At 45.5% G+C, this 72,089-nt stretch overlaps 1 protein-coding gene across 3 annotated transcripts; it reads left to right on the forward strand.

Moving 5' to 3' along the window:
• Positions 1 to 7,511: 7,511 nt before the first annotated feature.
• LOC147446538 (glutamate receptor 3.3-like) lies at positions 7,512 to 49,125 on the forward strand. 3 transcript variants are annotated; one of them, XM_086525756.1, is made up of 5 exons: positions 7,512 to 7,714; positions 7,848 to 8,246; positions 47,210 to 47,241; positions 47,507 to 47,928; positions 48,400 to 48,535. In XM_086525756.1, exons 1-5 carry the CDS (start codon positions 7,620 to 7,622, stop codon positions 48,424 to 48,426), a joined length of 975 nt encoding a protein of 324 aa, XP_086381882.1. In that variant the 5' UTR covers positions 7,512 to 7,619; the 3' UTR covers positions 48,427 to 48,535. The 3 variants fall into 3 exon arrangements, with proteins under 3 accessions (XP_086381882.1, XP_086381880.1, XP_086381881.1); XM_086525754.1 differs by having other exon boundaries at positions 7,517 to 7,714; positions 48,454 to 49,125; XM_086525755.1 differs by having other exon boundaries at positions 7,709 to 7,847; positions 7,937 to 8,246; positions 48,454 to 49,125.
• Positions 49,126 to 72,089: the final 22,964 nt, after the last annotated feature.

Below are 72,089 nucleotides of genomic sequence, written 5' to 3' on the forward strand. Positions count from 1 at the left end.
CAGACTCGTGTCCATCTAAGTCAAGTGATTGCACATGATTTTCCTCATCAATCATAATCGAGTCAGGCCTATTTGGTTGCGCAAACTGCGGTAATCCCGTTCGTAGCTCTCCGTTAAGGAATGCTCGAAGTGCAAGGAATAACTCAGGATCTCCATACAGCTTTGCTATGATCGTGGTTCGAACCTCAGAAGACATGAAGTCCACTAGTTTGGCAACATTCATTGGCGTTTTGCAGGGTGTAGGTCCTTGACTAGGAACTGGTGAGGATGGAATCTCATATTCCTCAATGGGATCAGGTATTCCTTCGTTAAACATCCTTTCCAACAAGAAAGGTGTATGCTCACTTTCTGATGTCCCGTCCTCACTCCCTTCTTGGATGATACTAGATATGGCTAACGGTCTATGGTTCATGTGGGGTGGATGAATTTGCGTGGGAAACAGTGTGTCATGAATTTTGACCTGCATGGGTTCTGGTTCTAGTTTCCTTTGAGTCTCCTCCACTAAACCTCTTAGATGTTTCACCTGCTCAATCTCGTCTACTGGGTTTGGGTACGTCCCAATCTTCTTTTTACGATTCTTCCCTTTTTGCCCCTGCGGTTTATCTTGGGGGTCTTGGATTGGATTTGGAAACACTTGTGGTGTTTTCAGAGGCTCTTTATGATTCTCTCTTATTCGGTTTTCATTTGGTTCCATGTTACGGTTTTCTTTGTCGGTCTTTCCCTTTGTGGTATTGGTTCTAGTCTCCATTGTCTCGATTGAATCTGAATCATCCTCGAGGTCATTCATATACACGGGGTCATCTCCTGTTCCTATGTTTGTTTTGGAACTTGGCTTTGAATTTTCCGTATTCTACGACTTCTTCCTTCGTGTCTTCTTTTTCTTTGCTTGGATAACTGACGCGGTATCTCTCTCTTCGAGGATATGGCATGGCCCTTGAAGCATGGACCGTGTAATCGCATAAGCGGGTGCGACGGGTGGTATTGGCGATGTCACACTAGCAATTTCGACCAAATTCAGGGGTGTGATTTTAGGCGCATTTGGGTTATAGGGGCATTGGGCAATCAAGTGATCTATGCCACAACGATTACATGTGAGTATTGGCATTGCAGACGTGCTCCCTTGATTCATTTGCATCTGTGCAACATTCTTTTGCAGCCTAATAGGGCACTCCGCTGCTCGATGTGGTCCACCACACTCGTAGCATTGAAGAGGTGGCCTCCTAGCCTGGGTGTTGATATTTTGACCTCTGGATGCGAGAGCAGCAGCTTGATAAACCGGCTTGACTTGTCCCCAACAATCTTCCATGTAGTATATAGGACATTCTTCCAATGTATCAAGTCCGTAGGCAATACTAGTGTCTATTTCCTCCTCACAGCCATCTGGATAAGCATTTGATGGCTCGCAACCCACTTGGTTCATAGGGGCGACTCTTGGATGCGGGGGCTGCGGTCCTAGCACAGGAGGTGGTAGCGGTGTAGCTTGTACAACATTTTGAGATCTAGGGACCATGTGTTGCGGTAGTTGCTCAACAGGTGGAGTAGGCATCAATACAAGAGCTCGAGGCGCATCCGTCCAGGCTACAGGTGGTCTATTTGCCATCATACGTTTGATCATTAAACAATCCTTAGCTTGGTGACCATACCTACCACATGCGTTGCAAGTTCCATTAAATTTTACTCTAAACGTAGGGCACTCACTAGTGCTATGTGGACCTAAGCAAATGGAACACCATTGTTGCTCCCTTCTTGGATACATGTGACTATTTTGAGGGGGTCGATTATCCTTAAGAGACTCTTGGATTGCCTTGGTGAGGTCTGTCAAGAATGTCTCAATTACCTTTGGCTCATTGGCAATGGGCTTTGCAGTCATGGGTTCATACTCAATGGCTTGTGAGCTAGTGGATCTCGTGTCAGTAGACACCCTCATGCCTGCTATCATCAAGTTGTCCTCTAATTGGATTGCATTGGCAGTGACATCTTCCCAGGTTGTGATACCTCTAATCACTAGTCCATTATAGATTCCTTCATTCCTCAACCCTCGAATGAATCGATCAAGCAGTTGGTTATTGTTGAAGCGCTCATTTACAGGGCAGCGAGAGTTTAAGTGCTTTAGACGACTAATGAAGTCCCTTACTGACTCTCCTTCCTTACGTTCGGCCTTCTGTAGCTGAGATGCTACACCCCAAAGCACACCTTCTCGTATGTACTCCTTTAGAAACAACCTTCGAAGGGTAGGGTAGATTGTTTTCTCGTCCACCCTTAGGGTCCTATACCAATCTCCAGCCTTCCCACTTAATGTCAAGCTTAAGGCATTGCACTTATGTAGTTCGTTGCGTTCCCCTAAGGAATCACATACTTGTTCAAACACTTCAATGTGTTTCCTAGCATCTTCGTCCCCATTGAATTTTTGCGTGAGTTTGGCAATTTGTACTGCCTTACTTCTAGGCTCTCTATCAGATGCATGACGCATATTTTCCGCGCTAGATCGACCTATGGTTTGAGCAAACGCTGCCAAGTCACCTATGTGAGGAGGCAGGGCCGGTGGAGGTACTCTTGGAATCATATGTGGGAGAGGGGCGGGTACCGGTCTTGGCATATGTGTGGATGATGCAGGATATGGAACATAACCGGGCATAGGTCCACTCGGATAAGGGCTAGGGAGCGGCACTCGAGGAGCATAAGCAAGTGGTACAATTGGAGGTGTGGGGGCCATGTGTGCATAAGGGGCTAGAGGCACATACGGTCGAGGCCCCATATTAGGTACTACGACACTAGGTAGTGGCACTGCGCTAACCGTAGATGTCATCGGTACATTCTCTGTCAGGCTTATCCCTGGAGTGAGCACTGTGTTTTCCTTGATAGAGGGTTGAGCCAAGTTAGGGAAGCTAAAGTTTTCGCTCGGAGGCTCAGATTGCATAGAGACCCCAGGTGAAATGACGTAAGATGGGTCCATGGGGCTCATTAGAGGAGTCTCCATTTGTGATAGAGTAGGCTGTTGAGCCTTGCTCGTATCCAGAAATCTCATGGGGCCAGTTGAGAGTATATTTACCCCTCGGTTTTGCCTTTCAGATTGAATAATGCCATGGATAACATTACAGATCATTTTCTGTTGATCTTCAATGCTCGTGGCACTAGAGGTGGATTGTACAATCTCTATCCATCCTACATGGTAGGCGTGGCTAGAGTGTAGATCCGTCAACACCTCAGTGTGGAGGTCGTATGTCCAATGATCATTAATGAACAATCCTTCTAGAGTCGACGTGTTAATGGTTTCTTGTGAGGTAGAAGCAATGTTGCTCCCCGTGGTTTTACTTGTCGCCAACGGTACTCTAGAGGGAACTTCTGAAGGAGGCAACTCAACAGGGCCTTCTTGGTAAGAAGTTGGTAGGATATCCACATGGACACTCTTTGGGGGTGTGGGGTCCACGTGCGATGTGAAAGGAGATTTCGCTTCCCCACCCGCTTCGTGTGCTTCATTTGCATCAGATTCCGAGCGAGTAGCTCTACCTAATGTTTCCATGAAACGGCTAAACATACTAGTACTAGGCTGTGGAGCTTCGGGAGGTGCATGGCCTACTCTCTCAGTGTTTTGGGTAGGGTATGCTTCCATGATTTCTGAATCGGAGGAGGAATCACTAGCGGCTATTTTAGGGTCTTGGGTGGTGCTACCTTGTGTCCCCGCTGAGGGTCTAGAGCTTATCGTGGATGGGTAATGGGTGTCCGTATGAATAGAGGCACCCTCAATATGCTCGTGTTTTAGCACCCGCCCAGAGCGTAAGTGCATGTGCTTTTGATACCCTAAGGTGTCAAAAAGCTGCTCTAGGAGGCCTTGTGACTAGTTTTTAGCGTGTTTTTTGTTTGTGTTTTTTGCTAGATTTTTTAGAGCGTGTCGTGGAATGGGCTGTGTGATAGCTCGAAACGAGCGTATCGGTCAGAGGGTCGTGCCGTGCTTTACAGCCCTCTGTTTGGTCACTCTATGCCCTCGGAATCCCTAAAACTGTCAATTTCCAGTAGAGAACTAGGCCCAAACTAGAAAGTCTAAGGGTGCAAGTGGGAAGAGAAAGGAGGAGAGTGGAGGACTTGTCCCACATGCTCTCATTCTCTCTTGAGGGAGTAGGGTATATATATAAGAGTGAGTCTAGAATATATCATAAGACTGAGGAGTGAGGCCTACGCTTGGGCTTGGGCTTGGGCAAATGAGCCTGATCCCAATCTATCTTTTATACAAACCAACCCGTCCGTTTTAAGAGTCACGTTTTTTATTTTCGAAAAATTTAACCGCCCGCTCACTCGCGTTTTTTATTTTCCTTTTTTTTTTTCCAGATTTATTTTTTTTTTCAGAATTTTTTTCTTTTTTCAGAATTTTTTTTTTCAGAAATTGAAAACGCAGAAATTGAAAATGCAGAAATGCAGAAATGCAGAAATTGCAGAAATTGAAAAAACGCAAGAATTGCAGAAAATTGAAAAAGCACAGAAAAACGCAAGAATTGCTGAAATTGAAAAAACGCAAGAAATTGCAAAAAATTAGAACTTGACAGAAAATTAAACGCAGAAACTGTAGAAATTGAAACTTGACAGAACCAGAAAATGCAGAAAATGCAAAAACGCAAGAAACGCTAACTGTGCAGTGCAAACCAGAAAACGTAGAAAACGCAAAAAACAGAAATCTCCACACAACTACACACACTCATTCCCTGCCTTTCCTATGATAGAGATTACACCACAAGAAAACGTAAAGTGCTAACCGAGCTTAGTGTAGGGCATATCCCCGGCAGCGGCGCCAAAAATGTGCGCTCCTTGCCGCACTGTCGAAGCAAGGGACTTGCCAATACACCGTGTGCGAGCCACAAACGGCTCCAAGCACACAACAAGCCTAAACTAGCAAGCTCAAGAGAACAAAGGGTGTGTCACTCACCGCTCTACGCTCGCCTTTGTGGTGGATTCCTCGCCGCGATGAAGAAGAAGCTGCAGTCGTGCCGTGCTCAACCGCCTCGCCGCCGTCGTGCCTTCGTAATGCTCGATCGCACACACACTCTCCCTCTCTCTCTCTCTCTCACACACACACACACACAAGGAGGTGAAGAAGAAGAAGATGGAGATGGAGCAAGAGCACTCTTCTATTGCACAAATGAGAGAATGAGTAAAAATTAGGTTTAGTTGGCTTTTATAGGAGCTCACCCCATTCACACTTGGGCGCCCATGCTTAGCCAACTAACCCTAGCATGTTCGTGTTAGAGTGCGCCTCTCATCGGCGATCACTCTTACCCTTTTCCTATTGGTCCGACAAGCCCGGTACCTGACTCTACCAAATACATAATACACGTCTGTTGTAGGTGATAGGGTGTCCGTGTGCCGTGAGGGTTAACAGTGTGTGTGTGTGTACTAATAAAAAGAGGAAAATAGTATAAACTTTATATGACCCAAGTTGGTAGATTGGTTATGCAATTTCCCTCTTGAATAACAGATCTTGAGTTCAACTCTCCTCGTCGGATAGATCTTTAAGGTCTCTTGGGGGATAGTTTCCTACGGTGTTGAAATTCTCTTTTGTGTGTGTGTGTGTGTGTGTGTGTGTGTGTGCACGGGCGCACGTGCTAATAAAAAGAGGAAAATGGTATAACCTTTCTATCACCCCGAGTGTGGTAGATTGGTTATGCCATTTCCCTCTTGAATAACAGGTCTTGAGTTCAACTCTCCTCGTTGGCCTCGTCGGGTAGATCTTTAAGATCTCTTGGGATAGTTTCTTATGACGTTAAAATTCTCTTCTTCCTCTCTCTCTCTCTCTCTCTCTCTCTCTCTCTCTCTCTCTCTCTTGGCTATTTACAAAGAATCCTAAGTGACTTTACTTCCAAGACCATTCGCATCATGTCCTTGTCTACTTTTCAACTAAAATAAAACATTCAATATTAAACATCTTGGGTAACTTACATTTAGACCAAGGATTATTTAGCATCATGGATGCACTACACACTAAAAGTACAAAACAAAGAGCAGTCCCTTGCAAAAAGTATTGTATGTCTAGAAGAACAAGTACCAAATTTGAATGTTCCATTACATAAAAAATAATTACATATGGAATAAACAATACATCATTGGTGAGGTGGCCAAAAGAAGGATGGTGGAGGGCCATATGCTCATGGGGGAACAAATTTTCAATCAAAATACATTTTATTTGGAAATACACGTACAATACGGGTATACAACGCATACTACCAAATTAAAGGTACAATTTTTGTTATACGGACGTGTAAATGCAGCTTAGCTCTTGAGGCCGTCCACCCTCACATGGCCTTGCTTTAGCTATGCTTGGAGCCATGCTTGAACTAATTGCAACACTCCTGGGTCCACCTTGCATGCCTTGCGGAACCTACAAAACAATGGTTATTAACCATGATTGCCTCCTTGCTCTTGTGGCATCCGGATCCTTGTCCAAAAAGCCACTTCTCTCTAAAACTTCAAGGGTTTTGTCGAATTTGCTTTTGAATTCCATTATGGCTTCAATACATAGTTGAAAACCGCCTCAATGCACTGCATAGTCGTATCCTTAAGAAATTTCTTCACCAAATTGGGTAGGGAGTCGTGCTCAGGGTGCGCATGCAACCTACTATCAATTTCTGGGCCTTAGTAAATGAGCCATCCGCTTTTAATTCAATTTGGCCACCTCTATGTGAACACAAAGCTCTAAACAAAGAGCTACGGTGTTGCTGCAGACAACACAGAGCACGAAGGAGAGAGGGTGAGCGCTAGGTAGCTCATTCGAGCATGCAACAATAACGAAATCTGCTCCTCAAGGCCTCACACACACAACAAGGGTACAAGCGCACCACTTTGTAGAGATTGACCTTCAACCCCTTCCTCCCGCAAGCGGCCTTTTCCACGGCTCTTCACAGCTGATGTCTCACAGCTTGCAATCGAGGGTGCTATCACACCGCCATATGAGAGAGAGAGAGAGAGAGAGAGAGAGAGAGAGATCTTCTTGGGTTGCAAGGAGCTTGCATGCCTCATGCAAAGCTCATGCAAGGCTTTCCCCCTCCTCCATAGCTTCTCCCCGCCCTGAGCTATGATACGAATGTAAGACAACAGGGACTCAATCATGCAACTCTCCACCCAACCTCACCATATATAGGCTCCTAACCCGTTAAATATGACACCCCTTCACCGCATGTGAGTCTTGGCTCTTGGCTTGCCCGGTCTTACCTTAGGTCTGACAAGCTCCTCTCTCTCTCTCTCTCTCTCTCTCTCTCATGTGTGTGTGTAGCAAATTGAGAAGGTAATACTCTTAAGTCGAAACAACCAAGATATTAAGTAATCTTTGACAATTTAAGTACATGGGATTTTGTTCTTTAAAAAACAAGAATTTATATGCCAAAATAAGAACATACATTATGGTTGAAATTACCTTTGTATTTCATGAAGTCTTCTTGAAGCAAGATTATTTAGACAAAATTTTAGAAAGAAAGAGGTCCATAAGCTTCACCCATAAAGAGATACTTGGAGCTTTCGCGCAAAGGTGAAATTAATAGCAGCCACCATTGCAAGCCTACAAAATTGATCACCCGCGGGTTGAAAAGAAGGCAAAACAATGTCTGGGCCCTTTCGTGCCATCCTTGCAAAGATTGACTATGCAAAACTGTTGCACACTCTTGCATGAAGGAATAGAAGGAGCGCAGAAGCTAGGTGGAAGGAAAATTATAGGATTTACAAAATTGCAAGATAGGTATTGCATATGAAGCTTTCACAAAACGTGATGGGCTTATTTTATTGTCACAAAGTTGTGGCGTCTTTCTAAATGCATCAGTGGGCACATAATGCAAGACGACCAGACCATAAACAGGCATTTTGGGTTGCAGGTACGGGAGTGCAGGGACTTTGTGGGATTTTTGGGAGCCATTTTCAACGCCATTATGGATTGCGTTACTTGGTTGTTTTGCGGTCACAGGAGCTGCACTTTATTTGCTAGAAGGTCAAAATCCAGATTTTGCAAGAACATCAAAGAGCAGGGAGGGAGGTAGTAGTCATGGCGGCTCTTCTTCTACACAGGGTCAGGCAACTCTTCGAGCAAATGTGGCAGCCACCAATGCTCCCCCTTCACCCTCTCCTTCTCGCTTGTCACCCAGTCTGCCTACCAACCCCCCACTTGTCGAGGAGGCCCCTACCCCTCCATCACACCATCACAACCCCCCTCCTGCTGTTGATACCCCCATTCAAGATCAAGTTTCTCACAAACGTCGCATTATGAATGCCTATTGGTATGCCTCTAAATTTGTATTCTCTGTTTGCACGAGTGCTTCACCATATTTTTATGAACATGACATTTTGCCCCACTTCAATTAGCATTTACTTCTCTGACAAGAAACTTACTTTCAACAATTTGATTTCAAATTGTGCTATACTTTTGTATGTTAAGATGCAAAAACACATATAACTCTAGAAAATGCGAGTTAAATTTCACATGAAAAAGTAGGAGAACAAGAAAGAAAGACTTCAACAAAATATAGTGGGATTTATATGTTTTAAGGGGAAATAAACCTATACCCCTAAAGGTCTTAGGGTTTTATTTCTAAACCTATATATGTCTGTCAAAGGTGCAACGGAAAAAGGTGAATCAGGTGATGATCTCGTCTACAACAGCGAACAAACCTTCTCTCGGGACCGGGTAGCCAATGGACCTATGATCTATTACGACAAATCTCCTTGGAAGCATCCTCCTATCCCATACCGTCGAATGAACGGGCATGGGTAGTCAATTTGTAAGTCAACCTATAGTAGAGGCTGGGATAGCAAAAGAGAGCGCAAGTACTAGAGAGAATGTGATTGCAAGGCAAAAACATTGTAGAGAGAGAAAACATTGGTGTATAGAAAAATACTAAAGAGACAAAAAACGGTAAAGAGAGAGTGCACTGGACCCAAATGTTGGCTAACCAAAAGTACAAGGGGGGGTTGCACATATAGAGAAAACCTCATTTTTAACTACCTCTAAGGGAACCCCACGACTTGGATAAACTGACCTAAAACTGCTAATAGGATGTGATAAGTCACTAAAGTGACATAGTGTCCACATTTTATGAGCAAAACTGCAAAACACTACACACACTGATTTCGGGAAACCCTAGGAACAATAGTCCCGCCTCATGCTAGCCCATTGGGTGGGCAACACTGTGGAATGCACCACCGAGAAAGTATGTCTAGTTCAGAGACGACAGTGCACAACCACAAACCAATACTCACTCTCTTATCTGCTCTTTCGAGATGCTTGAGTCACCATTGGAATTTAAAACTGTAATATTCCCTCTCAACTCTTGAATGGGACCAATCCAAGGGAGTTGGCACGAGAGGATAATGTCGCCTATGGTAGAGATTTGGTGAAGATATCAACAGGTTTGTTGAACGTTGGAAAATACTCTAGTTGAATAGAGCCATCTTTGGTCTTTTCACAAACATGATGATATTGTATCTTTATATGCTTGGTCGGGGTATGAAAAACCGGGTTCCTGGCAATGGTTGTCCAACTTTGGTTATCTGAGTAAATCGTGGTTGTCTGCTGTGGTAAGCCAATCTTTGATAGTAGCCTGTGTAGTTACACAGACTCACATGTAGCATTGCAAACAACCCTATACTCTGCCTTTGTGGATGATAGGCAAGTGTAGGATTTTTCCATGGAATTGTTCGTGAGCCAAAAGAAAAGGTGTAACCTACAGTGGATTGCCGTCCATCTAAATCTCTCAGAGTTGCCCGGAACGCGGAACGCGAACGGCGACGGGCCTCCCTGCGGAACGGGGGAACGGGAACGGGCTCGGAACGGGAACGGCGCGGAACGGGAGGCTAAAAAAACACCCAAATATTGTTTTTTTTTAGCGTTATGTGTTTGAATACAAGTAGTACTAGAGTTCTTTGACTCTAATACCCACAAAAAACACGATTCAAAGACCATTCAACCTTATTATGACTTGATTGGGATGTGCGGCGCCCAGAGTACATAACACATATACAACATTGAGCAAACACAATGCCCATACACAATGCTCTCAAATAATTGCAAGAGTAGTAGTCAGAGATAACACTTTGGAATTAATTATGGCTAACAAGCCTCAAGGGCCGCCAAGGTGCTACAAAAAAAACAAAGGGGGGCAAACCAGTGACCAGTGACCACAATACCAAAAGACTGAAGGTGACAAATACCATAAAGATGCTAGTAGCTACAAATGGCAAAGAGGGCAAGGCTCAAGCAGCCATACAAAAAGGTAAGGATAAATGGCAAAGACTCAAGACTCAAGAGCCACTAACCTGAGAGGCCTCCCAATCCGTAGTAGCCGGCTGTAAATCATGCACATCCTCCCATTCCTCATCATCGAGCTCTAGGTCCGGCTCAATCTCAGCCACGGATGAAGTACCTGGTGTTGGTGGATGTGCATCTCCACCTACCTGAGGAACCTCTTGCTCCATCTCCCACTGTGTAAAAGGATCTGTCTGTTTGTCTGTACTCTTGCAAAGCATTTTCAAATTTACGCTGACGAAGACAAGATCATTAGCCTTCTCCACTCCAAGCCGATTCCTCTTCTTGGAAGCAATGTGGCTAAAGGTACTCCACAATTGCTCCAAGCATGAGGTACTAACTGACTGGCTGAGAATACGGATTGCCAATTTCTGAAGCTCAGGGCCATCATAGCCATAGTCCTCCCACCATAGCACTGAACCTATCTTCCTACGATCAATCTGAGCATCTGGACTGCCAAATGACCCCCGCATCTCTCTGTACTGTCTCAACTGATCTCTGACAATGCGTCGACCATCTCTGTCTAGAACCATCTTGTTTAAGATCTCTGTAAATTGGTTCATGACTTCCCTATCTGTCTCTTGCCCTGCACCTTGGAACTCTAGATCCACCATGTACGCTGCCCCGTGTAAAGGAGAGGCATATGAATTCCACCTTAAGCTGCAAAGCGCATGGATCTCCTCATACCGCTCTGCGTTCGGCTCAAGCTATGCAAGCTGCTCAATCATGCGGTCCATTGCCTCATAAATCTTGCCAATGCAAGGATCCATGCCATCCAGAACTCGAAGCAAATGAACCACCGGTTTTACTTGTGCGTCTAGACTCTTGAGCTCCTTCCAGAACTCAAGATCCTCTGCCTTATCCTTGCACAAAATTCCTGCAACTGTCTTTGCATAGGGGGAGGTGGTGAACTCATCACTGATGAAGACTTGTCGGATCGCATTTTGACATTCAGATAGCCAGCGCACAAGAAGAAAGTTGAATGCGAAGCGGGTGTCTGAATACTTTAGAAGCACTTTCCCGCCCGACCTCTTGAGGTACTCACTCCGAACCAAGTTGTGATTGTTGATGAAAGTAACAATCTTCACTGCATCAGCAATGACTGGAGTGATCCAGTCTAGTTTGCTGATGTCTTTTAGAAGGTTGTTCAAGCAGTGTGCCATGCAAAAGCACACTGTCACATGCGGATAGTGGCCCTCTGTAATAGCTGCTGCTGCCCTATTTGATGCCTCCCCATCCGTGACAAAGGCCACCACGTGTTGCTCACCGATGGTTTCTATGGCCGCTGTCCACTCTGCAGAGAGGACATCAGCGGACTTGCAACTCTCGGTGGCATCATGAGAGTGCACAAAGTACATCTCTCCACTCGAGTATGCGACGAGACCATGGATAGATCTCTTCCTTGTATCGCTCCACCCGTCGGCAATGAGGGAAACGCTATGTTTTGCCGAAAGACGCTGAATATTGAGGGTTGCTTGCTCCACGATAGCCTTCTCTCGATCGAGCAAAGTGGTCCGGAGAGCCTCTGAAGATGGCGGCACATAGCCGGTGCCATACTCTCCTATCCGTTGCACCATGACTTTCCAATACTCTGACCTATTTCGATCAAACATAGAAGAGGTTAGTATCAAAAAGGTGGAACCGACGATAACGGAAGAAATGAGAGAGAAGATTGATAAATCATAAAACAATGAACATACCTCGCCGCGACAAATGGGATATGGTCGTGATAGAAGAATCGAGCCACGGCCGCATCCACCTCTTCCTTCTTCTTTGCGTCCCAAGAGGTGGCAAGGGTCCTTTGGCGACGTTTTGGACCTTGTGAAGATGCACCAACACCTACACCGGGTAGAGAGGAAGAAGGGAAAATGAGGGTCTTTGGATCAATACCTTTGCGTGCGGGCTTGGCTTTGTGGTTGAATTGCCGATCCTTTTCCTCGAGGTCCTTCCTCTTCTCGATGGTTACGTTGGAGCAAAATCTCACCTCATGTCCCGGCACTCGAAGAAAGTGTGCCCTCACTTTGTCATGCCCCCCTTTCCGCATGTAGGAGCATAGCTTGCATGCCCATGCACGAGAACCTCCCGCCGCCGACAAGGTGCCCTCCGAGGTCACTTCATCCCACCACGACCATTCCTTCGCCTTTTGAGTGTTGCCCGCATGAACGGAGGGGGTTGTACGAGAAGAAGAGGCCATGGAATCTAGATGATGGAAATTGGAAGGAGACTCGAGAGAGCTTGAGGCTTAAAGCCTTGAGACTCGAGAGCAAGAGAGCTTGAAAGTTGAGAGCCTTGAACTTTGAAAGCTTGATGCTTGAGAGCTTGAGAGCTTGGTAGGTTGAGAGCTTGAGAGCTTGGAAGTTGGTAGCTTGAGAGCTTGAGAGATTGAAGCTTGAGCAATGAGCCTTGAGAGCTTGAGACTCGAGAGCAATAGAGCTTGAGAGGCTAGAGCAAGAGAGCTTGAGAGCTTGTGAAGGAAAAGGGTGTGAGGGCTTGGCAATATATAGCTTTTGAGGGCTTACTGCCCGTTTTCTCAACGTTTGAAAATTTCAAAATTCTGCCCGTTTTTGAACTTTGGAGATCTGCCGTTCCGGCTGTTCCGCCCGTTCCGCCGTTCCGGCCCTGTTCTGAACGCGTTCCGGTCGACCGTTCCGGTATGAGTCCGACTGTCGGAACGGATTGCCGTTCTGGGGCGTTCCAATCACCGCCGACCGGCCGGAACGCCGTTCCGGCGTTCCAAGCATGGAAATACCCGTTCCCTGGTAACTCTGAAATCTTTGTCCCAATCTGAATCACTCCATCCTCGAAGAGTAATCTTGGAGTCTGTACTTGCAGAAACATAGAGAATGCCTAACGATGTTGACTGCTTTAAATACCGCGGAGTCCGAAGAGCATACTCCATATGTGACTTGGTGGGTCTTTGCATGAATAAGCTAAGAAGTCCCACTGGGAAATTGGCATCAAGCTGGGTGTTGAGCACCCGAAATAAGAGAACCAACCTTTAGATAACTCTAGCGTCTGCTTCATTTGAGGAGTCTTACTGAGGAAACTTTTGGTTGCGATCCATAGGAGATGAAATAGGTTTACACTCAGTTATACCAACAACTCTTGGACATAGCGTTGTTGAGAGAGAAAGATGCCTCACTCTGTCTGCCATATCTCCAATCCAAGAAAATAGTGAAGTAACCTGAGGTCTGCCTGCCATTTCAAACTCCTTAGCCAAGGTCTCCATAATACTGCAGAAGTGTTGAACATGGCTACCTGTAATCACAAGATCGTCCACAGAGGATGATAAGAGTCACTAATCCTCCCTCACTGTGAATATAATCTGGGTCTGCAAAAGGAGTGTCGTAAGAAAAACGAGTCTATCTTGTGGTATCATGCTCGAGAGGCTTGTTTCAAGCATAGTCACAAGGGACGCGTCAGGGGACGGGGCTCAAATGGATATTTAGTGTAAACAAGAGAGCGGGACGGCAAGTGGGGACGGGAAGCCAAAAAATGGGCGTTCTTTGTGACTATGGTTTTAAGCCATAGAGAGCGTTCCACAACTTGCAAACCATGTCATTGAATGTGGATCCAAGAACGTGGAGGTTGCTCCACATGCACCTTCTCCTCTTAGTTGCCGTTGAGAAAAGCCTAGACGACATCCATCTGATAAACAGGCCACCCGTAAAAAGGCCGCAAGGGCAAAAATTATCCAAATGGTCACCATCCTTGCAAGTAATGCAAAGGTCTCGTTGTAGTCCACACCATGTCTCTAAGAGAAGTCCTTGGCAATAAGAAAGAGAAAGGTAAAGTGAAGGGTGGTTCTTAGATAAGAACCATCCGGCATTGAATGCGAAATGGATGGAGGAGAAGGACCCAACAGATACTCCCCAGATTTGGAACTTTACCTTCACGCTTTTGGTCTAGCTTTGGCTATTCCAAGAGTTCCCGGAGATCAGCGGGTTGAATCTGTAGTGGGTTGAATCAGGTGCAGGTGGGACCGCACAAGAGGGGAGTTACTCCGCTCCTTTGTCACAGATTGCCTGGATGGAATAAAGTCACTGATTTCCCTTTGGACTTCAAGGATACTGATGCGTTGACAGTATTTTGTTGGATGACTTTATGAAAGAAGTACTTTGAAATGGGATTCTTGGAAATGATTACTCGCACACGACAGTGCTTGAGTGGAATGATTGACGAAATGATTGCAGCATTTCGGTCTTGAAAATCTCTAAAGACATGATCGCATGTCACGTGACACATCTAACCCTATGTGTATGTGGACAAGCTACTTCATGACATGGGTTCACTTTCGTTAGATTAGGAAGTGATCTGGCACTTTTGTGAGTTTGTTCGCAGACCGTGCAAGTCCAAACAATTAGAGTAGATGCATATCCTCTGGTTGCACACAGCATGATCATCAGATAACAGTCAAAACCCATCAGGAGCATTTTTACAGTGCATAGATCTATTTTCCCTATTTTTGATATTTTTCACTTATTATTTTTTAATGACTTTTGTTGGGAACTAGGTAGAGCAAATTTGATAAGCTTGTATATAAAGAAACCTAGAGCTAACACTCTCTGGCAGAAGAGGCAGCAGGAACTTCGTGTTCAACAGGCACCTTCTCAACAAGAACTCCCGGCCAGCAGTTCACCTAGTGTTTTCTGCATCAAGACCCGAGATCCAGCCTATCGTTTTTGCATGCAATTCAGCCCCTGGTGTTTTGGCATTGCAGATTAGCAGATCCACAGCAAGGCACAACAAGACACTGCAGACTCCCTAGAGCTAGCAAATTTCCAGAATAGAGTCCAGTTCAGCCCTAGCGTTTTTGCATTAGCCTGAGACCTTAGCGTTTTTGCAGATCTTTGCGATAGAATCAGCCCATAGACCAGTGTTTTCAGTTTCAGCAGTTAGAACCCGCAGAAGAAGTCCCAAACCTCGCAGATCTCACCTTTCCGCAACAGATCCTCGCCGCACGGTCAGATCCATCGAAGTTTGCAGATTCAGCGCGGAAAACGCAGATTTCAGCATCTGCATTTTCAGCGCGTCGTTGTCGCATCGTCTCCGACATAGAGTCAAAAATCAACGGATAAAGATTTGTAGATTTCAGCCATTAGCGTTTTCAGATTTCAGCCCGTGCGTCCTCATCGTCGTCGTCATCTTCGGCAAGTCCAAAGCATTGTAGAGATTTGTGCAATCAATAGTAGACCACTCTCGCCATAGAGAGTAGGGCCTTCGGAGGAGGGTTTTGACAACATTTTGGTGTCGTATTCTTCTCTCTCTATCTCTCAGTCTCAGCACCTTCATTCACAGTGTTCACCACTTTGTTTGTGTCCATTGCACTCTCTCACTAAAGGAACGGAAGGCTCTTCCTTCCGTAAGTAAAAGGAACCCTTGAGCACAGTTTGGAGCACTCATCTTTAGCAAAGTTCAACATTCACTTCCGCTGCACCTTACATTGGTATTAGAGCTTTGGCAGTGTTTTGTATCACTCAAGAAAAGAACCACATAATTTTTTTTTGCTTGGTGAGGTCGCACGTAACCCAAGTCCTCTTGGGCGTGTCGATTCTATCACGTGACACATCCAACCCCATGTGTCCATGGACAAACTACTTCATGACAAGGGTTCCGTCAGTCCAGTCAGTCTAGATTAGCAAGTGTTCTGGCACTTTTGTGAGTCTGTTCGCAGACCATGCATGCCCAGGCACTTAGAGTAGATGCATATCCTTTGGTTGCACACATCATGATCATTAGCATTACCATCAGAATCCAACACAATCCATCAGGAGCATTTTCCAGTGCATTAAACCTATTTTTCCTATTTTTGACATTTTTCACTTATTATTTTAAGTGACTTTGTTGGGCAATTTGGGTAAGATAATATATAAGCAAACCTAGGCTACCACTATTTGGCAGATGAAACCAAGAGAGCACAAGGCAACCTTGTAGCAGGCCCTCAAGGTGGATCCTCACAAGAACCCCTAGCGTTTTTCTTCAACCCAAAAACGCCAACACCCATCAGTGTTTTCAGCTTTGCCTAGCGTTTTCAATCATCGTTTTCAGCCAAGGACTGCAGCGACAGATTTCAGCAGATAGCGCTTCTCTTTTCCCGTACTGCCTAGCGTTTTGGAGGAGCCTAAAACCAGCGCTTTTGGACAACAAATTTCAGTCTTAGAGCGCTTTTGGATAGCAGCAGCAGATCAGATTTTTAGCAGCTATAAGGGAGTATGTCACGTGACACATCCCAACCCTATGTGGCTGTGGACAAGCTACACCACAGCAGGGTTCAGTCAGTCAAGTCAAGTCTAGATTAGCAGTGATCTGGCACTTTTGTGAGTCTATTCGTAGACAGTGCATGACAAGTCACTTAGCATAGATGCATATCCTCCGGTTGCACACAACATGATCATCGGAATTCCCATAAGAATCTAGTAGCATCAGTTAGGGGAATTTTCCAGTGCATTTAGCCTATTTTCCTATTTATTGGTATTTTCACTTATTATTTTTAAGTGACTTTCCAACAAAAGTAGGTAGGGCAATTTTGCTAAGTTAATATATAAGCAAACCCAAGTTAGCACTTTCTGGCAGAAGAGGCAGCAGGAGCTTCCCGCTCAACAGGCAACTTCTCAGTAGTACCCCCCAGCACCCCCAACGTTTTTGGATCCCCATCCTCGCCGGGCAAGTTCCCATCCTCAGCGTTTTCCCAACATCAACCATCGCCATCAAGCCCCCCCTTTCTAGCGTTTGTTCCCCCTTCAGGCAGCCCCCAAAGCCATCGTTTTTGGGATTGCAAAGCATCAACAGAATCAGCGTTTCGACATTAGCAATTTCAGCCAAGCTAGCGTTTTTGCCTTGCTGCAGCGTTTTGACTTGCCGCAGATACACAGCATTTTCAGCCTTTAGCAAGGTAGCAGATACATCCCAGGTTGGTTGCAGAAGTTCCCCCCATCTTTAGTCCAAGAAAACGCAGCCAAAACAGTCATTTTCAGCCACCGAAACAGTCCCGAATTCAGCGATTAGAAGATCACAGATTTCAGTCATCAAGTCGTCATCGTCATCACCGTCTTCGTCATCGGCATAGTCCCATTGCATCAGTCCATTGCATTCGCATTGTACACCTTTGTGCAATCCAAGTAGACCACTCTCGCCGATGAGAGTGGGGCCTTCGGAGGAGGGTTTTACAACTCTCGGTGTCGTATCTCTTCTCTCTCCTTCTCTCAGTCTCATTCACTTGCACGCACAATATCCACTCACTTTGTTCGTCACCACAGCACTCTACAAGACGGAAAGCTCTCTCTTTCGCTAAAGAACTAAAAGGAACCTTGAGCAATAAAGATCACTAATCTTGAGAAAATACAACATTCATTCCGCTGCACCTTACATTGGTATCAGAGCTTTGGAAGTGTTCTGCATTACTCAAGGGAAGAACCACAAGAACCACAAGAATTTTTTTGCTTGCTGCGATCGCACGAACCCAAGTTTACGTGGGCGTGGTGATTCCTAATCGTGTTTTGTTGAAGAGTGAGAGGAATCCCAAGAAAGAAGGGCTTGTCCAGCCTTCCCTTGTCTCTTTTCACTCATTGAGAGCGGACCGTGTACTTAGCGGCCGGCCAATCGACGTGAGGTGGGAAAAAGCAACCTTGGTGTGAGCGCAAGGCCGCCAAGGGGTGCGCCCGCAGAAACGGGTAGAACTCAGGCGAAGAGAAGATCCTTCTCCAACGCGATTTGCAAGCGAAAGAAAACCTCAAGACCCTCAAGAACTCAAGAACCTCAAGAACCTCAAGAACCCAAGACCCTCAAGACTCTCAAGAACCCAAGTTCCTTGTGAACTTAAGAACCCAAGTTCCTCGTGAACTTAAGAACCCACAAGAACCACGACTTCAGAATAATCATCACTCGAAGCGGAATGGATACTTCGCTTGGAGGTGATGAGCATGAGAGAGGCGAAGAAGAATTTTCCCCACCAAGAGGTTTTTCTCACCCTTCCCCATCTACGACAAGGATTGCACTAACTCCTATGGAGGCTTTTGACAAGAGTATGATGGACAGGAAGTTAGATAGTGAAGAAAGAATCGCAGCCATCGAGCGTAAGTACCAAGAAAGAATGGCAGCCATAGCGCGTGAGAACGAGCAAGCACGCTTTGAAGCCAAAGCAAGAGAAGCAGAATTTGATCGAGCGAACAAAGCAAGAGAAACAGAATTTTATCGCGAGAACAAAGCACGAATGCAAGAGATGTTGCGACTCTTTTCTCAAGTGTCGACACCGATACAAGAGATTCGGGAAAAGAAGACTCTCTCAGTCTCTTCTTCTCCAAAGCATGAAACACAGGATTTGCATGATTGTGTGAAGCATGATGATGGTTTGATTGATAATGATTTGCATGATGATTAGGATAACAATGACAAGCATGATGATTTGCATGATCAAGATGTGATTTCTCACAAGCATGATGAGTTGCATGAAGAAGATGTGATTGTTCACAAGGATGATGTGTTAGTTGATGCTTTTTCTAGCGAAGCTAACCTCGTTGCAGATTCGATCAATCACCAAGAATGGATCTTGGCTTTCGAGTCGAGGTCCACAGATCCCCCACAAGAAGATTTGCTAGATCCCGAAGAACCGATCTTGGCTCTCGAGCCTTGGTCCAAGGAACCATCACAGGAAGTATTGTGTGTTCTCATGATTGATACGCACGCATTGTTCGAGTGTTTCATTCGTGAAGGTTTCCTATATGTGATCCCTTTTCCTAGACATGACATATTGTATGTTGAGCACGTTTCTCTCATGGATGAGCACGAATGTATGCGGATTGTTCATGAACAGTTGAAAAGTTTGTATGTAAGGAAGTCACATTCCATGTCTCTTCCTTGGCATGACACAGTTTCCGAAAGAGCACATGAAAGTATGAGCACCAAGCATGGGCATTTCCATTGTGATTTGCCACAGTTGATTGATTTCGATCAAACAGAAAAGATTCGACCTCATTGTTTGCATGTGGTTGATGAACTGGTTGTCACTCCGTCTCTAAGTTCATCTACATTGCATGTACAGTCTTTAGAGAAGACAATATTTTTTTCCTTCACTTTACATGGAATGGGTATGTTCATGGTTTTGTGTTGGAGATGGTTTCAGGAATTTTCAGCCATGGAGATTCTTGAAGACGACAAAAGCAGGTTAGGAAGGAGCCACAAAAGACTTTGTATCGCTTTCGGCGCGGCCCAAAGAAGCAAGCATTGCAGACCTTTATGAAGTTCAAGTACCGCTCGAGCCACACAGCAGAGTGGGCCGGCGAAGAGTCCCTTCTAGGATTCCGGATGCTGTTGGCGATCTCCCTCGACGCCATACAGCTCGGTACGAGTACCTCACTTTGAAAAGGAGGGGATGTCACGTGACACATCCCAACCCTATGTGTCCGTGGAGAAGCTACACCACAACAGGGTTCAGTCAGTCAAGTCAAGTCTAGATTAGCAGTGATCTGGCACTTTTGTGAGTCTATTCGTAGACCGTGCATGCCCAGTCACTTAGCATAGATGCATATCCTCCGGTTGCACACAGCATGATCATCAGAATTCCCATTAGAATCCAGTAGCATCAGTTAGGGGAATTTTCTAGTGCATTTAGCCTATTTTCCTATTTATTGGTATTTTCACTTATTATTTTTAAGTGACTTTCCAACAAAAGTAGGTAGGGCAATTTTGCTAAGTTAATATATAAGCAAACCCAAGTTAGCACTTTCTAGCGGAAGAGGCAGCAGGAGCTTCCCGCTCAACAGGCAACTTCTCAGCAGTACCCCCAAGCACCCCCAACGTTTTTGGATCCCCATCCTCGCCGGGCAAGTTCCCATCCTCAGCGTTTTCCCAACATCAGCCATCGCCATCAAGCCCCCCCTTTCTAGCGTTTGTTCCCCCTTCAGGCAACCCCCAAAGCCAACGTTTTTGGGATTGCAAAGCATCAACAGAATCAGCGTTTCGACATCAGCAATTTCAGCCAAGCTAGCGTTTTTGCTGGCGTTTTTGCCTTGCTGCAGTGTTTTGACTTTCAGCCCCAACCTGCCGCAGATACACAGCATTTTCAGCCTTTAGCAAGGTAGCAGATACATCTCAGATTGGTTGCAGAAGTTCCCCCCATCTCTAGCACAAGAAAACGCAGCCAAAACAGTCATTTTCAGCCACCAAAACAGTCCCGAATTCAGCGATTAGAAGATCACAGATTTCAGCCATCAAGTCGTCGTCGTCATCACCATTGTCATCATCGGCATAGTCCCATTGCATCAACCCATTGCATTCGCATTGTACACCTTTGTGCAATCCAAGTAGACCACTCTCGCCGACGAGAGTGGGGCCTTCGGAGGAGGGTTTTACAACTCTTGGTGTCGTATCTCTTCTCTCTGCTTCTCTCAGTCTCATTCACTTGCACGCACAATATCCACTCACTTTGTTCGTGACCACATCACTCTACAAGACGGAAAGCTCTCTCTTTCCCTAAAGAACTAAAAGGAACCTTGAGCAATAAAGATCACTAATCTTGAGAAAATACAACATTCATTCCGCTGCACCTTACAGAGTAGCAGATCAGCGTTTTTGCAGCGATAGCCTTCAGCCAAAACAGCAGCTACTTCATCACCATTTTCAGCCAAAGAAAGGGACAAGTTGTCGCCGTCGACATCGTCCTAGCAGCCATTGCATCATAGTCTTCAAGTGCATCAGAGTTGTACGAGTTTGTGCAATCAATAACAGACCATCTCGCCATTGAGAGTGGGGCCTTCGGAGGAGGGTTTAACGTCTCTGGTGTCGTATTCTCTTCTCTCTCTATCTCTCAGTCTCATACACTATCACGCACAGTGTCCATTCACTTTGGTTGTCCATTGCACTCTCTCATTAAAGAATGGAAGGCTCTCCCTTCTATAAGAAAAAAGGAACCTGAGCACAGTTCGGAGCACTCATCTTGAGCAAAGTTCAACATTTATTCCGCTGCACCTTACATCGGTATCAGAGCTTTGGCAGTGTTCTGTATCACTCAAGGAAAGAACCACAATAATTTTTTTGCTTGTTGCGGTCGCACGAACCCGAGTTCGCTTGGGCGTGTCGATTCCTAATCGTGTTTTTGAAGAGTGACAGGAAACCCAAGAAAGAAGGGCTTGTCCAGCCTCCCCTTGTGCCTCTTTTCGCTCATTGAGAGCAGACCGTGCACTTAGTGGCCGGCCAATCGACGTGAGGTGAGAAAAAGCAATCTTGGCGTGAGCGCAGGGCCGCCAAGGGTTGCGCCCGCGGAGAAGAGCAGAACTCGGTTGAAGAGAAGATCCTTCTCTAACACAGATTGCAAGCGAAAGAAGAGTCTCTAGACCCTCAAGAACCTCAAGAACCCCCAAGAACCAAAGTTCCTCGTGAACTTAAGAACCCACAACTTCAGTGCATGGTCATCACCCCGAGCAGAATGGACACCGGGCATGAGAGTGATGGGCAAGAAAGTAGTGAAGAAGAATTTCAGCAATAGGGAGGTTTTCCTGACCCTCCCCCTTCGCCATCTACACCAGGAATTGCACCAAACCCCATGGAGACTTTGGTTAAGTCGATGATGGACATGATGGCAAAGCAAGAGGCGACTCGCATTGCCGCGGAGCGTGACTGCCAAGACAAATAGGATCGCGATCGCTTGGCGGCCGAGGAACGGAAAGAAAAAAAAGCGGCAAGAAAGGCAGACTTGGAGCAAGCTCGCTTGGCGGTCGAAGCAAGAAAGGCCGACTTGGAGCAAGCTCTCTTAGCGGCTGAAGAAAGAAAGGCTACTATTGAGCGTGAGCTTGTGCAAGCGTGCTTGGCGGCCTACACAAGAAAGGAAGCGCGGCCGAAGAAAGAAAGGCTACTATGGAGCGTGAGCGGCCTTGGAGTAAGCGTGAGGCCCAGAGAGAACAACGCATGAACGACTTGGTACTACATGTCCTCACCTCGAAACCCGAACCGGCCAAAGATGTTAGTGGTTCATCAAGTGACGCAAGTCGAGATTCGGACTCCAACAACCCCGTCACCGAGAAGTTGACGTTCAGTAAGTATGATGGTAAGATCATAGTAACAGGGAATGGCCATTTTCAGGTCCTCGTTCCCCGTTCCCATCCCAATTTCCCGTTCCGAATCCGTGTTCTGTGTTTCAAACGTGAGGATCCAAAACAGGGAATGGCATTTCAGGCATGTTGCCGTTCCCCGTTCCCCGTTCCCCGTTCCGATTTCCCGTTCCAGGTAACTATGGGTAAGATGGATGCTAGTGTTATTCATTCTTGGTTGCATCAATTTAATGCTTATTTTGCGACAACTAAGAAGACAGGGAAGAGCAAGGTTTTGACGGTCGCTATGTACCTTGCCGGTGATGCCATCAATTGATACCACGCATGGCAAGAGGCACAACTAGCCGCACACCTAGAGAAAGCTGACGGAGACGCACCCCTTTCCTTCAATTGGGCCGACTTCCAAGACAAGCTCAAGGCGCGGTTTATGCCTCCTCAGTTACTAGCACGATTGAAAGAATATTGGCACAATCTCAAGCAAAATGATATGCCAGTCATGTCTTTTTCTAACCGTGTTTTGCAGCTCGGCACTCAATTACGCAAATCGGATGATGAGCACAAAGAGGCTTTCCTTTTTGGGTTAGACGAATATATCAAGTTTGATGTAGAAGTCTTTGACCCCGCGGATCTCAACAAGGCGGTAGCGATTGCTCTCTCCTAAGAAATGAAGCACAAGGGAAAGCCTAAGCAGAACAAGACTTCTCAAGGAACCTCTCAGAATTCTTAGAACACGTAGAATGGTAAGAACGGTAAGAATGGAAACTCTTCTAGCTCATCTTCCTCTAATTCTTCGGAAAAGAACTCTCAAAATGAATCTAAGGGTAAAGCTAAAGCACCTGCAAAACTTAAGCGAACCCCGGATGAAAAAGCTGCACAAGAAATTATAGGAGGATACATCACGGCTGAAGAACAAGTGATTTATGCTAAGGAAGGTCGATGTTATCAATGTCATGTCAAGGGTCACATTAAGTGTCACGTGACACATCCCAACCCTATGTGTCCGTGGACAAGCTACACCACAGCAGGGTTCAGTCAGTCCGATCAAGTTAGATTAACAGTGATCTGGCACTTTTGTGAGTCTATTCGTAGACCGTGCATGCCCAGTCACTTAGCATAGATGCATATCCTCCGGTTGCTACTATGGAGCGTGAGCGTGAGTAAGCGTGAGATGCATATCCTCCGGTTGCACACAGCATGAGCATCGGAATTTCCATCAGAATCCATTAGCATCAGTTAGGGGAATTTTCCAGTGCATTTAGCCGATTTTCCTATTTATTGGGATTTTCACTTATTATTTTTAAGTGACTTTCCAACAAGAGTAGGTAGGGCAATTTTGCTAAGTTAACATATAAGCAAACCCAAGTTCACACTTTCTGGCAGAAGAGGCAGCAGGAGCTTCCCGCTCAACAGGCAACTTCTCAGCAGTAACCCCCCGCACCCCCAGCGTTTGGATCCCTATCCTCGCCGGGCCAGTTCCCATCTCTGGGGTTTTCCCTCTTTGCAAGCATCGCCATAAAGTTCCCTTCCTGGCGTTTTTAAACTCCAGCATTAGTCCCAGCCAATAGCGTTTTCCTACTTCAGCCATTGGTGTTTTTGACCTTTCACAAGCCGGCGTTTTTGGCAAGAGACTGAACCAGCCAGCGTTAGTGAAATTTCAGCCAAACTGCCTCAGATCTGCAGCGTTTTCAGCATGGGATAAACCTACAAGACCTGCGTTTTTTCAGCCTTCAAGCAACAGCAGAGAACGCAGCCAAAAGGAGACTTAGCATCAGCGTTTTTGTCTCTAGCATGACCCCCGACACAACCATCAGATTCAGCCAATAAAACAGCAAGAAAACAGTCATTTTCAGCCTCCAAGACAACCCCGAATTCAGCCATAGAAGATCATAGATTTCAGCCTAAGTCGTCGTCATCACCGTCGTTGTCATCGGCATAGTCCCATTGCATCAGTCCATTGCATACGCATTGTACACCTTTGTGCAATCAAGTAGACCACTCTCGCCGACGAGAGTGGGGCCTTCGGAGGAGGGTTTTACAAACTCTCGGGTGTCGTATCTCTTCTCTCTCCTTCTCTCAGTCTCATTCACTTGCACGCACAATATCCACTCACTTTGTTCGTGATCATAGCATTCTCCATAAGACGGAAAGCTCTCTCTTTCCCTAAGAACTAAAAGGAACCTTGAGCAATAAAGATCACTAATCTTGAGAAAATACAACATTCATTCCGCTGCACCTTACATTGGTATCAGAGCTTTGGAAGTGTTCTGCATTACTCAAGGAAAGAACCACAAGAACCACAATAATTTTTTTGCTTGTTGTGATCGCACGAACCCAAGTTTACTTGGGCGTGGCGATTTCTAATCGTGTTTTGTTGAAGAGTGACAGGAATCCCAAGAAAGAAGGGCTTGTCTAGCCTCCCCTTGTGTCTCTTTTCACTCATTGAGAGCGGACCGTGCACTTAGCGGCCGGCCAATCGACGTGAGGTGGGAAAAAGCAACCTTGGTGTGAGCGCAAGGCCGCCAAGGGGTGCGCCCGCAGAAAAGGGTAGAACACGGGTGAAGAGAAGATCCTTCTCCAACGCGATTTGCAAGCAAAAGAAAACCTCAAGAACCTCAAGAACCCAAGACCCTCAAGAACCTCAAGACTCTCAAGAACCCAAGTTCCTCGTGAACTTAAGAACCCAAGACCCACAAGAACCCAAGTTCCTCGTGAACTTAAGAACCCACAAGAACCCACTATTGCAGAATGGTCATCACTCGAAGCGGAATGGATACTTCGCTCGGAAGTGATGAGCATGAGAGAGGCGAAGAAGAATTTTCCTCACTAGGAGGTTTTTCCGACCCTTCCCCATCTACGACAAAGATTGCACTAACTCCTATGGAGGAGTTGGACCAAGAAAGAGAAGCAGAAAGAAAAGCCTACGAAGAAGATATGACAGCCATCGAGCGTAAGTACCAAGAAATAAGGGCAGCCATAGAAGCAGAATTTTATCGCGAGAACAAAGCACAAATGCAAGAGTTATTGCGACTCTTTTCTCATGCTTAGGCACAGATGCAACAGAATCGGAAAAAGGAGACTCTCTCAGTCTCTTCTTCTCCACAGCATGACACGTAGGATTGCATGATGAGAAGCATGATGAATTGAATGATAATGATTTGCATGATGATTTGAATGACAATGATAAGCATGATGATTTGTATGCCAATGATTTGCATAATGATTTGGATGACAAGAATAAGCATGATGATTTGGATGCCAATGATTTGCATAATGATTTGGATGACAATGGCAAGCATGATGATTTGCATGATCAAGATGTGATTTCTCACAAGCATGATGATTTGCATGTTGAAGATGTGATTGTTCACAAGCATGATGAGTTAGTAGATGCTTTTCCTAGCGAAGCTAACCTCGTTGTAGATTCGATCAATCACGAAGAACCGATCTTGACTTTCGAGTCGAGGTCCAAAGAACCCCCACAAGACGATTTGATCATTCAAGAAGAAGCAATCTTGTCTCTCGAGCCTTGGTCCAAGGAACCATCACAGAAAGTATTATGTGTTCGCATGATTGATACGTACGCATTGTTCGAGTGTTTCATTCGTGAAGGTTTCTTGTATTTTAGTCAGCATCGTTATGTGATCCCTTTTCCTAGGCATGACATATTAATGTTGAGCACGTTTCTCTCATGGATGAGCACGGATGTATGCGGATTGTTCATGAAAAGTTGAAAAGTTTGTATGTTAGGAAGGCGCATTCCATATCTCTTCCTTGGCATGACACAGTTTCCGAAAGAGCACATGATTGTATGAGCACCAAGCATGGGCATTTCCATTGTGATTTGCCACAGTTGATTGATTTCACTCAAACAAAAAAAGATTCGAGCGCATTGTTTGCATGTGTTTGATGAACGGGTTGTCACTTTGTCTCTATGCTCATCTACATTGCATACACAGTCTTTAGAGAAGACAGGATTTTTTTCCTTCACTTTACATGGAATGGATATGTTCATGGTTTTGTGTTGGAGATGGTTTCAGGAATTTTTAGCCATGGAGATTCTTGAAGACGAAAGAAGCAGGACTCTAGACGAAGTTGAAGTATCAAAGGAGCCACAAAAGACTTTGTGTCGCTTTCGGTGCGGCCCAAAGAAGCAAGCGTTGCAAACCTTTATGAAGTTCAAGTACCGCACGACCCACACATTAGAGTGGGCCGGCGAAGAGTCCCTTCCAGGATTCTGGATGATCTCCGTCGACGCCATACAGTTCGGTACCAGTACCTCATTTTGAAAAGGAGGGGATGTCACGTGACACATCCCAACCCTATGTGTCCGTGGACAAGCTACACCACAGCAGGGTTCAGTCAGTCCGATCAAGTTAGATTAGCAGTGATCTGGCACTTTTGTGAGTCTATTCGTAGACCGTGCATGCCCAGTCACTTAGCATAGATGCATATCCTCCGGTTGCACACAGCATGATCATCGGAATTTCCATCAGAATCCATTAGCATCAGTTAGGGGAATTTTCCAGTGCATTTAGCGTATTTTCCTATTTATTGGGATTTTCACTTATTATTTCTAAGTGACTTTCCAACAAAAGTAGGTAGGGCAATTTTGCTAAGTTAATATATAAGCAAACCCAAGTTCACACTTTTTGGCAGAAGAGGCAGTAGGAGCTTCCCGCTCAACAGGCAACTTCTCAGCAGTAACCCCTTGCACCCCCAGCGTTTGGATCCCTATCCTCGCCGGGCCAGTTCCCATCTCTGGCGTTTTCCCTCTTTGCAAGCATCGCCATAAAGTTCCCTTCCTGGCGTTTTTAACCTCCAGCATTAGTCCCAGCCAATAGCGTTTTCCTACTTCAGCCATTAGTGGTTTTGACCTTTCACAAGCCAGCGTTTTTGGCAAGAGACTGAACCAGCCAGTGTTAGTGAAATTTCAGCCAAACTGCCTCAGATCTGCAGCGTTTTCAGCATGGGATAAACCTACAAGACCTGCGTTTTTTCAGCCTTCAAGCAACAGCAGAGAACGCAGCCAAAAGGAGACTTAGCATCAGTGTTTTTGTCTCTAGCATGACCCCCGACACAACCATCAGATTCAGCCAATAAAACAGCAAGAAAACAGTCATTTTCAGCCTCCAAGACAACCCCGAATTCAGCCATAGAAGATCATAGATTTCAGCCTAAGTCGTCGTCATCACCGTCGTCGTCATCGGCATAGTCCCATTGCATTAGTCCATTGCATACGCATTGTACACCTTTGTGCAATCAAGTAGACCACTCTCGCCGACGAGGGTGGGGCCTTCGGAGGAGGGTTTTACAAACTCTCGGGTGTCGTATCTCTTCTCTCTCCTTCTCTCAGTCTCATTCACTTGCACGCACAATATCCACTCACTTTGTTCGTGATCATAGCATTCTCCATAAGATGGAAAGCTCTCTCTTTCCCTAAAAGGAACCTTGAGCAATAAAGATCACTAATCATGAGAAAATATAACATTCATTCTGCTGCACCTTACATTAAGAAGGCTTGTCCTAAGACAACCCCACCTAAAGAACCAAAGGCACCCACAGCAACCACAAACACTTTAATAAACCAAGCTGAATCTTCTCATGTTTCTGAAACACACATTGATGAGTCTCTCATAAAGTGTTATGGTCATGTAAAGGGTCAGCGTTTTATCATATTGTTTGATCCATGCAGTATGCATGATGTGATTAGTGCCTCTTTTGTTGAGAAAGCCCGCCTAGAGGTTCCGCCTAGAGGTTAATCAGAAATCTTACTCTCAAGGTTTCTGGCTTCGCTTCTGGTATGGACTCGCTCATCACGAAAGAGTGCCTTGATGTGATATTTACAATTCAAGAAGCTGCTTTCCGTAGGAAATTTCTTGTGTCTCCTCTTTCAGGATGTGATATGCTTTTGGGCATAAGATGGTTTCATGAGCAGAATCCTCTCATTGATTGGGAGGCTAACACTCTCACATTAAATGCCAAAACTAACTCCCCCCTCATCATTCGTATTGAGGAGGGCTTGCATTCTTTGCCTCTCATCTCTCATGTGCAGGTAAAGCGTGAATTATGACGAGGAGCACAAGCGGCATTCATCTATGCTGCTCTAGTTTCCCAGAGCATACAGACTCCAGCTAAGTATTCAGATTTGGTTTTTAGCAAGGTCTATCTCAGGAGTGGATACCATTAGGTATGGGTATTCAAAGGCGACATCTTCAAGAACGCTTTTCGCACCGAGCGAGGGCAATGGGAGTATATTGTTATGCCTTTTGGATTGACAGGTGCCGTGGGTACATTTAATCATCTCATGGGAGGTTGTTTCGGCGATATGGTCGGTGTATGTGTGTTCATCTTTTTGGATGATATTCTCATTATTTCTGCATCGTGGGAACAACATGAAAGGGATGTCGAAAGGGTACTAACCCGTTTGGATGAGTGTCAGTTATACATTGCAGCTAAGAAGTCTGAATTTTTCCTTACTGAAGTCACTTATCTGGGTTATATCATTTCTACAGAAGGCGTCAAGCTATATTCCGCGAAGGTGGAACAGGTTCGTAATTGGGATTTGCCCAAAACTGCATATGATGTGCGTTCTTTTCTTGGTTTATGTCAAGCATATAGTTCGCACATAGAGAATTTTGCTCGCATTGTTGCACCTATGACTCATGTTTTGAAAGGGGTAAAGACTCGCCGTCAGCGCGTAAACTTGTCCGAAGCAGCCAGCGAGGCTTTTGCAGCTCTCCAAGGTTGCGGTAGCTTATCCTTGTCTTATCCTTGCCTCTTGGGATGATCCCTTTGAGGTATGGACGGATGCGAGCAATGTCGCCATAGGCGATGTGCTTCAGCAGCACGGTCGTCCTGTAGCTTTCCTTAGCCGGAAGCTCAATAGTGCAGAAAAGAATTATTCAGTTTATGATAAAGAACTTTTGTCTGTCATTCACTCTCTTAAGCATTGGAAGCATTTTCTTTATGGTAGAGAGTTTACAATTCGCTTAGATCATCATGCCCTCAAGTGGCTCCAGTCTATGCCTAGTGCATATTGGAGTGATCGCCAGGCACGGTGATCACAAATTTTTGAGCAATTTGGCGGTTTGATTGAATATGTGCCTGGAAAAGCTAACCCTGTTGCAGATGCGTTGAGTCGCAAAGGACAGATTTTGGCTCTTGAGTCAAGGTCCACATTTACTATTCAAGGTGTGTCTTTCGACAGCATGAAGAATCAGTATGCGGATTCCGAGTTTGGTAAGCATTGATTGCAAGTTCCATCTTCCCAAGGGCCAAGCAACTATCTCATTCGTGATGGTTTTTTGTTTTTCCGTCAACGTTTATGTGTGTTGCCCTCTCTCAAGCCAACCATATTGCATGATGCACATGATTCTCTCACGGGAGGGCACAGAGGAATGAACACCACTTTGGAAAAATTTGAAAGATTCTTTTATTGGCCTAAAATGCGAAAGTATGTGCTTCATTATGTCACTCAATGCACTATATGTCAAAAGGTAAAAGCTCTTCGAGGTAAGCAGCAAGGCCTCTTGCTTGCGTTGCCTATTCCTAATGGACCTTTTCAAGATATTTCCATGGATTTTGTGACTAACCTTCCACCAAGTTTGCATTCAAGGAACACTCAATGTTTGACAATTGTCGATCGTTTCAACAAATTTTGCATGTTGATTTCTTGTAAAGCCACAATCACTGCACAAGATGTAGCACGGTTGTTCATTAAGCATTGGTAACCCCTCTGTGGTTTGCCAAAATCAATTGTTTCAGATAGGGATGTTAAGTTCACGTCCAATTTTTTGCGCTCTCTTTGAAAATTTTGGCACTAAGTTTAATTTTTCATCGGCTTTTCATCCACAGTCAGATGGTCAGACAGAGATTTACAATCAATTGGCTTTTGATGTTTTAAAGTTATATGTGCATGATCAACAGTCTCAGTGGGAGCTCTATCTCCCATTGGTTAAGGCTCTTTTTTTTTTCCGAGAAAAAGATCCTTCTATTAGTTAATGAAAACTGCCCATAGGGCTACATCCACCTCTGCAGGAGAGGGCTACAACAAGCATGATGGGGAGACTCTCCCAATGAAAAAAAAAAACAGCATATATACAATGGGGCTAAATCAAGAGATGGGAGGAGGGAAGAGCCACACAGGTGGACAATAGTGCCATCTGAGCACCCCCTGGACAATGGTGTAGAAAGGCCCAGGGCGCCAGAGTCGAAGGAAAGCCTCGTGGCGCTCCCGCATGCGGTCGGAGCTGCCCTGTAGTCCCTCAAGCTGTCCTCTGAGAGTATGGATCAACTCTAGCCAAAAGTCACGAACAGTCTCTGCTGGTGGCACAGGGCGAGCCTCAAAGATGCGGAAACAGCGGGCCCGCCAGATGAACAAGAGAGCTAGGCCGCTGATGAGCTCCCAACACTCCTCTCTCTCACTGCACCACTCCTGTGGAGTAAGATCTGTAGCAGGCTGGAGTGTAGGTCGCCCCCCCGCATCACTATCATCCTGCTGGTGAAAGATAGCTCAAACTGAAGTGCCGGGCCCGTGAGGGTGGACCAAGCCGCTGCCCCCCAAGTGTACTGTCGAGCCGTGGAGAGGGCAAGCATCAGCCGAAGAACTCGTAGCCACACCTGCTGGGCCGAGGGACAATCCCAAAGACAGTGACGCTGACTCTCCACCAACTGGTCACAGGCTGCACATGGGGCCGAGACACCACTATGCACAAGCCAGCTCCCTACGGCTGTGGCTCTGTGTGCAACCAGCCACTGGAACAAAGTGACGCGCCTCGACTGTCTGGAGTCCCCAGCCTCTGCCAAAAAGCTGCCAAGAACTTGACTGTGAGGCCCTCCTCCTGCCAATGACGTGCTGCAGCGGGGGGGGCCTCTCTCTGTGCTGCAAGTATATGACGTCCAAGCCGAACAGTGTACTGAAAAAAGGGGACTCCCGGGCGGTATGCAGAAGAGAAGGGGTCCCTCCATAGCCACTCACCAGGATCCCATTGTACTCGTGCCAGTGGACAGCACTCCCAAGCCCATAGCCTCCAGTGTCCTGTCTCAAGAGCTGTTGGGTCAGGGTCTATGACGCAAGTCCTCCCACATATGCCCACAACTCGGATCCTCTGGAAACAGCACTTTGCTACCTGCGGGACCTATACTGCAACTCGTTGTAAGCGTCCCCCACCCTGAAGCTCGAAGAACAGGGCTGGGACAGTCTCTGAGCAAGCCCTGACTGAAATGAGACCCTCCACTCGTGTGAAGGCTCCCATCCACCAGGGTGCTACTGGCTCGAGAGGCGTGAGCCACTCAGCTGGAACTGACTATGAGATGTCCTGACACATGCTCGGCACCCCTCTCATGCCATGTAGCTGTACAGCCTGCACCTCCTCTGGCAAACCTGTGAACTCTAGCCAGTCACCTAGAGAGCGCGCTGGACCTGCTGCCATGGGACCCCAAGAAACATGAGGCCGACTCCCAACCAAGTGGCCTCTCTGAGTGCTAACCATGGGGTTCCAGACGAGGGGCTGCCGTAGGCGCTCCTCCGTGCACGTCGGCTGTCTCTGCTCTAGGCCACGCCGTAAGAGCTCCCAAGATCGAAGCAAACTCACAGCGAATCGGTCCTCCAGTCTCCTGCTCAAACCAACTCGGCGCAACTTTGTAAAGATCCATCTGGTCGAAGGTTGCCAAGGGCCTCCTGACTGAGGCACCCTGGCACGAAGCCTTTGCAGCAAGAACTCCTTCCATGGCTCCTCGCCTGGAAGAAGTCCTCTGACGATGAACTTCCCAAGAAGGGCTCTGCTCTGCTGTGCTGGATCAATGATCCCAAGCCCTCCCTGAGAACAAGGAAGTGTGATGACCGACTAAGCCACCTTGGCTCGGGCAATCTGAGTGTCGCGACGTGACCAAAGGAAGTTCCTGATCAGCCTCTCTACCTGGCTGATACAAGAACTCGAGAAGATCCAGCAAGAAGTGATGTACCACATAGTCGCCAACAACACCTGGTTGGCAACTACTACTCTACCAGCCAGCGAAAGTCGTGCTGAGCTCCAATGTAACAGCTTTCTCCTGATGGACAGGAGAAGAGGAGCAATCTTCTGCTCGGGGGACAAGTCCAAACCAACTTGACAACCCAAGTACCAAAATGCAGTCCCTGGAGGAATCCACCTGAAACCCTCTCCTGGCATCCAATCTGGCATAGAAGCACTGCCAACTGAGAAAGCCACTGTCTTTCTCCAGTTGATCAGTGCGCCCGATGCACAGCAGAAGGTCTCCAAAGCCTGCTCACATCTTTGTAAATTGGCCTCTTGGCCCTCTAAGTACAAGGCTGAGTCGTCGGCAAACTTAGCGTCCAGAAGCTCATCTCCTCGTATAGGGAGTGCTAAGCCCCTCAGACCAACTTGCTGTGACACCAAAAATCTGCTCATCGCCTCCGCATAGAACAGAAAGAGAAAGGGGGCAAGAGGACAACCCTGTCTGACCGATCGTGTGAGCATGAAGCGCTCACCTCTACCTCCTGTCAAAAGCACCTGACTGTGAGCCTGTCTGTACAAAGCTGACACCCCTCTGATCCAAGCATTTGAGAAGCCCATCCTGCGTAGCGTGCCCTCTAGAAAGTCCCAGTCAACTCTGTCGTATGCCTTCTCAAAATCGAGAAGAAGAATCACAAGGTCCTCCCCACGGAGTCGTGCCAAGGCAGAAGACTCTCAGAAAGTGAAGATGTTGTCAAGGATACTGCGTTCCTTGACAAAACCTGTCTGAGTCCCTTGTATAAGGCTCTCCAAAAGTGGCTGAATCCTCAAACTCAGAGCCTTGGCAAGAATTTTGTAGGCTGAGTTGAGGATGGTGATGGGGCGCCACTGTCGAATCTCATCCAAGGAGCCACCCTCCTTTGGAATGAGGTAAATCAGGCCCTTACTCATGCTATCCGGCATCACTCGTGTGTGCAGAATGTACTGAAAGGCACTATAAAGATCTGGGCCAAGCAGGTCCCAGTACTCCAAGAAGAAGCTGGGAGTCAGCCCATCCTCACCTGGACAGCTACCACGAGGGAGGGCCCTAAGAGCCGTGTGCAGCTCCTCAAGCTGAAGAGGTATCTCAAGCCTCTGGTGCATCTCCTCAGTCACAAGACAAGGCATCTGTGCCCAAACCTGCTCCCTGCATGCATCCTGTTTCTCTGACTGGGGCTCAGCCGACAGCAACTCACGGTAAAAGTCAATAGCAACTGCACGCATATCCTCGGGCTCACAAACAACTGACCCGTCGGGTCTCCTCAACTGATTGACCTTGGCATGCGAGTGCCGAAGTCCCACTGTCTCAAAAAAGCACCTGTCACTCTGTCACCCACCTGAGTCCACTGAGATGCCTGTCGGTGAAAGGCAAACTCATGGCGCCTCTCCTCTGTGCAAGCAAGCTCTTGTCGAGCCTGCTGTAACTGCTCCTCCAACCATGGACTGTCTGGATGCTGCTCCTGCATCCTCTGTAGTGAAGCAATGCCTCGTCTGAGACGCTGCTCCTCCTCTCTCGCTGCAGCCCGTCTAGCCAGAGACTCCTGGAGAAAAAAGTGGCTAAGCTGAGCTAGGCCTAAGGCCACTCTGTCTGCAGGTAGAGCCTGGCTGTCCATGCCCTCTGTCCAGAGAGCCTCTACCCTCTCTCTGAGTGCTGAGTCCAACAAGACCCGCTCTGGGATGGGAAGCATCCTGCTCCCACTCCTCTGCCTGTCTGCCACTGTGAGGATCACTGGTGCATGGTCCGAGAAGGATGTCCCTGCCAGGATGCCCACTAATCCCCCCAAGTCACTGAAGTGGTCACTAGTGTAGAAGCGATCTATCCGCGATAGATTTACTCCTCCCACTCTGCGGTCCGATCTAGAGAAGGCAAGACTCTCTGGAGGCCTCACAAAGCCAGAATGCTGCCATGTATCCGAGACCCTCAAAGTCATACACAACCTCTCCCAAGCTGCTAACTCGACTCCATGCACAATAGCATGGAGCCTCCGATCCTGTCAGAAGGGTCCTCCAACATGTTGAAGTCCCCTCCTACACACCAATGGTCAACCTGTGGCAAAGACTCAACAATCTGTGACCAAAACTCCGCACGAGCACTCGCCACATTGGGCACATAGATGTTCAGGAAGCCCACGAGGCCACCCTGAACCTACATAGTAATCCACTGAGCCCTGCCTGGCACAATAATCCCTCTGCCCACAATGGCCTGCTGCAATGAGTCCGCAATAGTCATACATACCCCACCTTGGATGCCTCCAGGTCCAAAAGCAGCTGACCGAAAGGTATCATAACGTCCACGCAAAATCTGACCACATCGCTGAATGCGGCTCTCAGACAAATGGTGCTCCTGAAGCATAAGGAGATCAATCTCTCCTCCCACAAGGCAACGTTGAAGATCTTGACGCAATCGGCCCCGCTGTCGCTGAAAGTGGGGCCCACCTAGTCCCTGCACGTTCCACGAGACGATCCTCATGGGGAGCGAGAGAGAACAGATGCTGCCGCAGCAGCAAGACGGGCTATCTTCGAGGCTGGCTTGGATGGGGAGTAATCCGCATCCGAGCGTCCTCTAGATAGGCGAGATTGCAGTGAGTGCCTTGCCCAAGCCCAAGCAGAGCAAGTCGTGCTTAAAGCAACCTCCTCTGTCCAGGAGTCCTCATGAATGTATACATAGCAAGGCAAACACTGCGTATCAGCAAAAAAGTACACCACAATGTGCCTACATCCTGCTGAGTCTGGGGGTGTCACCGCAAACTTGGCCAGTGGCCACAAAGTCTGCAGCAAATCTGTAACTCCAAGTTCTTCCAAGTGGTGAGAGAACTCGAGAACCTGTGTATGCAACCATCCCACCACTGAGTCGAGGGACTACTCTGTCTCGGTCCTACCACAGAGGAGGAAGGAGAAACCAACTGTTGAGTCCAAGGCCTCTGTCCCCCTAGCGGCGAGGAACAAAGCGTGGACCCTGAAGCAGGCTGCCTCGTGGTCTGCTGCAGAATCGCCGAGAAAGCGAGTGAACCCGTAATCGAAGAAATCCCAGCGGCGTCGGAGGTCAATGCTCGTCAGACCACGAGGGATAGCTGCAAGGGAAGATGTCTCAATCTGCAGAGGGGGCCGCAAGAAGGGCTGACCCTCTCTCGCTAGGCGACTCGTGGCAAAGGCGCTGCCAAGAGATCTCCTAGCCGCCGGCGAGGGACCAGTCTCCTGAGTCGACTGTGGTACTGAAGCAAGGGGAGGGGGAGAAGGAGCTGGGGGGGGGGGAGGGGGGGGCGGAGGAGAAGAGAAGCGGGGTGGGGCGACAGAGACAGGGGGGCGAGGTGGGGAGTGGGCGGGAGGAGAGGGCGGGGGAGGGGATGAGGAGGAGGAGGGGAAATTTGAAGGTGGTGCGGCTGGCGAGGGTGAAGCGGAGGTGGAGGCTGGCGTAGGGGGCTCTTCCTGCTCAAGAGGACCAAAGTGGTTCCCCGTTGGAACCCACTGCTGCTGAGTAGGCACCTGAGGGCCACTCTGAGTGCAAGGCTGTCGCTGTGGCCCCTGGTGTCGACGGCCACGGGCCTGCTGCCACCCCTCCTCCGTTGGAGCCCCAGGCTCGGAGGGTGGCTCTGAATCTGTGCGTTGTGCCGCTGGCTGTGGCTGAGGCCCAGCCTTGGCAGGCTGGGGCTGAGGCTGAGGTGCAGGTCGTGGCCTCCTCCGTGGACAGGCCTTCGCTAGGTGGCCCATTTGTCTGCAAATGAAGCACTGGTTCGGGAGGCCCGAGTACTCCACACTTTGTCTAAACCAACCCCCACTCACCCGAGGCTGAAGGATGACCTTCGGGAGCGTGTGGGTATCTCTGACCAAAACTCGAACTGAAGGGATGCCAGCCGCCTTGGCAGCTACTGATGCTGCCGTACGAGGTGTCTCCATTACAGTCCCGATGGCGGAGCCAATCCTGGAGAGAAGTGGAAGGTACTCCCTCCGTAAACCCGGAAAGCAGACTGAGATGGGGATGTTTGCCTCCTCTACTAGCACATCCGAAGTCGGGTCAAAACCATGTCGCCACTGTCGAAAGTGGGCGCGTGATACTCGGATGGCCAGTGGACTCATAGCTATGACCTTGGAGGCCATCTCGGAAGTCTCGAACTCAATCTGGTAGTACCCCCGTCCGAGAATGTGGACATCCAAGATCTTGCCCACCTCTGCGAGAAGGCCGGCCTGGAGAAGGTCTCGCAGCTCTTCTCTGCTAGGACGGGTGCCGAGAACCTTGCAGATGACAGAAGTCGCTTGCAAGCGTTCTACCTCTGCGGCAAGGCTCGCTTGCTCTGTCGGCGAAAGAGCAAGTCGAATGGTGGGCTCAGCGGGGTCGGGCGAGGGGGCTTCAGGCGAGTCCCTCTGCGGCGGAGCTGGAGCTTCCATCTGTGTCTACTGCTGAGTCGAAGAAGCTGGCGGTGAAGAAAATCTGCAACCGAGAACGCCGAGCACTTGTCCGAAGAAGAAGTGTTGCAGAGCCAGGTGCAGAAGACCTTCGGGAGCGATGAGGACAGGGGGGGGGGGATGGGGAGACGGATAAAGCGGCGAGCGAGAGTTCAAGAGGCTGCGGGGGGGGAGGGGGGGGGGAGGGAGAAACGGCCAGGGAATGGGGGGGAGCGGACGGGCTTGGGGGCAGCTAGGAGCGAGGGCGGCGGGCAGCAGAGGGAAAGGGTGGTAGGCTGGGCTGGGCGAGGGAGGCAGCGCGAGGGCGAGGGGGACAGCGAGAGGGCAAGGGAGGCAGCGTGGGGGCTGGAGGCAGCGCGACGGCGAGAGAGAGGGGGGGGAGGGTGAGGGGCAGTGATGGTGCAACAGGGGGGGGGGGGAGCGTGCAGCAGCAACGAGCTAGAGGGCAATGGACACTCTAAAGGTACCGATTGGCTGGTTAAGGCTATTTTTAATGACTCTTTTTCTTTTGCCATTGGTCGAACTCCTTATGAGGTAGCTTTTGGCCGTCCGTTCCAGTCACTTTTGACTCGCTTGGTCAGTCAAATGCCTGATGCAAATGATGAAAGTCAGTCATTGGATGAGATCTCTGAGAGGGTGAAGCTTGGACTAAGCAAGGCTCATGAATCTTATTCACGGCAGGCTAATAAGCATCATCGAGATGTTTCGATCAAGGAAGGGGATTGGGTGTATTTAAAAATCATGAAGCAACATCTTAAGCAAGTTAGAAAGAAGTGTCCCAAGTTGTCTTTTCGTATGTATGGTCCATTTCCAGTCATTGAAAAGATAAATGAGGTTTCAATGAAATTGCAGTTGCCTAACTCATGGTCAATGCACAACGTTTTCCATGTTTCTTGGTTGAAAGTGTTTCAGGGAACACCTCTAAAGGACTCTTGGAAGAAGAACCAGAGATCATCGATGAATCTGTAGTTATGGAGCTGGAGCAAGTGTTGTTGCATCGGTTTCGACATGGTTCGAAGAAGCAAGTGAGACAATACTTTTTGAAGTTCAAGGATCGAGGAACCCACGAAGCAGTGTGGGTCGACGAAGAGTTTTTTCAAGGATTATACAGAGTTGTTGGTGGTAGACTACAAGGAAGCCATGCAACTCGGTATCAGTGGCTCACCTTAAAAAGGAGGGGATGTCACGTGACACATCCAACCCTATGTGTCCGTGGACAAGCTACTTCATGACAAGGGTTCCGTCAGTCTAGTCAGTCTAGATTAGCAATTGTTCTAGCACTTTTGTGAGTCTGTTCGCAGACCGTGCATGCCCAGGCACTTAGAGTAAATGTATATCCTCTGGTTGCACATAGCATGATCATCAGCATTACCATCAAAATCCAACAAAATCCATCAGGAGCGTTTTTCAGTGCATTAAACCTATTTTTCCTATTTTTGACATTTTTCACTTTTTATTTTAAGTGACTTTAATTGGAAACTGAGTAGGGCAATTTGGGTAAGATAATATATAAGCAAACCTAGGCTAGCACTATTTGGCAGATGAAACCAAGAGAGCACAAGGCAACCTTGCAGCAGGCCCTCAAGGTGGATCCTCACAAGAACCCCCAGCGTTGTCACGTGACACATCCAACCATATGTGTTCGTGGACAAGCTACAGCATGATCAGGGTTTAGTCAGTCCAGTCAGTCTAGATTAGAAGTGATCTGACACTTTTGTGAGTCTATTCGTAGACCGTGCATGCCCAGTCACTTAGTGTAGATGCATATCCTCTGGTTGTACGCAGGATGATCATCAGTATTCCCATCAAAATCCTTCAGGGAAATTTTTCAGTGCATTTATCCTATTTTACCTATTTTTGATATTTTTCACTTATTATTTTTAAGTGACTTTTGTTGGAAAGTAGGTAGGGCAAATTGAGTAAGTTTGTATATAATGTCATGTGACACATCCAACCCTATGGTCCGTGGACAAGCTACAGCATGATCAGGGTTTAGTCAGTCCAGTTAGTCTAGATTTAGAAGTGATCTGGCACTTTTGTGAGTCTATTCGTAGACCGTGCATGCCCAGTCTAGCAGGGAAATCAGCAGATCTGATGTTTCTTGCAAAAAATGCTGGTTGAGGTGAGGTCCTCGGCGACAGAAATCATCAGATCAGAATCGTGTCGGGAGACGTCTACAAGACAACTTTTCGGACGACTTTTGGGCTATTTGAGTTTTTGGTGATGCCTTTTGGCTTAACCAATGCTCTTGCGACATTTAACCGGATGATGGACAGGATTTTTCGAGAGTACAGGCTATTTGTTGGCACTTTCTTTGACGATATCATTGTTTTCTCCAAGAATAAGGGAGAACACAGAGATCATTTGCTTCAGGTCTTTCAGGCATTACAAGATCACAAGTTAGTGATTAATGGAAAGAAAAGTGAATTTTTCCTACTAGAGTTACGCTTTTTGGGACACATTGTCTCAGCAGTAGGAGTGCAAATAGATCCGGCCAAGATAGAGACTATTTGTGATTGGCCCGATTTGAAGAATGTCCTTCTTGGGACTGTGTTCGTACTACAGGAGGTTCATTTGAAATTTTGCAAAGGTTGTTTTCTCTTTGCATACCTTGACACAGAAAGGAGTCCCTTTCTCGTGGGGATCCACAGAGGTGATTGCCTTTCAGACATTGAAAGAGAAATTGACTACAGGACCAGTTTTAACTTTGTCGGACTTGCAGAAGTCATTTGAAGTATATTGTGATGCTTGTAGTCGTAGTCTGGGTGCGATTTTAATGCAAGAAGGCCATGTCATTGCTTACGAGAGCCGATTGTTCTCAAGGCCGGAGATGACAACACAGATTTATGAGAAAGAGCTTTTGGCGGTTATCCATGCTCTTACTTAGTGGCAGCATTACCTACTCGGAGCGGATTTTACTGTCTTTACAGACCATCAGAGTTTGCGCTACTTCTTGTCACAGAAGCAGCTTTCAGAAAAGCAGATGCGGTGGGCGAACATCTTGTCACAGTTTCACTTCCAGGTTGTCCATGTGCAGAGACAGGAGTGTGGTGGCAGATGCTTTGTCTCGGAAGCCGTTGGTTCTGGCTATTTCCGCGATCATCATAGGAGCTTCGAGGATATGGTCGACCAGTATGCCACAGATAGCGATTTTGCAGACGTTTTCACACGGATACGGGATGGGGAGACAATAGCGGGATATTCCATTCGGGATGGCTACTTGATGAGAAAAACCATGTTGTGCGTTACACAGCCGTTGAGGGAAAAGGTTATGATTGAATGCCATTGTCCACCTTTTACGGGTCACCGCGGCATTGCTACCACCATGAAAGGGGTAGAGAGATACTTCTTTTGACCGAGACTCAAAAAGGATGTGGAAGAGTTTGTGCGCAGTTGCTTAGTATGCCAGAAGGTCAAGTTTGACAGGCATAAAGCACAGGGATTGTTACAGCCTTTACCCATACCCACCCGCTCCTGGGAAAGTATTGCAATGGATTTCATTTTTGATATCCCGAGAACATAGAGTGGTCACGATGGTATCTGGAATGTTATTGACAAATTTAGCAAACGGGCTCATTTCATTCCAGTGAAGAAAACAGTCAAGCCGGATCACTTAGCGAGGCTGTTTGTGGCTCAGATTTTCAGATTACATGGCATGCCTAAGATGATTGTCTCCGACAGAGACCCCAGATTTACGAGTTTGTTTTGGAAGGCAATTTGGGAGAACATTGGCACGCGGTTGCAGATCTCGTCATCGTTCCACCCGCAGACTGATGGGCAATCTGAGATTGCAAATTCAGTGGTTCTAGATTTATTGAAGTCTTATATCTGAGATCAGAAGACTCAATGGGAAAAGTACTTACCTTTGGTGGAATTTGCCTACAATAACACGATACGCTCTTGGACCGGGAAGGCGCCATTTGAGATTGTTGAAGGTGCTGCGAAGGTTCCACCCTTCCTAAACACGAAAGATAAGATTTTTGAAGCGGATAATATACGCGAGACTTAGATACGGCTTTTGCCAAGGTTCGCGAGACTTTGCAGAAATCTCAAGAACGACAGAAAAAGGCAGCGAATCGCCATCGTCGCGACTTGAAATTGAAGGAGGATGATTGGGTGCTCTTACGTTTTGAGAAGGCACGCCTGAGAAAGAAAAAGGGAAAGGAGAGGCTTTTTCCAAAGCTTAGTATGCGATACTACAGACCTTTCTAGATCACTGAAAAGATAAATGATGTCTCCTTCCGACTGAAACTGCATGATACTTGGAGGATTCACAATGCATTTCATTTGAGTCTCTTGAAACCTTTTAAAGGTGATGTGCCTGATGATGGGGAGCCCAATGAGCAACCCGAAGTAGAAGAGAACGAGGAATTTTTTGTTCCTGAACAGATTTTGGCACATAAGGATACGAAGGATAAAGGTAAAGTCCGAAGGCGGTTCTTGGTTAAATTCAAGAACTATCCTGCATTGGATGCGAAGTGGATAGAGGAGGAGGACCTGGCAGATACTCCTCAGATTGTGAAACTTTACCTCGATGCTTTTGGCTTAGCATAGTCTACTCCAAATGGAACCCAGAATTTAGCTTGGCCGGAGATCTGGTGCAGTGGGATGCACAAGAGGAGAGTCACTCCGCTCCCTTGTCAACAGATGCGTTGATTTAGATACTAGAGTCACTGATGTCTCTTTGAGCTTCAGGGATACTGAAAGCCGACAATATTCTGCTGTATGACTTTATGAAATGGAATTCCTGATTATGATACTGATTTGTTCTTGACTTCTTTTAAGTGCAAGAACTGATAGACAAAATGACTGCAGCATTTTGGTCTGATTGATCTCGAATAGACATGGTTTCAATAGGGGTTAGTCAATCAGACATCGATAAGATCTTGATTGGATCTAGATGCGATTACTAGCTACATTGCCGATAAATCATGGTCTAAGATCCGAATGAATGTTGAATGTCAGGTGATGTCGTGTGATGTGAGTGTCGATTGGTACATGTGCTAGATGTGTGTTCCTAGTACGTAGGTACTAACAGTCAATGTCTGCTAAGACGGTTTATAGCCTCTGTCTGTTTTGCAGGCGTAATCGAGGGCGATTACAATGCTTTCAAGAGGGGGGTATGTCACATAGTGATGACGTGTTTTCCCGGGAGCCGAAACCATGACTGCTGTTAAAAACCCTAAACCTGCAAATTGTAAAATCTACCGGAAACCCTAAAAAAAGCAAAACCCTTAACCCTAACCCTAACTCTAACCCAACCCTAACCCTAACCTAAAAAGTGCAGCAGCGCTGATTTCCGAGCTGATGACGTGGCAGAATCCCGTGATTTGCGGCGGAATTTCAGCCTTTTGCGTCAATTGCTTTTTTCCACGCAATTTGAGAAGAGAGAGAAAGAGTTTGCTTTATTTTAAAAACTCAAGTGAGTTTGAGAGAGAAAAAAAGAGTCTTTGCTTTTAGGCTTTTGGATCTAAAGCTTTTGGGGCTCTGCTTTTGGGCAACCCTTGTAAACATTTCAATAAGTGGTGAGGGCTTACACTCTGCAAAGCATCTGGACGCATTGTCTGAGAGTGAAACCCTAACCACTCTCTTGTACTTTGAATATAAAGAAATACCGAAAGAGGCGCCAATCTTTGGGGCCAATATCTCTAGGCACGGAACTCCGCCGGGCCAATGCAAATCTATTGTGATCTGTGAATTGTTTTGAAGTGGTTATTTGGTGCTATCGTGATTGATTCTTGACTTGGAGTGTCCAAGTCTGTTACAATCTTCCTCAGAATAAATGATTTGTTCTTCTGGCGTTATGTATCCTCCTATAATTCCTTGTGCAACTTTTTCATCTGGGGCTAGCTTAGGTTTAGTAGGTGTTTTAGCTTTACCTTTAGATTCATTTTGAGAGTTCTGTTCCAAAGGATTAGAGGAAGATTGGTTAGAAGAGTTACCATTCTTACCGTTCTTACCGTTCTGTGGGTTCTGAGGAGTCTGAAAAGTACTGTGAGAAGACTTGTTCTCCTTAGGCTTTCCTTTGTTGTGCTTCATCTCCTGTGCGAGAGCAATTGCTACTGCCTTGTTGAGATCCACGGGGTCGAGAACTTCGACATCAAACTTGATATACTCGTCCAACCCGAAAAGGAATGCCTCTTTGCGCTCATCTTGGGTGCCCAGCTGTAAAACACAGTTAGAGAAAGACACGACTGACATACCATTTTGCGAGATTGCGCCAATCTTCTTTCAACCGCGCTAAGTACTGAGGTGGCATAAACCGTGCCTTGAGCTCGTCTTGGAAGTCGGCCCAATTGAAAGAAAGGGGTACACCTTCCTCGGCTTCGTCTAGGTGCGCGACCAACTGCGCCTCTTGTCGTGCGTGATACCAATTAATGCCATCACCGACAAGATACATGGCTGCTGTCGAAACTTTGCTATTTCCTATTTTCTTAGTTGTCGCAAAGTAAGCATTAAATTGATGCAACCAAGAATGAATAACATTAGCATCCATCTTACCGTCATACTTACTGGACGTCAACTTCTCAGTGACTGGATTGTTGAAGTCTGCATCTCTACTTGTGCTACCTGATGAAGTGCCCACATCTTTGACCGGCTCGGATTTCGAGGTGAGTACCTATAGGACCAACTCTTGCATGCGTTGATCTCTCTGCGCCTCACGCTCTAATTCTAAGGCCGTTCGCCTTTCTTCGGCCGCTATGCGTTGGGCTTCACGTACTTGCTCATGCTCAAGCTCCATAGCTGCCTTTCTTTCTTCGGCCGCCAAGCGCGCTTGATCACGCTCGCGATCCAAGGCGGCGCGTTGCACCTCTTGTTGTAGCATCATGTCCATCATTGACTTGACCAAAGCCTCTATAGGATTTGGTGCAAGCCGTGGCGTAGATGGGGAAGGGGGAGGGTTGAGAAAAAATCCTCGTGGTGGGAAAAATTCTTCGTCACCAACTCCACTCTCATCACCCTCACGCAAAGTATCCATTCCGCTTCGGGTAATGACCATACACTAAGATCTTGGGTACTTAAGTTCTCGAGGAACTTGGGTTCTTGAGGTTCTTGGGTTCTTGGGTTCTTGAGTTCTTGACGTTCTTGAGTTCTGTAGCTTGCAATCGGTGTTTGAGAAGGCTTTTCTCTTACTTGAGCTCGACTCTTCCTTGTAGGCGTAGCCCTTGGCGGCCTTTCGCTCACACCAAAGTTGCTTTTTCCCACCTCATGTCGATTGGCCGGCCGCGAAGTGCACGGTCTGCTCTCAATGAGTGAAAAGAGGAACAAGGGGAGGCTGGACAAGCCCTTCTTTCTTGGGTTACCTGTCACTCTTCAAAAGCACAATTAGGAATCGACACGCCCAAGTGCATTTGGGTTACGTGCGACCGCAACAAGCAAAAAATTTCTTGTGGTTCTTTCCTTGAGTGATACAGAACACTGCCAAAGCTCTGATACCAATGTAAGGCGCAGCGGACGTGAATGTTGATATTGCTCAAGATAAGTGCTCCGAACTGTGCTCAAGGGTTCCTTTTACTCACAGAAGGGAGAGCCTTTCGTTCCTTTAGAGAGAGAATGTAATGATCACAAACAAAGTGAATGCTACTGTGAATGAAGGTGCTGAGAGTGAGAGGAAGAGAGAGAAAAGAATACGTCATGGTGGTTCTCAAACCCTCCTCCAAGGCTCCCCTCTCTATGGCGAGAGAGGTCTATGCTATAGATTGCACAAATCTGGTACAATGGACTTGCCGACGATGTCGACGAAAGTGATGACGAGGACGAGGACGGGCTGAAAACTGAATACGCTAGGGTTGAAATGCTGAAAACTATTGACTTTTTGCTAAACTTTGACACCTGTCAGCGAGGATGGCGATGATGACTCCTCCACGACGATGCGCTGAAGACGCAGATGCTGAAAACTGAAAACAGCGGGCTGAAACTGTAAACGCTGGCTGACTCGACAGTACGGCCAGGATCTGCTGTGGGTAGTGAGATCTGCGAGGCTAAGGCTAAATCTGCAATGGCTAAGGGTTGGAAACTGAAAACACTGATGTTCTTGGCCGATCTGGCGTCGTGAAACTGCAAACCGCTAGGCCTGATCTGCTACAGAAAACGCCAAGTTGATCTTGTTTAGGGCTCTTTGCCGGTCTTGCTGAGAAGGTGCACTGCAAGTTGCTAGAACTTCTTCTGCTTCTTCTGCTAAAACTGGGCGCCCCATGTCTGCTTATATAGCTGTAAAAAGCTGGGTCGAGCAGTCCTCCCAACAGCCCATGACCTTGGAAATTGGTAAATTAAAATAATAAAAATGCCAAAATGTTGGAAAATGTACTGTCCCAAAACTGGCTGGGCATTGGACCTTCTACTTGGACAATGCATATGTTGGGTGGTATTGGGTGTGCAATCAGAGGATATGCAATTGCTGTAAGTACCTTGTCATGTGACACATCTAACCCTATGTGCACGTGGACAAGCTACTTCATGACATGGGTTCAGTTCAGTTAGCTTAAGAAATGTACTGGCACTTTTGTGAGTCTGTTCGCAGACCGTACATGTCCAGGCACTTAGATTAGATGCATATCCTCTGGTTGCACACAGGATGATCATCAGATTTCCATCAGAACCCATCGGGAGCATTTTTACAGTGCATAGACCTATTTTCCCTATTTTTAAAAATTTTCACTTATTATTTTTAAGTGACGTGACTTTTGTTGGGAACTAGGTAGGGCAAATGCAGTAAGTGACTATATAAGAAAACCTAGCGCTAGCACTTTCTAGTAGAAGAGGCAGCAGGAACAACTTGTTCAACAAGCACCTTCTCAACAAGACCCCCCACCGGCGGTAAACGTAGCGTTTTCAGCCAAGGACCAAAGATCAGCCAGTGTTTTCATTTGCAAGCAGATCAGCCAACATTTTGCTTTTGTAGATTCAAAACGGCGGTAGCAGAACCAGCAGAAGACAGAACAGCCCTAGCGTTAGCAGATTGCACAGCAAGGGACTTAGTGTTTTTGCAGCAGGATCCCAAATCAGCCTAGCGTTTTTGCATCTCCGCGACAGAATCAACAGTAGCACCAGCGTTTTCAGTTTTCAGCATAGTCATACCGCAATAGAAGTCCCGAACCTTGTAGATCTCACCTTCCCGCAACAGATCCTCGCCGCACGGTCAGATCCATCGAAGTTTGCAGTTTCAGCCCGGAAAACGCAGATTTCAGCATCTGCGTCGTCGTTGCATTGTCGTCATCGACATAGAGTCAGAATTCAGCAGATAAAGATTTGTAGATTTCAGCCCGCCATCTTGTCGTCGTCCTCATCGTCGTCGACATCGTCGGCCTCATCGTCGTCGACATTGTCGGCAAGTCCAAAGCATTGTAGAGATTTGTGCAATCAATAGTAGACTGCTCTCGCCACATAGAGTGGGGCCTTCGAAGGAGGGTTTGACAACATTCTGGTGTCGTATTCTTCTCTCTCTATCTCTCAGTCTCAGCACCTTCATTCACAGTGTTTACCACTTTGATTGTGTCCATTGCACTCTCTTACTAAAGGAACGGAAGGCTCTCCCTTCTGTAAGTAAAAGTAATCCTTGAGCACAGTTCGGAGCACTCATCTTGATCAAAGTTCAACATTCACTTCCGCTGCACCTTACATACTTGGACATGCACGGCCTGCTCATAGGCTCACAAAGGTGCCAGAACACTTCCAAGTTGACCTGAACCCTCGACCTGAGATAGCTTGTCTACATGCACATAGGGTTAGATGTGCACGTGACACGTGTCGTGTTCGATTCCCGACTTGGGGTGCCCTTTTCCGAACTGCCAAATGGCTCCCTGTGCCTTCTCGACTTTTGCAAAAAAAAAAAAATCTTACGTTTCTCGCTTTTTCTCCGCTCTCGCTTTTTCTTATCCTCTCTAGAACTAGAGGACGACGAACTGCCTCGGAAATCTCTATAGACAAAGAAAAAATTTGGGTCATCCTTGAAACGAACGCGCTTCTTGGATCTTCTTACCACGTCGAAAGTCGACTTCCGGCCCAAACAGCTTCACAATAGTGAAACGATGATTTGTTATTCTCTCGGTGGTGTAAAATGTCTTGATCACAATCACATTGTGCTTCTTATTACCTCTTGTTGCAAAGGATGGGAAGGTTTTAGAGTGACTTGTGATTAGGCGATATATTGATCACCCTGTATAAAAGAATGAAATCATGAAAGCTTCAATAATGAAAGAGTGACTTTTTTTTTCTCTTGGACGTGTAAGAAGGTGATGCAATATCTTGATTACAATCACAGTTGTGGTTCTTATTATCTCATGTTGCAAAGGATGGCAAAGTTTTGAATTGACTTGTGATTAGGTGATATATTGAGCACCCTCATTCCCATTCCACAAAGGACTCTCATTCCATTGATATTTTTCTTAAGTATCACTCTTACCATGGACATGCGTTCGCACATTGAATTTCTATAACTGCCTTTCTTCAAATTCTTCCTCGTACTTGTTGGCATGCCCTACTCTCTGATGATGTTGTGAATGCAGGTTCACATCTCTCTGCATTTTTCAAGCACAACGTAAGTTCTTTTTCCTCTCTATAGCAGATTCTTAATCTAGGCTAATTTTAATCAACAGCTTGCACTGTTGCAAGCACTATAATCTATCAAAACACCAGATATAAGAACAGAGATGCTCGCTTCACATTAGCTCTATTGTATGCTAGAAGGGGAAAGCAGCGAACCCTCCCTAGAAAAAACAATGGAGCTTGCCGCACACTTCAACAAAGCCCATCCTTACTTTCTCATCTTTGTTAACATTTTCTTGTAATCTTGTGCATTGCAGAGGAGTCTGTGCGAACGCACCTCGGAAGGATCGTGACAGTTACGTGGCTATTTGTAATGCTCATATTCAATGCAAGCTACACTGCTAGCTTAGCCTCTCTCCTTTCAGCTCAGAAAAGGTACCCAACCATAGATGGCTTCCAGGCCCTATTGAGAGATAAGAGCATATCAGTAGGGTGCCGAAAGGGCTCCTTCATGAAAACCTACCTGGACAAGCTCAACCTGGAGGGACACACGCTTAAAAGTTTCACTTCAGAGAGAGACTATGTCGAAGCCCTTCGAGCGGGAAACCTTAAGCAAGATGGTGTTGGGGCATTGCTGGAAGAGCTCCCTTACATGCAGATTCTTCTTCAAACTGAATGTGACTTGACCCAGAGCTCCTTGGAGGACGACCATCTCCCTTCCTTCGGTGGATTTGGCTTTGTAAGTACCTGTATTGCTATATCTCATTTCCCTGTTGAGCTAACATTTTTTTGCACATTTGAAGATTCAGACTCAGCTCAGCTGTGTCTTTGTGCTCTTGATCTTGCAAATGCACAAAGCACAAAGCTTGAATGCTATTTAAGTGGATCATGTACATGTTGACATTCTACCCAAATATATCAGATAAAGCTCTTAGATATCTTGTATTGGAGCAGTACCATCAAGGTTCTCAACTGATTATACACATGCATTTCGCGCACAAGACTTATAGCAGGCAACTCAAGATGTAGAAAACAGTAATAACCACTTTTGGGGTCATAGTATTTTGTGTAGCACACAGCTGCCAACTACATGCACAAACAAGAAACGCATATGTTGGTTTATGGATGTGTATGTAGCCATGCATTAATTGTACACCAGCTAAATAGAGCGTACGAGCCTCATAGGTGCACTTGTTTGTTGTGTGTTTAGGCCCTTTTATATCCAAAAGTATGCTGAATTGATTAAAGGGGAATGTTTGTGAAGGCATTCCGAAAAGGAAATCCCTTAATCGATCAATTTTCAAAGGCAATACTTGAGATGGCAGAGGATGGAACCCTTCAGATACTGCAGAATGAGTGGAAGATTGGAGATAAAAGAGGTCGATGCGAATCGAATTCGGAGCCAATACATTTGAGGTTAAGGAGCTTTGGAGGGCTTTTCAGTATTGTTGCGTGTGTGTATGTCTCATGCTTAATATGGCGCCTGACGACCAAGGCCATCAAATCACCAGAAGGGAGCTGTGGTCCTCTCATTCAAGCTCTGCCATGTACTCAGCACGGAGCTAGTATTCAACGAAGAGGAGAATTGTCCTTGGGTAGGCGCTCAAACAGGGTACATGATGAGAGTCAAGATGATCAAATCTCTTGATATGTTTACATAGAAAAACACATCCCAGTGAAAAGCTCTGCACTTGGAAGAGAGAGCCCTTTATTGAAATTGTATAACATGTTTAAACTTTACAACACCATATTATTTATAACGTAGCCAATTGGATGTACTCCAGACAAAAAAAACAGAGCCTGTTTATAGCCTGATGGCTCATTTCAAAGGGTCTTCAAGATTGTTGGCTATCTTACAAAAAACATTAGCCAATTTCCAAGTGTCTGTGATTTTGGGAGATAAATCCACTGAAAAAACACATTGGAAACTTTAAAAGATACGCCTCATATTGAATGGATTAAGGACATACTGGCAACTCCGTATTTTTATTCCTATTTTCACAAGATTCCTCCCAACCATCCTCATGGCCCACACTCTCAGCCTTCGTGAGGCTTGAAGTCACTTAATTTCTCTAAAAGGGAGAAGATGGAATCGAACACACACGTACAGAAGCTAAGCCTAATGAGTATAGCTGTAGCCAACCCACCACCGACCTGAAGCTGCTTGGAAGTGGAAGCCTTATATTGAAAAAAATGAGCATGGTCTGTGCACCTGACAATCAATTCAGCATCTGACCGCTGCTCGTTTGTCTTCAGCATCGACGGGCGCCTTGGAGCCTTTCTTCGAAGCTGCATCTGTGCCTCGACAGGCGCGGCGCCTCGCTGCTCATCCCCTATTTAATCGGTCGCCTCTACCTCGCATCAACTCAGATTCCCTTCTTTAATTGATTTTACCCCAGCTGGTAGCACCTACTTGAAGATTTATGCATAATATATCCCCTCTACAGTTGGAAATTCTTGAAGAGGTCTTATTCTTAACCTTGGATGTACTTTGGCATCTGACATGTTGGTTCTGTACAATAAAATTCGTTGCAATTGCGGTTCTTGGAAGTCAAGAGGCACACAGCTCTTTAAAATAGCCTTCAGTGGTGCAACATTTGCTCATAAAAACCATATTTAGTCCAGAAGATGCTTTCATCCATGCTTGCATAATAAACCATGTGAATGCACCATTGGCTCTACTTCCCCATTGTCGAAGGCATATGATTCTTTTGAAACCCATGCCAAGTGGGGTATGGTAAAAATCTTGACGAAAAGGATTTAGTTCGTTTTCGAGAAGGTCGAGGGGTGGCGGATAGTGGATCTGGACTGTACATCCATTGTCCATTATCTGAAGGAACTCCCATTAGATGCACTCTGCTATGACACATCAACAGTGGGAATGTTGTTGCTCCTTGTGGGTTGAGAAGTTGACATGGCAGTTGTTGGAATTCATGTTGATTCTACTCAGAGTACTATCTTGCTTCTACTCTGTTGCTCCTTGTGCGTTGAGAAGTTGACATGGCAGCTGTTGGAATTCATGTTGCTTCTACTCAGAGTACTATCTTGTTGTGGATCAAACCGTCACATTTGCTACTTGGCACCTGCGTATTGGCCTGGCCCCCACTCCCTCTACCATTGACAGTTGGGAATGGTCGTGCACAGACCATTACCTTAAAAATTGTTTTCCTGAACCTTGGTGTCGTGAGGCACACGGTTCTTCAAATTGTCCGGCATAGATGCAACTTCTACTCTTTCAAGTCCAAAGAAAGTTGCTTTTGTCTTCTAAGTTTGTGGTTCATTAGCGAGTTCTACGCTGTATTCATCATTCTGCAGGCTTGGGTTTCCGTCTGAAGTGTTCACACACACACACACACACACACACACACACACACACACACACAGAGAGAGAGAGAGAGAGAGAGAGAGAGAGAGAGCATTATCGATGGAAGGCATTTATCCACGTTTCATACACTAGGCGGCCCTAAGTGTGTGAGCCCGCACTGAAGGGGCACTCCAATTTTCGTTGCTGTCTTTTGCTCCAGGTCCTCCCTGTCACCGATACGTCTGACTCATCTGTGGCGCACTTGGTTTTTTGCTTTCTTCTACTCGCTCCTACTCGCTCTCCCTAAGCGATTATTGTCTTTGCCGGAATCGCGATTATTATATGTTAATAATCGTTTTTGCTTTTCTAGAGTTAGTCTTCATTACACCCACTTAAGGTGTTGCTATAACAGAGATAATACTCACTTTTTTGAAAGCGATTATTCTGCACTAGGTGGCGAGTCTCCTTTTTGTGACTTGGTGTCAGTGAGGCCTTTCACCGCGCCATGGCGAGCTCCTCTAAGCCGTCCTACGCTGAAGCAATGGCAAGCAAATAGAGGTCGGCGATTGAGTAGTCCGACGCTCTGAAGGCTATCGATCCGACAGGCCACTTTGCGAAATCGGCCGCCGACGATAGCGGTCAAAGCTCCCTTACTAAGATTAGTAAGGAGGAACTGAAACAAAGAAAGACGCAGGTGGAAAAAGACCTAGCGACAATCCCTTGTGCACTATCATTGAACAAAAGGTCGTGCGAAGATTCGGCGACGTAGGAGGATGCTGTTGAAGTGGCCTAAGGAGACAAAGCTTTCCAAGCACTCAAGAAGGTGCTCCCGCAGTGTGTCGAGGTGGAAGATGTCGTTACGGTGGTTGTTCCCCCTGTCATTGTGAAAAGACAACTTGCGGAGGTTGCAAATTCCACTCTGGTCTTCGGGTTTATGGGGAGAGTTCCCAATAGAATTGAGCTCAGTAACTGGCTCTGCAGTCCACTGGTTCTGAATTAGCACGGCTCGATAATGTTCACCCAATATATAGCAAAAGGATTCGTGTCAGCTCAGTTCAATGACAATGCAATGGTTGAGAGGGTTTTGGCAAAAAGCTTGCTGTCCTTCAATCGCGCGCCGGTGTGCGTGCTCCCTTGGGACCCTTTGTTTGAATCTAACGAGGCATTCAAGGATCTTTACCTAGTATGGGTGGAGTTTGTGAACCTCCCCATATGGCTTAGGAAGAACTTGAAGGACCTCGCAGCTTCGCTTGGTGATCCACTTTTTGTCCCGTTTGCCAGAGCCTCAGGTGTAGCAGTAAACAAGGTCTGTATCTGGTGGGATCTATGGAAGCCACAACCAAAGAACTTGGTGGTGAATGTTGGGGCAGGACTAAAGATCATTCCTCTGAACTTTAACACCTTCTTAAGGGCCTGCTTCAAATGCAACAAATTTGGGCATTATGCGAGGGCGTGTCTGCTGAGGTGCTAAAGCCTACAGACCAGATGATGGAGAGAAGCAAATTACAGGCTACCCCACAGGGTGGCACGAATGCAGTAGATCCAACAAAGAAGCCTACTGAAAATCTTGGCAAGGCAGAGGGTGGTCAAAATAAAGTCAACGCGGATAAAGATGTGGAGAAACAAGATCATGGCAACCGGGGTAAGGGTAAGACCACCCAAAGCTACCGCTGTTCATCCAAGGTCTCTCGCCGGATTTCCCAAAGCCTCCTTTCCTATATGACAACTTATTCGAGTTTTGGGGAAGACGAGTCAAGAGGACCTTTTCACTTCCAAGCTGGATACCATGCAGGTTCCATCAGAAAAGGAGCCAATGGAAGAGGACAACCTGAATGGGAACTCTGTTGAAGAGTTTCCGGAGGCAGAAGAATTTGTCCCCCTTTCCCAATGATGGATACTCTCTCTATTCAATCTTGGAACGTGAAGGGTTTAAAAACCCGGAAGAAGGGCACTCTCTTCTGGGAAGAAGTGAAAAAAGAGAAGACAGTCAATTGCTGGGCCATCCAAGAGCACCATTTGGATGCTCGTATAGCAAGAGAAAACAGGCTGTAGGAAAAAAACTTATCTTTTATGGGGAAGGCAGTGACGGTTTCAGTGGTGTCTTGTTCATTGCTGACAGAGATTTGGAGCCAAAGATGGTTCTAAACCACCCCTCCAGAAGAGTCCTTGGTGTTAGAATCAGATGGGACGATCAACCTATCACCATAGTAAATGTTTACGGCCCTTGCAACGCAAATAATAGAGCTGAACTGTGGATGCAGCCCAGGGATACTCCGATCAAAGGGGAGTGGCTAATGGTTGGAGATTTCAATATGGTCGAGAAAAGGAAGGACGGAACAGGCTCCGTCAGTATACTGACTGGCTCAGAAAAGTCTAAATGACTGAGCTTATGTGAGAAGTGGGCTATGATTGACTTGTGGGAAGTGGGCCCATGGAACAGCATGCCTGGATTCACCTACACAAGCCTTCAATATGCCCGCAAATGCTTCCCGACTGGATAGAGTCTACTGCTCTCATCAAGCTGACTGGATCTCATCGACATTAGAGATGAAGGTAATCTCAACAAAAAGCCTCTCCGATCACATGCCATTACACTTACAACTCAAGAAAGATAAAGGGGAAAGGGGGGGGGGGGGGGGGGGGAGGGGACAATCCCCGAGAGGGGAGAAAAAGCTTCTGGTTACAGGGACACACATGTTCAAAGACCCTCTCTTCTCAGAAGCATCACCAAGAAAGCGTCGGGAAAGCTCAAGAAAGATGTGGGGATGAGTAAACCTAGTGCTTGGAATCTATTTGTTCGGAGTGTACAAAAAGCTATCAAAACTTCGGGTCCTCGGGTTAAAAAAGCCAATGAGGCACATATCAAACATCTCACAGAGGAGGTAGCACAATTAGCCTCTAGGAAGGCTGCCGGATTGGGTACCGAGGATGAGCACAAGCGATGGCTTAAAGCTAAATCTCACCTGGCCAACGAACAGTTGGAGGAAATCAAGAAGGCGAGATTGGTCTCTAGGGAAACTTTCCTTCAACCAGAGCCTTCTAACCAAGCACATTTTTTTAGGGCTTTGAAAGTGAGGAAGAGTCAAGGCCGCGTGCAAGTGCTCGATGATGAGAAAGGGGATACAATTCAAAACCAAGATGAGATGGCTGGACTTATGCTCAATTATCTTAGCCAGATTATTGGCCACCGAGAGACCCAATCTCAGGAAGTGGAAGAAGCCCGAGCGTCTTTACTTGGGAGTGTTGAAAAGAAGGTTCCCTAGGAGGAAGCCAACCGCATGGAAAAGGCCTTCTCTGAGGAGGAATGCTTAGCGGCACTAAAAGCTCCTGGCAATGAAAAGTCCCCCGGTTAGGATAGACTAACATCTGAATTCTTCAGGGAATTTTGGGATGATCTCAAGGGTCCAGTCACACGGATGGACAATCAAGCTGTTTCCAAAGATTCGTTGGATGCAAGTATTAAGAGAGGGCTTATCAAGCCCATCCCCAAACAGATCTGCTGCTCTCAACTTAAACATTGGCGTCCCATTACGATGATGTCAGTAGCATACAAAATTATTGCCAAGGCAATTTGCCCCCCTCTTGAGTCGGATCATTTTTCCCCATCAACACGAGTTCATTAAAGGGAGATCTATATATGACATTATCTTGGCAGCAATGGTAGGAATAGAGTACGCATCCTTCTCCAAGCAAGAGTGCATCTTGCTGCAGTTGGACCTCGACAAAGCCTATGATAGAATAGAATGGTCCTATATAGAAGAAGTCATGGGAGCTCTGGGCTTTGGGCCTCGCCTTTGTCGCCTCATACGCACACTAGGCGTTGGAAGCCAATCAGAGCTCCTGTTTAATGACAAAATTGTGGGCTCTTTTGAGGTTAAAAGGTCTATTAAGCAAGGATGTCCCCTGGCCCCCTTGCTTTTCGCCATCGGGTCACATCTCTCATAACGATGCTTGAAGCCAGTGCTGCGCGGGGAGAGATTCATGGTCTGGCATTATCGGTCAACGACCAGCTACTGGCCAAAATGTTCGCAGATGATTCACTCCTATTCTTGAAGGCATGCCCTCAAGTTGTCATGAGAGCTCTAGAGATTGTGCAACAGAAGTCAAGACTTATCTCCATGTCGGAGAACGACTCTTTTGACCCTGTAGTATGGACAGGAGAGATTATCTCAAAAGGGAGTGTATTCAGAGACCTGGGAGCCCCCGTAGGGATGGATGTAACCCACAGGAAAATATTTCAATGGGTCCTTGAAAAAATAAGCTCAAAAATGAGAAGATGGGAGTTTGTTCTCCTCCGCTTTGAAAGCCGGATTAGAGTGATTAATGCTTTTATGATCCCGTATATTGCTTTCCTCAGCCCTGTGCTCAAGATGGCTAAGTGTAACTGGAAAGAATTCTTAAAACCTGTGAAAAGGTTTCTTTGGAAGAACACCACAAAAACCTCCCGGCCATGGCAGTGGGTTAGATGGGAGGTAGTTGCTCGCCCGATAGACCGGGAGTAGCATCTTTTGGAAACCACATTCTAAAGGCATTTACCATGCATTAATGGACGAGGCTAATTGGTGTAGCCCCCTCAACAAATTATGGAAGAGGCACTGGACGGAAAAACGGTGGGAGGGATTCATGGAGAACATCTGGAAGCCAAGGTGGCCTCAGTATATGAAGATATTTCTATGGAAAGTGATGTGGGGTGCTCTGCCAACGGGCGTAAAGATACACGAAAGAGGAATCGGGTCCGATCGTTGCTCCGGGTGCAAAATAGCTAGTGAATACCTAGCCCACCTTTTCATGGGATGCCAGGAAATCAGTGGCATGGCTGGGAACATATGCAAGTGGATACAAAGGACATGGAAAATTAAGTTCTTCAAGACTAATCTGTTCTTTGGTTGTAACAGGTTGGGAAGTCCTGCTCTTCTTGTCTGCACTCAAATAATCAAGTACTACTTCTGTCACCATATTTGGCAAGCAAAGAACCGCCGCATGTTTGAGGGGGATCTGGTTGTGGCAAGCTTTTGTGAAATCATGCAAGAGAGCAGAGTGAGGATCCACATGATCGGAGGCAAACAAGCCTCAGAGGACTGGTCTAGAAGAAACATGTCACGATGACATCTTGTAATAAGTAAAGCCTAGGAGTAGTTGTGGTTTCTCTATCAAGCAAAAAACTTGTAATCCTTTGACCCTCAAGGCTTGGTCTAAGCTCAAGGTTGGTGTATACTTCTGATGTTCTTAATACTATCCACTCACAATTGTGAGTTTTACAGTATAAAAAGGATTGAATGAGAGGACATAAGTGGAATTACTAAAAAATGCATGAAATGAAAATGTTTTCAAAAAAGTGAGGAATTCTCATTTGTCAGTCTTATTATCTTCAATTTCATAATCTTAAAAAAGAAATACCTTTTCACAACAACAATTCTAATAAAAAAAAAATCAAAGATTCTTCTCCAGATTCTATGTCTGCCCCATTCTAAAAACTTTGAAATCAAAAGGAATCCTATTTTGAGGCAGATCTCACTCACTCACTCACTCACTCTCTCTCTCTCTCTCTCTCTCTCTCTCTCTCTCTCTCTCTCTCTCTCTAGCCTCTCTGGTCGAGTGGGAATTAGACACAACAAGGTCTCTCTCTAGTTGAAGGTGCAGCCTCGGAGGGTTGACCCTTTGGAGGTGGTCGATTTTGGAAAAAGGCTGATTGAGTGGAATATCTGGAAGATGCCTTTGAATCTCTCTATCTCTCTCCCGCTGTACCTCATCGCCATTTTCGTGAGCCATTTTGCACACTTGTTTTCTCATACACGGACACACACGGGCTCGTGCATGGAGGCACATAGGGCAGGAGGTGTCGACAGTCGATTCTCTCAAGCATGGGCGGTATAGCCGACCTCTCTCTCTCTCTCTCTCTCACACACACACACACACACACACACACACACACACACACACACACACACACACACACACACACGGAGATTGCAACAAGGAGGGGTGTGTGTGTGTCTCGTAGGGGGGTGTGTGTGTGTGTCTCGTAGGTCTCGGACGAGTAGGCAAGGCTGGATTAGGAGGGAACCGGGGAGGTGGAGGGGAGAGGCGGTCTCTCTCTTATGTGTGTGTGTGTGTGTGTGTGTGTCTGTCTCGTAGGTCTCGGACTAGTAGGCATGGCTGAATTAGCAGGGAAAACCAGGGAGGTGGAGGGGAGAGGCAGTCTCTCTCTCTCTCTCTCTCTCTCTCTCTCTCTCTCTCTCTCTCTCTCTCTTTGTGGGCTAACGAGAGGGAGGTCGGGCAATCTCTGCAGAGGGATGGGCAGGTAGGGGGATCACGTGGACGAGACGGGGAGGTAGGTGTGATCCTCGACGCACGAGGAGAAGGTGGGAGGAATGCAGGGGAGGTGAGGCGAGGAGGGAAGCTTGCCGTTGTTGGCGGGGGGGGGGGGGGAGGCAAAATATTTGGGGGTATCTCTTTGATGTCTGGGTTTTATTCTAGATGTGCCATATGTATTATGTCTTAACCACAACAAAAAATAGGAAAATTGATATTCTCTCTCTCTCTCTCTCTCTCTCTCTCTCTGCATGCTTGGCGAGGTCGCATAGAGGCTCTTCCTCTCTGCCTTAGGATTGGCGGAAAATTTGTGCTTGATACTTGACTAGTGTGTTTAATTTTCTTGCTTAAGCACATGAATGAAATTTTGTTGCAAGTTGATTTATAGAAGGTGAGAAGGAGCCAGTTAGGGGGGGTGTCAAGAGGACTAACCACTTGTTGACTCCAACCAACAAAGATAAAAGAAGCTCCAGGTTGGTAGTTATGACTAAAAGAGGGTTATAAAGAACCTATATCTAAAAAAAGGCCAAAAGTGTATTCTAGGGTAACTCCTAGAGAAAATCACGTTTCCCCCCCTTTTTCTAGCCTTGTAATTTAGAAGCCTACAAGGTCAGAGTAGGAAAGAATCACGATTTTCCCTTTGATTTTAGCCATCTCAAGCATTTTTGAGCCAACACTTGCACCAGAGGAGATCTCAAGGTAAGTAAACATCCATAGAGTCAAATCTAGAAATAAGTCCTTGTGCATGGAATTAAGTCAATGTCTATCTAGAAAGTAGGCCAAAAGTGGTTTAAGTGACCCCTAGGAACATCAGGAGAGTCAAAACCTTAGGATTATGGCAAAAGTGAGTTGTATGGGCTATGCTTCTGAAAGCGTTGAAGTGAAAAATATCTCAAAAGGTCTCTAGGAAGGAGAAAATCACGATTTTCCTCCACAAAGTGCAAGAAGCAAAGTTTTTTGGCAAACTTTGGTTCCACCTACTGCAATGAGATCTGCAGAGCATTAGTGAGTCTTGAGATTAATAAAATTGTGCATGAAGTCTTGTAGTTTGCTAAAGTTGTGTATACATTAGTTGTCAACTTGACATACCTCCATCAATGCTCTAGTTTTTGTTCCTTCTTGTAGTACAAGCAAGGAGATTGGTACACGAGAAGAGTTGAAGTACGAAAAATTTCCAAGGGATCCAAAGAATTCCAGGTAACATGTTAGATTTGAAATTCCTAATTGTTCATGTTCTTGAGATCAAGAGCTTGGTACCGGGCGGATGTCAGGGACCAAGTGAGTCGAGGGTCCATTGAGGGAAGTGTCAATTTCTTTTACCTAGATCACTTATTAATCGTGCAAGAAGAAGTGGTCTCTGACACTTCTTCTGAACCAGCCTTGACTGTCCTTATGGCCGAAAAAGAATTGGAAATGAGAGATTATAGTGAGGCAAATGGAGAGGGCACATCAAGAAGACCAAAAAAAGGGATCAAGAATCTATATATACATCCACCATAAGTGCTATATTCACGAAGACTTGAGAAACCTTGAGTTTCAGGAGCAAGTTGAAGCTGTCAATAATGGAGATCGATATATTGACGAGAGAGGGGTTGCCTATCTTAGGATTGATAATCTTGATCTTGTAGATGCCATGGGAATGACCGGAACCAAAGACAAAGTCTACGAAGGAATCAAGAGACCTCCATTGGAGAATGACCCAAGAGCTAGATTCATAGCTATTAAAGAGCTAGAGAGGGTGCTTGTAGATGATCCTACGGTGGGATTGTACACATTAATGACCAAAGAGGGTACATCAGGTGTGAGCCCGATAGAACTTACCGACATCAAGCAGATGTATATGTATGTCTACTAGTTCGAAACTAAAAAACGACCTATTTTGGTAGATAGCAAGGGGCATGAGTATATGTATGCATATATAGAAGGTATGGAAAATATTTCTTGTTGGGGAGAACCATTTTTTGTCATCTACTTAAACCAGATGGCCTACAAAAAAACCAATTGAAAAAGAGGTAAGTTTTATGGACATAATCACTAAAATTCGACCCCATGTAGAGAGTACCCATAGGACAAGATCGGGAATACCAGGCGTTCTAGATCTTGGGATGATAAGGAGTCACTTATCAGAACCAAAGCCTATTAGAGGTGGCTATATGACCATTACAGGGTCATCCATGCCACACCATACTCAACGGGTAAGGCCCGATGTGACTATGAGAGAGGAATTGAGAATTTTAGCATCTCCATGTGAGGAAGCTTTTGCAGGAGCATTAGGAATGGTGATATATTTCCTTGAGCCAGGGCCCATGCATTGGTTCCAAGTGGCTAAATGCATGGCTTCAAAGTACAATGGATCAGGTGATCCCGATGAAAATTCAACATCATTCAAACAAATATTGAGAGCTGAATACATCACAAATTTTTACATCCAGTTTGAAGGCTTTAGGTTAATCCTAGAAGGCACAAACCTTACTTGGTTCCAACCTTTAAAAAAGGAAGACTATGGGAATATAGAAGGATTGCTATAGAATGTTGTAGAGGAGTTTTCCATGAGAGGAATCAAGCACAATCTATCTCAGATTCATTCCTTTAAGCAGAAAGATGGTGAAAAAGTATGAGAGGCCACCTTGCAATTCAAGCAGTACATTGAGAGATGCCCACCATGTGAGAAACCTTAGGAATATTTCCAAGTAGTTTTGTTCATTGAGTGGCTTAGGAACAAGCACCACAAGAAGAATTTGCACTTGAAAAAGTGGACGAGGTCACAAAAGAAGCCGTCTACTTAGTGGACAACTATCAAATTTATGGAAAAGTGTCATAAGATGCAGATGTGATTTCAACAGATTCTCAATCTGCAACTAGTGGGTCAAATACAACGAAAAGGCCACCTAGAAATAAATACCCATGAATACTGAGCAACTTGCAGAGGAACTTGTGAGGAAAATGGGACAGAAGGTAGGAATTCTAAACTAGAGATTATCACCATTGAAGCAAAATGCTTAATCTATGGAGAGGACCATCTCACGCAACATTGCACAATGTTTCCACAACCATATCCTAAGCAGAATTGGTGTGCCATTGAGAACAAGTAGACAAACCATGTCACTGAGAAATGCTACTACAATTGAGGAAAAATTAAGGAAAGGCAAAACACACCAATACTTAGAGAAGTGACTTGGATGGGGCACAGAGACTCTTTGAGGCTGTCAACCTCAAGAAGTGAACCTCATAAGCAAACATATTAGTCCCTATAAGCAAATCATCAACTCACTGATCAAAAAATCTACCTATGTCCTGTCCCCCCACTATAGGTCATAATCATGCCATTTCAATGATTAAAAGGATTTGAATAGCCACAAAACTTTAAGGGAAGCTATATTAGATCTAAGGGGACAAGGTTACAAAGTTTGATAGCATTCTATTAAGGTAAAAAAATCACGATCCATCATTTAATAGGTCATAAAAATTTCAACGACAACAAAAGCATTCAAACAGGTTTTCCTAAGGTTTAATAACACTCTTCGATGATCAAAGACATGAGGTCATAAACATTAGGAGAAAGTTGGACTCACTTTTGGGCCTTTCAGTTCTAGAGAGAGAGTGGTGCTCGACCAATGAGGAAGAGGCTAACGTTACGTTGAAAATCGACATTTTGGAGTCAAGCTCTTTTAAAAAAAAGAGAGGAAATTTTATTTTGGTTCATCAACTATTGCACAATTTCACGCTTTCAAGGCATACATGCCGTAAGTCGTACTAACTATGTACCGAGGAATTTCACAACTTTCATTGAAGACTCTATCTAGTACTTTGTTCCTGCCCAAATATGACTTTGAGTAGCTCTACTTCCCTCTCAAAACTTCTTCCCTTTTTTATATTTGCGCTAACCTTTCTGTGTATTCATTCTACTGCACACCATGTCTACTTCTCGAAGGCCTAGCACTACCATTGACTCTGTTAGCATTTTTAACAGTTATACTACAGACGATCAAGCATGGATTCCATCTCGTATAACTATCGGAAGTTGGGTTCTACTACAAACTAGGAGGAGGAAGAGGAGGCAACACAATGATTTCGTGGAGGCTTTCAAGGGTCAAGTTAAAGAGTTTAAAGTGTGTGCACAAAGCAAGCGGGTGAAAGAGGTCCTCATACAACATGCTTTCCAGCATGCAGACTTAAGGTTGCAAACATCTCCTCCAAGTTTTCCAAGGCATCGACCCAACTGTAAGTTATTTCAGCATCTCTCTTAGTGCATGATTATATTCGAATATTAAGTGGTGGATATCATCTTTGGTATGTTTCAGATATTTATCCATCGAATAGGACAGATTGGAAACCAGTTGAGAGTATAGTTGGGATTTTTGATGCTTTCCATGCATTTATTGGTGAGCAAATGTACTGAGGAAGACAACACAAGGAACAGATAATGGAATTTTCTTTTATGATATGTCATATGTGGAACCGAGAACTTCCATTGGTTGGGGTCGTCTAGCTCCTTTGTCACTTCCATCCTTTGACAACAAGGATTGGTCCCTGCCTACTTCACAAACTAGTAAAAGCTTGAGGAATAAGTTGTTTCAGGATATACAAAAGTCTCTCAAGTATTCAATTGCCACAAAAATAGTTCGGCTCGCAGTATTTATGCCTCTTGAAGTGTTTGCAGATTTTTTCTTCGATGAGCAAATAAGAACTACCGCAACAATGTTCATTTGCAAGTCTGAGAGCTGTTTGGACTTTTTAGATGATAACTGGGATAGGAAACAATCACAGAACAAAATCTGTATTTTGCAAAAGAAGTCCATAATTTGCAAGTTCATTATAAGCTCTCAAAATTTCTTAGTATCATTTTACTATATTAGATATCATCTTCTTAGTGGGCAGCTTATTCCACTCGACCAAGATACAGAGAACAACCTCGAGAACAAACCTTTATTAATGGAGCTCTACTTTCGAGACAGCCTACTTACTGTGATGGAGACAATGTCAAGCACAACTCTGGCACAACTCAGGATAGATCTTACATGTGAAGAACTTCCACTTTTGCCGGAATTGTATGCATTCAGTCTCAACAATAGAAAGGTGCTTACTAAATCAATAAATTTTGATTGTCTTTAATACACTATGACTGAATCTAACTTTTTCTTCTTTTTAGATTCCAAGGCGCAAGGAGAAAACAACATTGTGCAAGGAGTCCATAACAAATATACTTCACTTAATTGCTTCCACCGGAAGCTAGGTCACATACCTTGTGCACGCAAAGAGCTTTGATGCCATGCAAACCATGATGTACTCTTCAAAATGACTAATCCAGAGATATTTTTTGGCGGTCAAACAATGTTTCAAAAATGTACATTTTCAATGTTTCAAAAATTTACATATTGTGTTGTTTCTGTCAAGAGTAATTTGCTCCCTTTCCCAGCTACTGTCCTCTCCCCCGGTTTGTGCCACTCGTCCCTTGTCCTCTCCCCTGGTTTGTGCCACTCGTCCCTTGCCCTCTGCTCTGGTTGCTCCCCTGCCCTTTGCTCCGGTTGCTGCTACCTCTGCCTCTGGGGACGCTGGTCTCGGGCATCCTTTTGCGTCGCTCGAAATCATGGGCCTCTTCCATGGCTTCCCATGATTCTTGCACCTGTGAAGCTTCTCGCTGTTTTTGCTCTTGCCGTCGACGTGCAGCCCATTCCTCTACTTCTGCGGCGTCCGCATAATATTGGTGTATTGCTTCTTGCATATTTCGAACTTCTTCTTGAGTCTGATTGTGGCGTTGGGTCATTTCGTTAATGCGAGCCTATTCAAACTCGTCAGCTCTCACCGATTCCTCTCTTGTGCGTCTGTTTATCGAGATTATAATATGCTGGATGGCCATTACAGAAAAATGTCTCACATCGTTGTTGGTGTAGTTATGTAATCGAAGTTCCTCTAGAAGCGTGATACAGACATCTGTTGTTTCACACATATGTTGCAGCAAACAATAAAACAGCAGATTACTTATGTTCGGTATATCCATATTTGACTGATCAGCAACAAGGAATTTAAACAGGTTCGCCAGCCACAGCTATAGTCATCAGAGTGCGTGGGCACGGTTACCCATTCGTGCTTGACTACATTTCCTAGATCATGTTCTAAAAAAAGATACTCTACACAACATACAAGTTTTTTCGCGGCACTACATACATAACCACTTGAGTCAGAAACACATTCCAAAGAGACACTACACTGCTTTCCAAATGTACCCAAATAGACCTTACGTTTTTACACGACTGTGAAACGCCCTGCTTTGCCCGGAGTTTGCGTAGTAAACAATCTTAGCTTCCATGTCAAATAACATCAGACTCCAATGATCACTACAAAGACACCATCAAAGATGAGGAGAGATTCGCAATGCAAGATGTTGTTTACAAGGCAAGAATATACTCACGATTGATTGTACGCAGTGAGCAGAAAGCGCGCTAGATCAAAGTTGACTCTGCTAAACCAGTTCATCAGACTCAAAAAGGAAATTGAGTTGTTCTGCAGATAAGGCGATATGAGCGGATCTATTACGTATACTTTCTCTTGAACCTCAGGGGGCAGAAGCGAGACAGCGTGGCTAACATGAACAAATGGCAAAGATTAGACTTGAATACCAAGTGAGTCAATACCGAGCGAGTGGGGCAGCTATCGAATTCCATACGCCAGTGATTCGCTTGGTATTGACCATTGTCTTGGCTGAAATGAAGAACTTGACGACTACCTTAAAGACATGGGTCAATACCGAGCGAGTCAGCGGCGGATTCCAATTCCATAAACAACTGACACGCTTGGTATTGACCCTTGTCTTTAAGGTAGTGAACCATTATAAAGAAAAACTTGGCAACTGCCACAGAGACATGGGTCAATACCGAGCGAGTAGTACCAAAATTCAATTTCATTACCCACTGTCTCGCTTGGTATTGACCCATGTCTCGGTAGAGTCTCATTTAATGAGCATAAGAATTAAAGAGCATGAGAATTACCACAAAGCAACATTGACGACCTCATTTGTTGCGAGCGAGTCGGTGAAATTGCGCATGCACATGAAGTCTACATTATCGAGGTTGGTAATGCAGGCCTCCTCTGACCTTGCAGGCAGCTGTATGTGCGCATGCAGAGGCGCTGATCTCAACAAAATTCTCAACTCCTCTTCATTATCCTCGTTGATTTGCTCTAAAATAATTGACTCATCCGATACGTTGGATGGCCCTTCTGATGCAGAGCCTTGCCCTTCCCTTTCTTGAGCTGGCTCCCTGGCTGCCTCAGGCTCCTCCCTAACAGCCTCAGGCTCCGGATCATTTTTCTTCAATATTGGTTGCTCCATAGATGCCTCAGGCTCCACCCTGACCTGCTCTTGTCCCTCATCATCCACAATGGGTTGCGGATCCTCCATGACTTGCTCATTTTGGTGTCTAGCTGGATCCTCGATAACTGTCTCTGTTTCTTCCATGACTGCCTCGGGGTCCACTCTGGCTTGCTGTTGGCCCTCTGCGGCTATCTCAGCCTGCCCATCTGTGTCATTTCTCTCGACCCGTGATCGGGTCCTTGTGCTATTTGTTTCAGTCCTAGATGGCTATGTCTGTCGTGCACGAGGATGGAGAGGGGGGATGTTGAGAATATCCATGGTTCTACTATCTCGGATTGGTACTGACTGAAGCAGCCCATCGTAGCGGAAACGAAGCCTATGAAGAGTATCAAAATCCCGCGGCATGATAGTGACCCGGTGTGCATGGGCAGCTAGGATATATCCATCGTTGAAGAATTCCACGAGTTAGTCCTCAGCAATTTCTTGAAGGCAGAGGAGTGCACTGCTGGCCCATCGCATGCCGACTCTCCACTGCTCGCAAATCTCCCGCACTACTCGCTGTAAAGGGAGACGTGAAATAGCAGGTTGAACGTGTCGTTCTATCCTGCGCAGCTCTTGCAGTACACCTCTGTGCGCCTCATATTGGCGTCTTCTTGCTTGAGCATTCAAAGATTCACCTGTTGCCCTCCTAGCGCAGGCCTTAACACGAGGCATCTCTACAAATACAATAACACCAAAAGACAATTCATTTGTTAGCACAAGGGACTTCAGATTTAAGGAAAGGTCAGTACCAAGCGAAAAGATGGATAGGAAAGAGTTGCCTTGCCTTATTCGCTCGGTAGTGACCTCAGAAAATAGTAATGGTAGACATGACTTATATGTTCAAAGGTCACTACCGAGCGGATAGGTGCATAGGAAAGAGTTTGCCTTGCCTTATTCGCTCGATAGTGACTTCAAAAATAGTAATAGCAGATATCACTTACATTTTTTGAGATCACTACCAGGCGAACAGGTTTGCAGCCCCTGCAAAAAAACACCTTATTCGCTGGGTGGTGACCTCAGAAAAGTGTACAAGCAAGCGAACAGGTTTGCATCCACTGATACAAAATAGCAATGTGAAGGAGATCTTAAATCGATGCGGTTCTAACTGTCATGTCGTTCCCTCCGATCACCTCCCCTAATATCGGGGGGATGATACCATTGATTCTCTCTCCCACGTCCAACTCTCATGAAACCTCATGGCAGTACCACCCTCTCATGAAACCTCATGCCCAGGCTCTGCTTTTTAGGCTTGTCTGAAAGTCGATTTAAGAAGCAGTTGTTTCAGAACCTCCCTCAGGGTTTCGCAGAACAACTAAAAGAAGCTTAGGATAGTGGCGATGCCTTTCCAAGGTATACTCCCGCAGGGCCAGCAACACCGCAGCCGGGCCCTCCTCATGAGGTCCCCCCTTGGCCCTCCCCCGATGTTACCTTTAATGTTCTCTACCGACACAACTCGGGAGTGGCTGCTGTCAACACGGGAGTCAATTCTCGAGGTAAGTTGCTGATTTGCTTTCTGCTCCCAATTTCCAAGCTCCTAGTTTGAAGAGCTTACTTGCTAAATGCTCTGTGCAGGATGCTAGCCTGAAGCTGCAGCAAATGCTGATCGTCAGGCAGAGGGTCTCAATCCTTAAAAACTCTCTGGAAGCAAGAAGGCCTGAAGACATGCAGCGATTGCTCGCCGAGAATGGCTCTATGGAGGCAATCATTAATTGGCTTCAGGAAATGAAGGATGAAGTGCTTGAGCTAGCGAGTAAATATGAGGAAGCCATTAACTTTGCAAACATGCTTTGCGAAGAGATAAGCTGGCTGTGAACCCTAAATCCCTAAACCCTAAACCCCCCGGAAATTAATAGGCCACTCTTTGTAAAGTCTGAAGTGTTTTCTAACTCAAACCCGGTGTTCAATTGTAATTTTGTTTCTTTCTTATAAAATCAAAAGGCGTATTTTGCAAAAGAAAGCCCTAAATCCGCAACAAGCAGGGGTTACCTTTCCCTTATTTGCTTAGTATTGACCTCTGTAATAGCAGACATCACTTAAATTTTCTTTTGGTCAATACCAAGCGAATAGGACCCTTCGGACTAGGTGACCTTACCTTATTCGCTTGGTACTGACCAACTACAGCAAATTAAAGCGCACGGGACCGAAATCAAAAGGCGTATTTGGCAAAGGAAAACCCTAAATCCGCAACAAGCAGGGGTTACCTTCCCCTTATTTGCTTAGTATTGACCTCTGTACTAGCAGACATCACTTAAATTTTCTTTTGGTCAGTACCAAGCGAATAGGACCCTTCGGACTAGGTGACCTTACCTTATTCGCTTGGTACTGACCAACTACAGCAAATTAAAGTGCACGGGACCAAAATCAAAAGGCGTATTTGGCAAAGGAAAACCCTAAATCCGCAACAAGCCATTAGGGCCAAAAACGACTCAAAAAGGGTTGTGTAAGGAATTGGTTAAATTACCAATTAGCAGAGCCGTTTGTGGTCAAAACGGCTCCAAATTTGTCCGTTTTGGTCATTTAAAGCATATCTACGCAATCTAAAGCGTATCTATGTACATATCTCTAAATATTAAAAAAGATATCGTTTTCTTCACATTCCTTTGTGGCTCACCTCTAAATTTGTTTTCATTTACTTCACTTGGCGGCAAATAGTTGTTTCCACTTTTGAATCTCTCTTTTTTCTCTCACCTTTTGCGAGCTTTTTCTCTTCTTCTCTGATGCACCTTGTTCTGTTGCTACGTTATTTTCATTATACTTTCTGCTCCTTCATTACTTACAATGAATAATACATCTTCCATTAGTGATAACCGCAAGTTTCACTTGAACATTAAGCTAAGCCAGGAATATGCTACTATGCGGAGTGTCTATCAAAGACCAGTTACAACTGCAAATGAAGCACAACAACTTCGCAACGAGGGAAAGAAACACATTGATATATGGATAGATGGGAGCTTGTATCCACCGGATCCTAGCACTGGAAGGTATCCATCTTTTAACACACCTCATGATTTGATGAGATTTATTGGTGATGGGGTTGATGGCTTACTAGGATATAGTTCTAGGTTATCTCATTTACACATTGATCATACACATTACATTCAATATCTCAAAACTGTTTTGTCTTCAAATTTAGTGAGAATTTTAGAACTTGAAAACCAAATAGCATCTCTAAAACAAGAAAATCACCAACTTCGGACTTTAAAAGAAACTCCAATAGGATTAAGAGCACGAGTAAAACGAATGAGATGTAGTAAACTTAACAGAAGGTTCTGGACAAAGAAAAAAAAGATTAAAGATTACTAGAGAACATGTGACTAGTCTTTTAGGATTTGATATGTCCAATGGTCAAGAAAGGGTGAGATTTTTGAATGAGGTAATGAACAAAAGTGATATTCTTAAACTTTTGAAACTTCCTGAAAATCAAACTCAGAAAAAATTGGTATTTCAATGTTTACTGAAAGATATGGATTTACTGGTCCAACCTTCTCAAATGCAAGAAGTTTGTGACACAGTGGGGGTGAGTAGAAGGGGTTACAGGGCCATCTCTAAAACCTGGTTTCAGGTTTTAAAGTATTACAAGATTAAAGCTTTTGGGTTGCCTAGGCCTCATAATGTAGGGAAAGTTAGGACTCTATTAAACGAAGAAATACCCGAACATTTTGGAGAGTACTATCATATAGAAGGAACGATGCCATATGAAAAACAAAAAAAAAATTCTTCTTCTGAGTATAATGTTTTTAATAATATTTGGATGAGTATAAAAAATGTTCAATCTGCTATGGTGAGATACTATAATATGCAAGAAGTAGATTGTGAAGGAAAACTTATATTTGTTCTAAAATTGGATGAAGCTCAAATTCAAAAATGTCAAAAAATGGAAAGAGTATCCATATCCCTTATGAATAGAGCATTGGACTATAGCCAGGGTAAGCTTGATTCCCCATACCACAAAACTCAATCAGAAATGGAACTTTGGTGGATCGGAGCAGCTCAAATACAAGTAGAAAATCATGGTGGTCAAGTGCATCTAAAAAAAGATCCCACTCTTTCAAAAGGAACCAGTGATGTTTTGCAAGATGTTTCAATGGGTGGAGCAAAAGCCAGAAGATTTTTGAGTAACCATGACAACAAACAAGTTGATGCTATGTGGAACTGCTGGAAGGATCTTTGTGTTATAACAACCAATGTCAAAAGTAGACCAGATGTAGCCAACAAACGCATGGAAGTGTGGAAGAAGCTCGATAATTTTTTGAAAGTTTTGAGACAACAAGTTAGCTCTGCTACTTATGCAGATGACTTTAAAAAGACAATAAAGCTTTTAATAAGTGCTATTACAGATTCTTGGGGAGCAAAAGACATCACATATTACTTGGTGAGTATTCAATTACTTTCTAAAGTCTGGATAGTATTTTACTTTGCATCCTATTGAGTTCAACTAACTTTTTTTTTATTTTCAACATATTCTGTACCTGCATGGACCATATTTTGCAAAACAAGGACCCCTTGCAACATGGAATACTCAGGGAATGGAAAAATCTCACTATCAAGCGAGGACTTCTTTTTTCAAATGTACGAGAAAGGGAGGTGGACAAAGAAGGAGCAATGCACTAAAGGAATTATTCAATTGGTTCTATAGGAGGCAATTACAACGGATGAGATCAAACAACCATGCTGCTCAACCACAGATCTGAGATTAATGCTTCACTTTGAAACTTTGTACTGAATCTTTCTAAAGAGATCCAAATTCAAAAAAGATATTTTGGTGCAAAAAATTGTCAAATTTACATCAATTTTTGATTTTTTTTATATCTCCAGGCATGTCACCCCTATATCTCAAAAACTTTCTTCTTTTATAGCCCCCAAGAAGGTTGACATTTGTCTCCTCAGCTGCTGCTGCATAGCTAGAGTAGCAAAGAAAGTATCCTGCTCTTGAGGCATTGAATCCTGCAGCATATCCAAACATTCGAAGTGCTGCTGCTCTCTCAAGTAGCATAATCTTGTTTGCATTGATTTGAAGGGGACTGTACCCTAAAAATCGTGACAATATCTTCAGTGCAAACATTGGCAATTCAGGATCTTCAGAATACTGCATGTGGAAAGCACAAAAGGTGGCACTATCCAATGTAGGCATGTAGTGCATGAGAGAGGAGGCATCCCTTCTTGAAGAGCCCTCTATTGCTTTCTCTCTCGAGCCTTTAGCTCTCCCAAGAAAATTGTCTTTGTCAAGGAGTTCAATCTGCAAAACAAGACAATGAGTAATTAAAACTAACTTGAAAAAAAAGAAAGATTTCAGTAGGGAGATCACCTTTTGCAATTCATCTTCGGCAATGACTTTTTCTTGAAGGAGATTGCATGATCCGGTCATCTCTCTTATGTCAAATTCCTTTCCAATTTTTTTCAGCTTAAAGTCTCTGCCAAAAGATTGGATGCCAAGCTCAACAAGCCTCTTCTCAAAATCCTCATCTTTGAGGGAAGGTTTTTCCTCTTCCACTCTTCTCATGCATAGAGCAAGTGCATCAGGAGCAGGCAAAAAATCTTTATTGGATGTATGAAGATCAAGTGCCAAAAACTCCTCTTTTGACTCTTCTTCTGTGTCAATAAAATCTTTGGCCACCTCAGAAGCTTCAAAAATGGTTGCAATACAGTAGTCCTCCCTCATATTAAGAAAACACTGGATATGATGGAGAGGAATATACTCTTTTCCATTGATAAAGAATTAGGGAAGGTTTGGAATAGTAAGGGAAGCTTCAGATACCTCTACCTCATCTGTTGGCTCATCAATGACAGTACTAGCTCTAAATTGAGCAACATCAAAATTTGCACTCTCCTGCTCCTCAGCTGCAACATCAACTTTCTCCTCTTCTAGAATTTCACTTTTCTCAAGCTACAAAACTGTGGAAACATTTTTATTTGTCGCCTCATTTGTATCTTTCACTTCATCAGCCTTGCCTTGCATGTCAACTTTAAGGAACAAAAAGAAAAGAAAAGCAACTTCTTTTGGAACAAGGTTACAAGGTTTCAAATGTAATTGACAAGAAATGGTAGGTGGACAAACAAAGGAAGTCTTCTTAGAAAATCTTCCAAACCTCCTTGTTACTTTGCTCTTCTCAATTGAGTTTGTAGTATATTCGGCTAGATGACAATAAGCCTTCCCATCTAAAACCAAACACTTGCCTTCAACTGCTTTTTCAAAATCTTTGAATTCTTCTGCCAAGAAGTCTTTCAAATGGTCTAACAAAGCTGCAAGATCAAACATAGGATTGAATATTTCATATGCTTTGGTGTACACCATCCATGTCACCACCATCCATCACAGCCACCAATAGTTTCTCACTTGGACTCTCCTCCAAAATCTCCTCTCGGCCTTCAATCATGGTAGAGGAAAAGTCGACAGATGAAGCTAGGTACAGGGTACGGGAATACGTCCAACGTTTGCAAATGTACTAGTGCCAATGTACCACAGCAAAACGAAACCGGACCACGCGATATGCGCTTGACCCAAGCTTTGGAAATGCCTCCTTGCACGCCGTGCGGGACAAAGCCACACAAACACCAAACGGACCAAACGACGCGATAGACGTTGGACCTAGCCTTTGGAATTTCTTCCCTGCGCGTCATGCGGGACAAAGCCACACAAAACTGTAAAACAACACCAAAGGACGCGATAGGCGTTGGACCCAACCTTTGGAACTTCTTCCCTGCGCGTCGTATGAGACAACGCAAACAAGAAGCGATAGGGTCCACCAATGTGCAATTTGCAAAGATGAGATTGTGCGAGGCGAAAGGATTACACAAAAATAGATGATATCTCGCGTCGTATGCGACAAGTGAACGTGCAACATTTTTAAAATTCGAGACCAAGCTTTATATATATCTGATATATGACCGTTAGTGACACGTGTCAGCCATGCACACGTGCCACGTGGCATGCGTACAACGGTCGTCGTACGGACGGCCTTATGTATATAAACCCTTGTCACGTGCTCATTTTGTTCTTTCTTCTATACTCGACATTCGTGTCGTGTCGTCCTTAACTACCCGTACTTCAAGTCATCTGTCCACTAAGCCAAGCTAAGTTTCTTCTCAATGATGCGACCCTTACGACGCAATAGGCGCAAGTTCTAGAGTCTCGGTGAATCTCTCATCGCGTCGTGTGGGGGATCAACTCGGCATAAAGATTTGATCTCGCATAGGAGGCTCTATACCATGTCCTAAGGTGTTTGTGTGCCTTCTACCACGTTGTGGAAGTCTCTTTCTCGAAATACTCATGGCTTCCCATACGACGTGATAAGTGTATGTTGCAACTGTTAGGTGGGGCCCTCATCGCGTCGTGCGGGGGATTTTCTCGGCTTTAAGATTTCACCTCGCATACGGCGCGATACTGCTATGTTCTAAGGTGTGGTTGCGCCCTCTATTGTGTCGTACAGGGAGTTTTGTGAGATTATTTTTGCATGTTCCGGTGGTCACATACGACATGATACGGACCTATTCCACAGCTTGGGTCACCCTTCTATCACGTTGTGTTACCCTTCTCCTCACACACGACGCGATAGAAACATCTTGAAGGTTGTGGCCTACCCCTTTGTCGCGTGGTGTGCTCTTTTACCCAAATGGCCAGGACTAAGCAAACTACAAGGAAGGTCTACCAAGCCCCAACTGATCCAGAAATAGGTGATGCTGAGAAAGATGCATAGAAAGCACCCCCTCCACTACCTCGTCAGAGGCCCAATGCCAGAAAAAGATTGAATTATCAGGTGAAGTCCCTAAAAGAAATAAGAAACGCACAAAAGTCTACTTGTCTACTAATTCCAAAGCTCTCTTTCATGAGGGTTGTGAAAGAGATATCTGATAGACTTGTAAGCATGATGAATATCAAAAATTTTGTCTCGGTAAGGTGGCAGTCTCAAGCTGTGATGTGCCTTCAAGAAGCTGC

The sequence above is a fragment of the Adiantum capillus-veneris genome, chromosome 12 (genome assembly GCF_014529385.1).
Source record: "Adiantum capillus-veneris isolate H3 chromosome 12, ASM1452938v2, whole genome shotgun sequence".
NCBI lineage: Eukaryota > Viridiplantae > Streptophyta > Polypodiopsida > Polypodiales > Pteridaceae > Adiantum > Adiantum capillus-veneris.

Bases quoted from the DNA above. Each gene is read 5' to 3' on its own strand.
- LOC147446538 (XM_086525754.1), top strand. From the start codon at position 7,620: ATGCAAAACTGTTGCACACTCTTGCATGAAGGAATAGAAGGAGCGCAG. The intron at 8,247-47,209 runs GTATGCCTCTAA...TTGTGAATGCAG, and splicing joins CGCATTATGAATGCCTATTG to GTTCACATCTCTCTGCATTT. The intron at 47,929-48,453 runs GTAAGTACCTGT...ATGTTTGTGAAG, and splicing joins CCTTCGGTGGATTTGGCTTT to GCATTCCGAAAAGGAAATCC.